Source organism: Camelus dromedarius, chromosome 28, assembly GCF_036321535.1.
Source record: "Camelus dromedarius isolate mCamDro1 chromosome 28, mCamDro1.pat, whole genome shotgun sequence".
NCBI lineage: Eukaryota > Metazoa > Chordata > Mammalia > Artiodactyla > Camelidae > Camelus > Camelus dromedarius.
In genome coordinates, this window is record NC_087463.1 from 10,470,048 (window position 1) to 10,542,136 (window position 72,089).

Below are 72,089 nucleotides of genomic sequence, written 5' to 3' on the forward strand. Positions count from 1 at the left end.
CAGTGGGGCTGGGGTGAGCCATTTTTGAGCCTGTCTTACACACACACACACACACACACACACACACACACACACACACACACACACACACACACACACGAGTTTGTTTCTGGACTCTTGCAAAGGCCATATATCTGGTCTTCCTGCTTCTAGCTTTCCTTTACCCAGGTCCTCTGCCCCTAAAATTACCTTTTGAGAACCTAGACTTCTCTACTTAAATTCCTCCACGCATTCCTTACATACTATAGAAAGCACATACTTTTTCATGGGGCAACCAGTTGTTCAATCCGGGCAGACTCACCTGTAGCTCTGCCCAGCCCCTGCATTACCTTCTATTTCCGAATCACAGAGTGTCCCCAGGCACCCACTGCCTTGCCACATCTTAGGGCTTTCTGCATCTGCTGAAACTCCCTTTCTTTCCTGGCTCTGTTTAGCCAAATTACACCCAACTTTTTGAGAACGAGCTTAAATGCTGCCATTTCTAGGAAGCCTTCCTGACTAAATCTCAACCCCCATCAGCTCCTGCAAATATGCAAACACACACACTCAAATGCTATAAAAATAATAGTTTTCTGTGCTTGCACATGACTTTGTTAGTACTTAGGAATGGTGGTCTTACTTTTATTTTGGTGATTTCCCTCTGTTCTGCCATGATTTGGAGAGTTTCCAAATGGCTCTAAGAACTCAAAAAATCCCTTTGGGTGCTTCTGGAGAGGTGAGTTAGCAGGTCTCTGGGTGTCTAAACTGCTCATAATGCGAATTATTACCTGAAAGTTGACTTGGAGAAGCACAGATCCAGAGACAGAAAATGTGAGTGGAAAGTTCTTGAGCGTCCATTCATCTACTCACACGCTCAGTTACTTAGTTGAACAAGCCTTTCTGGAGCCCAGTTTCTGCCAAGATTGTGCTAGGCACTGGAGCTAGCATGGTGAGCACACAGGTTGGCACCTGCCCTCCTGGAACTTTGTGCACAGGAAGCAGTTGTGCTGCAGTGATGCGGGGGCCACCTGCAGCCGTGCGGGGGATGGGACTAGTTCCTTAGCTAGAAGAAGAAAGACTTTGAGTTTTATTTATTTATTTTTACCTCCTACACTGACTTCAGTTAACTGTCATTAGTTAGAATGGAAAAGACTTTTCTGCAGAGGGAGGTTTTCAGTAAATAGCTGATGATGGAAGGAGGGAGCAAGGGAGAGAAGGAGAAAGGGAGAGTGAAAGAGAGGGACAGATGAAGGTCTCTTGGTTATGAAACCAAGCTCAAGCTTCTGGTTCAAACTGTAGAAATAAATCATGATCTTCTTCACATGTTCTCCTCAAGATGTTACTGCAAACCCTTGCAACGTTTGCACCAAAACCAGTAGTAAGGGAAAAAGGAAGTCAGAACAATACAAAATTAAATCCCTGGCCGAGAGCCTAAGCACGATTAGACCATGAGAGGGGCGTGGTCCTTGATGGTGTAACCCCTCAGCCTGTCTCCTCCACGCCGGCCTTTTTCTTCAGTCACTTCCAAAAACATGTCCTCTTGGGGTTTGCATGCCTAGGAGGCCTTGGAGATGAGATGAAGGGAAGCTGAATACATTTAACAGGACCGTAATTATCTCTTTTTCCTTTTTTTTTTTTTTTTAAAAATTCCTATGGGGCTCTAGAAATGTCATGGCCTGCATTTAATGCAATGCAGTGAATGTGGGGTGAAGACCTACCTGTGCCATGAAAATCTCTCCGCAATTTGCAGCATTAAGGGATGGAGGATGGAAAGGAAGATTGGAAGAGGCTTGCAGTGTTGATTAAGACAACAACAGCACAACAGAACCCTCGAGCCCCTCCCAGGAAGCACAGAGGGAGCCGTGAGGTGGGACTGATGCCGAAGGATTAGAGCAATGCAGGGACCTGTGCTTTTCTCTGCTCTTTACAAACTGAATCACCAGGCTTTCCATGGAGGCAGCTCACCCCTCAGGCACCTGCAGCCGCTGCAGAGGAGAAACCAGATTTCTCCTTACTCTCGGCTAAGAATCTGGGAAGGAGGAAGATGATTAAAGATTGGGGGAATTTTTTTCACATTCTTTATTATCCTGTTCTGCCTCAGTCATCTCAATATTCACAAAGTAGATATGGAGGAAGGCTGCATAAAGGAAAGGACAGCTCTGCTGGGAGGGCTGTTGCATTTTCAGTCCTCTAAGACTTTTCTCCCCCTTCTCCATTTATTATCTCTTTTCAAAGCCCTGGAGTAAAGGGATTGTCTAAACCCCATTCGTTGGCAGCCGTTCAGGAAGCTTCATCTTGTAGCACAACTAGGGGGAGAACCAGGAGTGAGTTCTTAGAAAACTTTTCTAGGCGTGAGGAATGATAACAGCAACTCAATGTTTAGCACTGACGTGAGAATTATAAGCATTAGAAATGACGGCTCAGTGCTTTCAGCACACGCAGCGCTCTGTCCGCACGTCTCGGGGCTCTCTGACCCTGTCATCCCACCCTAGCCCCCATGGCAGGACATCCCTAAGGATCTAGACCCAGGATGTAGACCTGCACTCTTCCAGGGCGACAGTTTTTATTTGTTTGGTTGTCCTGACTCAGGGGGGTCTTAAGCTGTGCCCTCAGGTGACGGGATTTGCTGCCTTTCCTGTAAAGACATTTCTTCCTTGGGGAGAAGGGTCCGGGAGGGGCTCTGCTTTGGTGCACAGCAACTTTCCAGCTCCTATGACTGCTCTCTTCTCATCCAGGCGCCAGTCTTCCTCCAGGACACCCTAGGGTATGTGGAGGAGAAGCCTGTGAGTGAGTGCAAACTGTCCTTGGGCCAGCTGCTACCAGTGTTTCATGTTCTCCCACTGGCCCCTATTTGGCCGTTAGCAGTTTGTTTAGACTTCTGGCCGACTTGTCCTGACCAGTGGGCATGATGTCCAGCAGCATCTGTTTCAGGTCATTCTTCTCCTTAGAGGGTCTTGTCTTCCCTTGTAGTTTGGGTTAGTTGGTTGCTCTGTAACCTCAGCTCTCTGATGGAATCAAGACAGTTGTCAACGTGCAGACTGTAGTCTGTGTGTGTGTGTGTGTGTGTGTGTGTGTGTATATGTTGTTGCTGTTGGATGAGTGTTGATGTTTTCACCTTTCTACAGGCTAAGTGGAAGACACAGTCAACCGATGTGATGTGTCTGTTGAACTCAGTTTCAAGGTTTATAATTTAAAAGGATGCTTTCAAATTTCGTTTCATCCAGAGGAGAGTGATTCAGGTGTGCCTAGAAGCCAAGGTTAAGGAAATACAAACATCTAAACTAAAGACAAAAGGTCTCAAGGAAGAACGCTTCAGCTGTTCCCAGGGCAGCCATTTGGAGGCAAGACTACATTTAGCTGGTGTTACTCCAGAGCAGAAGTAATGGGTGGAGATTACAGGGAAGCCGCTTTCTGCTCAATAACAAGGGGGAAGTGTTCTGCTAAATAAAGAGCTATTAAAGCTGGAGAGAGTGTTTTCTGAGGTCATAATCTCCCCCTGTGACCACAAAAATGGCATAGTTGAGCTTGCGTGAAAGTTTGTTGGAATATTTTTAAAGGTGGTTTTAGAATTCAGTTAGGAGTTTGGAGTAGATGAACTCTGACATACTTGAAACCCTTCTAATTACAAGGAATCAACTCCTCCTTTTCAACCTCTGTTTTTTTTAGGTTCATCCTCAACACCAGAGTAAGAATCCACAGACTTCAAATGCCTTGCTATTGTGGTTTAATAAAGTTGTTGCTTCTGAAGACAAAGCATGTACACCACAGTTTTGAGCACTTAGCTATTAAACGGGGTTCCTTTTTGACTTGGTCCAAAAGGAGTATCACAGATGATGGGCAGTTACTGTTAGAGGTGTTTCCTACTTGGACTGGAATCTTTATCAGACAGCTTAGAAGTAAACATTAAAACTGAAGGTAAAGTAATGATTTAGCCTAACAAATGTGACATAGAAATTTTGTACAAGAGGAACTTGAGTGATTTTGTGGGGGCTCCAATTAAGAGATCCCAAAAGGTCAAAATCATTTAGCTTTGAGGAGATAAAAAGGAAGCGGCTGTATTAGCTGAAGTGGATCGCATGTGAATGTATTCATCATGGGCAATACAGGTGGAACATACATGGTTATTTAGAGAAGGGAAACATGCTGTATTCCATGATGTCATAGTAAATCAATGGCTCCCATTAAACCAATCAGAATCTGGAAAACCCAGTTGGAAAAGAGGATGCCGTTAAGAGGCAGACTTCCTGGGAGCAGAGCTCCATGTGGGGACAGAGCAGGCGTGAGGGCTGTGTCTTGGATTTTCTAAGTGGTGGTGGTGTGTGCCGACTCAGGATGTTCTTGCAATGCTTGGAGCTGAGTTACTGATATCTGTAGGTCTTCTATATAGAAACAATAGTGCTATAAGTAGCTTCTGTGATAGTACATCTAGTTTTTGCCTCATAGGTATTTTATGTTGAAGGTTGAGATAATAAAATACCCTTTCTTTAGGGTGTCATCAAGAGGACCCTTTGATCTGGGTCAGTGTATACACAGAAGCATTTGTGCCACTATTGAGACGTAAGCAACACTCAGCTCCAGCCTCTCGTTTCCCGTTTCTACACTCCTACACTCTTCTGCACAATCTCCCTTTTAACTCCTCCATAATCCTCTCTCCTTCAGAAAGAGCCAACCCACATCTTTATGTGGCTCCTGGCTGTTCCTGGTTTACCATTTGGGAGTAATGTTGGGTTTACAAAGACCAATTTGGCAGATATATTAGAGCTGATAGGAGGGTAAGTGGCAGATCTTTAGAGGAAATGATTTTACCTCTTCTAAGTATAAGACTGCTTCTGCTTTAAACAGTGGGCTTTGTCTTATGTTATACTTTGTTTTAAGACATCAAAGCCAGCAGTGTGGTTAGCAGTGTGTGTACAGTGTGCAGGCAGCTTGTTTCTCCTCCTGCTCCTCTTGTTTCCTGCATTTTAAGTATCTTTCTGCTCTCTACACTTCCTCAAGAACAGCTCCCACAGAATCTCCAAAACAAAATAGGAAAAGAAAATGGAAACTGATCTAGTTTGTTAATTTAATTTTAATTTTATTTCATCTATTTTTTTAAATTGAAGTATATTTAATTTATAGTATTGTTTTAGTTTCAGGTCTACAGCCTAGTGATTCAGCATTTTTTCAGATTATATTCCATGATAAGTTATTACAAGATAATGGGTATAATTCCCTGTGCTAGACTGTATATCCTTTTTGCTTATTTATTTTACACATAGTAGTTTGTCTCTTAATCCCATATATCTATCTCACCCCATCCTCCTCCCCATCCCTACTGATATTGAACATCTTTTCACGTGCAAGTTAGGCATCTGAATGTCTTCTTTGGGAAAATGTCTATTCCAGTCTTCTGACCATTTTTGGATTGAATTGTTTGTTTGCTTGATATTGAATTGTATGAACTATTTGTATATTTTGGATATTAACCCCTTTTCAGTCATGCCATTTACAAATATTTTCTTCCATTCTGTAGGTAGTCTTTTAGTTTTGTTGATGGTTTCCTTTGCTGGGCCAAAGCTTTTAAGTTTAATTAATTCCTATTTGTTTATTTTTGCTAGTATTTCTTTTGCCTTAAGAGACTGACCTGAGAAAACATTGCTATGATTTTTGTCAAAGAGCATTATGCCTATGTTTTCTTCCAGGAATTTTATGGTTTCATGTGTCTTACATTTGGGTCTTTAAACCACACTGAATTGTTTTTGTATATGGCATGAGGGAATGTTTTAATTTCATTGTTTTACATGTAGCTGCCCAGTTTTTCCAGGACCACTTCTTGAAGAGATGGTCTTTTCTCCATTGTATATTCTTGCTTTCCTTGTTGTAGATTAATTGACCATAGGTACATGGGTTTATTTCTGGGCTCTCTATTAAGTTGCATTGATGTATGTGTCTGTTTTTGTGCCAGTATCATCCTGTTTTAATTACCAAAGCTTTATAGTATAGTCTGAGGTTTGGGAGAATTATACCTCCAGTTTGTTCTTTCAGGATTGCTATGGCAGTTCTGGGCCTTCTGTGGTTCTGTTATAAATGTTAAGATTATTTGTTCTAGTTCTGTGAACATGTCCTTGGTATTTTGATACAGATTGCATTAAATTTATAGATTACTCTGGGTAGTATGGCCATTTTAATAATACTGATTCTTCCAGTCCAGGAGCATGGGATAGCTTTCCATTTCTTTGAATCATCTTCAGTTTCCTTCCTCAGTGTTTTATAGTTTTTAGAGTATAGGTCTTTCAACTCCTTGGTTAAGTTTATTCCTATATGTTTTGGGGTGTGATTTTAAACAGTATTTTTTTTAACTTTTTCTTATATTTCATTATTAGTGTATAGAAATGAAACAGATTTCTGCATATTAATCTTGTATCCTGCAACCTAGCCAAATTCTTTTCTTAGTTCTGGTAGTTTGGGGGTGAAGATTTTAGGGTTCTCCATATAAAATGTCACACCATCTGCAAATAGAGACAGATTTACTTCTTCCCCTCCAATTTGGATACCTTTTATTTTTCCTGTCTAATTGCTGCGGCTAGGATTTCCAATACTGTGTTGAAGAGAAGTGGCAAGAATGGGCGTCCTTGTCTTGCTCCTTGAATTTAGTAGGAAGGCTTTCAGCTTTTCACTGTTGACTGCCATGTTGGCTGTGTGTTTATTGTAAATGGCCTTTATTATGTAGAGTCCTGTTCCCTCTAGACCCACTTTGATGAGAGTTTTTACCATGAATAGATGTTGAATTTTGTCAAATGCTTTTTCTGCATCTGTTGAGATGATCATGTGGTTTTTGTCTTTCCTTTTGTTAACGTGGTATATCACATTGATTGATTTGCGCTACGTGGAAACATCCTTGTGACTCCGGGATAAATCTATCTTGATCGTGGTATGTGATCCTTTTGATTTTTGTTGGATTCCATTTGCTACTATTTTGTTGAGGAATTTTGCATCTGTATTCATCAATAATAATGGCATGTGATTTTCTGTTTTTGCAGTGTCTTTGTCTGGTTTTGGTATCAGGATAATGATGGCATTGTAGAAAGATTGTAGAAGATTTATCATGGGGAAAAAAAACAGATACCAAGAAATATAAGTGCATTTAGCCCCAGAGACTGAGCATTAGAGCAAAAAGGTCAACAAGCACAGAAAAAGAGAGGAGTCCTACCGCTTAGCATTTGCTGACACTCACACTGTCAGATCCTTCATCTGAATTTCCATCTCTGTAGTGACCACGACCACCCTGTTGCCTTATAAGTGTCTACTTCAGTCACATGACAGGCAATTTAGAATTTTTGTAATTATCTAAGGATTAGCAGTGGAGTGGGCTTTGTTAGTTCCCAATTGAATGCTCAATTTTAGAGCCATAATTGGAAAGATTTCCAGTAATTTGTGGCAGTTGTATTTAGTAGAAGGGATAGAGGTGATTTTTGTTACTTTGTTCCTTTGTTAGGTCTTTATAATCCACATTTGGCAGAGGTATGAGATAATCTCTGGCAATATGCCTCTTGGACAAGATTTTTCATGACACAGCTGCAGAGGAGATTCAGAGTATCCTATCCTGCTACTTACCCATCTTCTCTGAGAACTATTGATCACCTGTACTCCTAATACTATAAGGCAGAGCCATTTTTCTGTCATTGATGAATCAGTGAAAGTAAATTTGCTCCACATTAACTAGTCTGTATTTTTTAGTTTGTGATTGAGTTACTAAGTGGTTGATGATTGGGCCAGTACTAAATGATCAAAAATAATGTATGTTAAATAATAAAATTGTGTCAGCACTGTGGTGTGCCTTGTACAGACACTTGCAAAGGCACAGATTTAGCTTTCCTTGTTTGAGATCAGAACCAAATACGCTGACTCCCATATATAAAACCAAATGGGGTAGAATCCTCCAGTTCTATTGCATGGTACTAAGAAAGCGTTGATACTGAAACAAACATATGTGGATATGTATCCATTTGCATAGATGTATGTATAATACAAGTGGTCATCAAGAATCTATGTTCAGTCAATGAAAAATTAATCTCATGTCATGCATTTATAGATCAAGTTTGTTGTTACCAATGCTGTAGTCTCTTTGGGTGACACAAGGGTGAAAGAGGTAATAACATATTTCTCCTGTTTTCACTAAATTTGCTTGCAGACCAATTGGAGATAGAATCACAATAAATAAAACATTTTTTGTTTATGTTTCATAGCAGTTCTAGAAGTAAACCATTGAATTTTGAGCAGAAAAAAAAGCAAAGGCACCATTTACTAATTTTCAATAGAACTGGTTTTGTAAATCAGTGGCACTAGAGTCATGAGGTCTAAATTTCAGTCTTGGTTCTGATATTATGGTGATTAATCTGCCTTCTGTTTTTGTATCTATAAAACATAGGAGTTGAACTAGAGTAGTAAATCTCCCAGCATGTCAAGTTACTGAAATTCTTCAGAGCTTTGCTGCTAAATTTTAATGAGTATGTGCATTTCACTGTGAAACAAATGATGGAAAGATGAGCTTTGTCACAGCAAAAAAATGGGGAATAATCTACTGTGAGCAAAAAAGACAGTCTAATGTGAACATAGTTCAAAACAGAATTTGGGTTTACTGTAATATGTAAGTGCCTTGCCTCTTCAATATTTAAAGTTAAATACTTTGGATGGTAAACAATTTGATATAAATAGCTAACCTGTAGATAGCATAGTAACCACCAAACATTTATTTTATTTCATTATTTTTTCCTAAGCTTTATCATTAAAATTCCTGTTTCCTTGACCATTTCAAGCATATTTTCACAAATTCTAGAATTTCACCAACATAAAATGCCCAAAAATCACTGTCATAGAGGATTTTAAGGTCTTGTTAAAGCTCTTGAATTTGATGATGCTATATGTATCTAAGACAGATCAAAAATCCCTCTTCTATTCAGGACACCCTTCATCAGTGAAGGCCAAATAAAGACTTCGTCAGACAGCTAAAGTCTAAGAGATGTAATAGCTAGCATATATGCATGAAAAGAAGTATTTTAAAAGAAGTTCTTCAGGGAGAAAGAGTATGATTGTAGATAGAAATTTGAATCCATAAAAGAATTAAAGAGTACAGAAGACTGTAGATATGAGGATAAAGATACATTTTTAATTTATTGTTTTTTAAAAGTTAATTATTTAAAGCAACAAAAAGTTAACAGTGAGCTGCATGATTTATAACATGTCCAAGTAAAATGTATTCAATATCACAAAATATAAAAGTATACGGTTACAATATTTTAATATACCTAAAGTGGTGTAGTATTAACTGAAGATAAACTTTGATAAGTTACAGGTGAATTCTGTAAACTCTAAAACAAGCATTAAGAAAATTGTGATTCCAATGGTGCAATCATAAAAAAAAAACACTAAATGAAAGCAAAATAAGTCAGAAAAGGGGAAGAGAAAGGGACAGATCGGACAAAGAGAAAAAAACTAGCAAATTAAAAACTTTAAATCCAAACATCAATGATTGCCTATATAAAAGGCAAAGAGTGCCAGATTAGATAGAAATGCAAGGCAGCTTTATACTATTGACCAACCACCCCTCACACACTTTAAATATAAAGACGTAATTGTGTTAAAAGTAAAAGGATAGAAAAAAGGTATACTTTGCAAATGCTAAAGTAAGTGTAAATGTCTGTTTGAAGACATTAACTGTCCTAAGTAGGTATGCACCCACAAAAACTCTTCAGAGTACTTCAAAATACATATGAAAAAATACTCAAAGAATAAATTTTTAAAATCCATAAGTATAGTTGTAGACTTCAACACTTTCTCAATAGCTGATGGAACAAATAGACAGAAAATCATTAAGTATAAAAGACTTGAGCAGTACTGTCAAACAACTTTGATAAATTACCTTTACATGATGTGCCTCATAGTAGAATAATATATCTTCTTTTCAAATGCAAACAGAACATTCATCAAGATAGACTATATTCTGGGCCATGACAAAAATCTCACCAATTAAAAACAAAATCATAAAAATGGGTTTTATGCTTGCAATGAGTTAAAATAGAAATTAATAATAGAAGGATATTTGGAAACTCTCTAAATATTTGGAAATTAAACATTATACTTCTCCTTAGCTCGTGGGTGTAAACAGACATAACAGTATTTTGAATTTAATGCAAGTGAAATGTAGCATATCAAAAGTTGTAGAATATGGCTGAAGTAATGCTTAGAGAAAGATTTGTATGCTTATTAAAAATCTAAGAAAGTGGGAACTGTTTTGGTGATGGAACATTCTACATCTTGATTTTGGTAGATAGAGGTTTACTGACTATACATTTGTGAAAACTGATTCTACTGTACATATAAAATGGGTGAATTTTATAGCATGTGTATTATTCTTCAATAAATCTGGCTTTATAAATATTTAAAGCAGTCAATTGTTATGGAAATGATCAGCAAAGGTAAATTATCGCTACAGTTGAAGTAGACATAAATCATTTCATATCTAATCTGGGTAAGATTTTTGAAAAATACCTAGTGAATTAGATTTGTCAGCTGGGGGTGGTTTGGGAGTCAGCATTCTGGAGGTCCTACTGAAGTGTGTTCTCCATAATGAAGAGACCCTTGGTAATTTATTTGATGCCTAAATGATTGAAAAGTGTTAAAAGTTATTCTGAGGGCTGTGGTTATAAGTTATAAGCTGAATAAATATGCTTAACTCTCAAAACCCTACTCAAGTTATAGTGGGTTTTTTTAAAATTCTTAAATTAATTTTATGTGTTGATTTAAAAATTACAAGAAACCCATCAAGAGCAAGAAAATTATAGTGGACAATAGAAATATACCATAAAAGTCGGAAAGTACATAATAAATCTTAGCAGAGAACAGACATAAGAGCAGAAAGCTAAGCTGTAGGGCAGAATCCCTAGAGGATGAACCCAGAAAGGCTCAGGTGCACAGGTGCCTCTGACATGGCAATCAAGGTAGGAATGAGAACAGGGTGATTAAGTCTATTCAGGAAGTGGTGTGGCTCTAAAACCCCCTCTTTGATCCCCTGCAGATGGGCAGATTGTTTTCTCCAGTGCAGCTGAAAACTGGACATACAGGCATATGGCAGAAATGTCGTGGGTTCGGTTTTAGACCACCGCGATAAAGCAAATACTGCAATACGGCGAGTCACACATTTTTTGTTTTCCCCACTACAATTAAAGGTTATGTTAACAATATCCTGTAGTCTGTTAAGTGTGCAATAGCATTTTGTCTAAAAAAAGGACATACCTTAATTAAAAGATAAAAAACAGAAAAATGATTACAATAGTAACATCAAAAAGATTACAAATCACCACAACAAATACAATAATAATGGAAAAGTTTGAAATATTGCAAGAATTAACCAAATGTGACAGACATGAAATGAGCGATTCTTTTGGGACAATGGCACTGACAGACTTGCTTAGTGCAGGGTTGCCACAACCTCCAGTTTGTAAAAGATGCAAGAACTATGAAGCACAGTGAAGTGAAGCGCATTAAACAAGGAATGCCTGTATATTAGAGTGAAGCAGGAAACTGTGGAGTATTAGACAGGAATAGCATATTGAGAAGAGTGCATTCACACTCAGCTCCCAGAAACCGAGCAGTTAGGGTTAGAGTTATACCCCTCAGGGAAGGGCAGCACCCCCTTTGTTGAGCAGCAGCTGCAGTTTGGGGTTTAGCTTGACACTCACCCTCACAGGATGCAGTGGACAGCGTACAGCTTTACGAATGTATACAGAAAAAGTCAGCAGCATGGCACAGTGACATAGCAGGGATGGCCTGTGACACTTAGCGTGGCTTTAAAATTTACCAGCCACGGCAAATTTGGGAAATGCATGGTTGTGAAAAGGCAAAGTTGGGTGAGATCAGACCATCTCAGCCCAGGAAAACCATAGTTCTTGGGTCTTTTTAATCTGTTGTATTAATCGTATTAAGAGGTAGCTCCTTTGGGGCTACATGACCAGTACTCAACCTCTAAAACAGCTGTGTCTCATGACTACCGGTTGCTGATTACAGTTCCAACAATGGGGTATTTGTACTTGGTATGATACTCGGTTGCCTCAGCGAAATTCTCACTTAGCTTGGATGAAGTGTATTGGTAAATTCCTCAAATTAGTTGCAAGATGGATTAAATCTAAGGTAAATCCTTAGGCGTCCCTCAGTGTAGAGAAAAGGTCACAAGCCAACATTGGCAGGATATTCTCCAAGGGTCTCTCGTGCTTCTGCACATCTTGTCAACAGAGACACTGACTTCCCTTTGGTCCAGACTATTGTTTCAATGATGTCAAACAAATCAGCCTTTGCGGATAAGCTAATGTCTTCCTCTTCAGCAAAGGCAGGGATGCTTATTAACTAGTGTAACAAAGAGAATGTTTGCTTCCATGCTTATAACCCATTATTAAATATTCTAGAATCCTAAACTCAGGGTCACTCTTATTACTTCACCCGCAGTATATGCAAGTATCCATCTGATACGACCTCAGCAATACTCAGAACCTCACCCTGTGTCGTCCTAGAGCCTCAGAAACCACGTGCTATAATCCCTTTGTCCTGTTCACTGGTGTTAGTACAAGATCATTAAGCCAAATATTCATTCAGCTACTATTTTGTGCTTTTACCCCCCTAGTTCTTCACAGTGGGCTTCCTTCCTTTGGGAACCACATTTAGTATTAAGTAGATTTTCTCTCACTCTTGAAAATCCTTGTCTTAACATAAACCTGGCTGTTCCCCAAAGACCCCACTTCCTTTTCAATATTCTCCAAAGGATATGCTTCTCATACGATATGTATGTTGAGACCTGGGGATGATCTTGGGATTGTTTAAGCTACTTCCAGACCATGATTTTTTCTATAGCCAATGCAGTCATTCTTCCTTCTCTGTAGTGTATGCTGCTCAGCTCTGTCATTGATTATCTGACATAATCCTGGTCTTCTGAAAGGCCCCTACTTTATGCTTTTGAGAATTTTGGTTGAGACCAGTCTTCTTTTTCATTACCATCCCTGCCAGCATCTGTGGGAACTTTAATAGTCATATGACTCATGTAAACCCATCCAGTAGCCTGACCTTACCCATTTGAGGACATCCATCCATGTTTCAGATGCATGGCCTCATCCTGGACTTTATTACACCTGGAGAAATGCTACACTCTTGGGATCATCCAAATATGTAACATACCAATGTCTCATGACCAAATTCTCTAGGACTTCTCCTATTTTATTTCTACTTAAACTTGACACTTCTCTTCCTATCTTCTATTTCCTTGACAGGTCTCTTCCTATCTTCTATTTCCTTAAGTTTGTGGTTGTGTTTTACAGTTTTCCTCTCCTGTTATAGCCTCACAGTGCCTCTGGAATTATTCTTTCGATGTTATCTTCTTCAGTGTCCCCTGGGTTACTGGAAGGAAGAGACTCTTCTTTTGCCTTACGACATGCTACTATTTTAGTCACAGCAGCAAGTGACAGATTTTATGTGTTTTACTTGTCTCTTCTATAGGGATGAAAGCACCACCAAGCCTAGGGTGTTGTCAACTTTTTTCATGTATTCCTGGAGCCTAGAACAGTTCAGGGACCATATTCATGGTTGAGGGAATACTTAGTGAATGAGTTGATGAAGCGGGTTATAGAATGGAAGATCTTGGTTTATCCCAGCAGTTACTAGTCTGTAAACAGGTGCCAGAATGAGGTCAATATGACCCAAAGGTCTTTTCCTTAGGGAAGTGAGTGAGCCTACGGGAGAGTTACAAAGCAAAGTGATCAGCTCTGAATTCAATATATCAATCTCAAGCATGTGATTGTGTCTCCTTGGCTTGCTCCCTGAGAAAATTGAAGCAGTTAATTGAAGGTAAGTGACATGATGAATTTCATCTATTCTGCCAGCTACAGAGGACAGATTAGAAGTTGCAAATTTATTGCCTTGAGCCTTTAGCCATACCACTGAACCTGAAAATGTTTTCTTCTTCTCGATACTGTCATGTTCCTAATTTGGAAAAACTAGACAAACAAACAAAACCACTTGTTTTCAAACAGCACATAAACCCTCCTCAAATTTTTGACCCCAAACAAGTATCCTTTACCAGTGGGTCCATAATTAGGAATGTGGAAGAAAAAGAACCAGATATGAAATCAGAAGTCCCATCTCTTTCACTTTTAAGTGTATAACTTTGGACAAGTCTCATTTCTTTCAACCTCAGTTGCTTAATTTGTAAATAAAAACACAACTATATGGATTATAAAGATCAAAAAGTGGACAGCATGCAGAGAGAGATTAGTAAATTGAAAATTATAGAAATATGGATTCTTTTTATACATTTACCATTTAGCATTTCATAAGGGTGAAAAACATTCTATCACTGCAATGTAGTCGCTGAATTACTTCAATTTTACAGAAGACTACGAAATGTCCTCTGATGTCACAATTGCTCTTTGCGTGCATATGTATATACATATATATATATATATGAATGAATGCAGATGTGAATTCCAAAATTTAAGGAAATAAAAGTTTGTTTTTCTCCTGGGACTTGTAAATTTCTTTATTTCTCACACTGGACAAATTTGATGTTATGTCTTGCTTGTGTTGAACATGTATTTTTACTCCCTTTCCTTTTTTGTTCCAATTAATGTATAAGTATTTACAAAATATAAACATTGTGACAAAAATTAAAAATATGTTGTTAACACATTTTTTCTTCTGTTTTTATCCAACTATAGTTGACATACAATATTATATTGGTTTCTGGTGTTCAACATAGTGATTTGACATTTATATACATTAAAAGTTAATCACCGTGATAAATCTGGTAACCATCTGTCACCAAAGTTATTACAGCATTATTAACTATATTCCCTATGCTGTACCTTACCTCCCTGTGACTTACTTATTTTATAACGGGAAATTTATATCTCTTAATCCCCTTCACCTGTTTTGCCCAGCCTCCCAACTGCTCCCCCAAGGACCACCAGTATGTTTTCTCTATCTATGGGTCTGTTTTTGATTTCTTTTTGGGGGGATTCACTTGTTTCGTTTTTTAGGTTCCACATATAAATGAAGTCATAGGGTATTTGTCATTCTCTAACTTACTTCACTTAGCATGATACTCTCTAGGTCCATTCATGTTGTTGCAAATAGCAAGATTTCAGTCTTTCTTATGATAGTAATATTTTATTGTGTGTACATGTGTGCATCTTCTTTATTCATCTATTGATGGAAACCTAGGTTACATCCATATTTTGGCTATTGTAACTAATGCTGTGATGAACAGGGGGTGCATATATCTTTTTGAATTGGTGTTTTCATTTTCTTCAGATAAGTAACCAGAAGTAGAATTACTAGATTGTACATGAGTTTTCAGAATTTTTTCAGAAAACCTCCATACTTTTTTGATAGTGGCTGCACCAGTTCCCATCATGAGGATTCCCTTTTCTCCACATCCTCTCCAACACTAGTTATTTCTTGTATTTTTCATAGTAGTCATTCCAACAGGTAATATCTCTTTGTGGTTTTGATTTGCTAATGATGATTAGTGCTGTTGAACATTGTTTCATGTGTCTGTTGGCCATCTGTATGTCTTCTATAAAAAAAAAATGTCTATTCTGGTACTCTGTCCATTTCTTAATTGGATTACTTATTTTTTGATATTGAATTGTCTGATTTCTTTATATAATTTTGATGTCAATCCCTAAACAGATATGTGGTTTACAAATATCTTTTCCCATTCTGTAGGTCGTCTTTTTGTTTTGTCGATGATTTCCTTTGCTGTGCAGAAGCTTTTAAGTTTGATATAGTCCCATTTGTTTATTTTTGCTTTTGTTTCCCTTGCCTGAGAGAGAGATTCCAGAAAGGTATTGCTAAGACTGATGTCATAGAGCATTCTGCCTATGTTTTCTTCTAGGAGTTCTGTGGTTTCAGGCCTCACATTTGAGTCTTCATTTTGAGTTAATAATGTCTATGGTGTTAAGTAGTAGTCTAGTTTGATTCTTCTGCATGTGGCTGCCCATTTTTTCCAGCACAGTTTATTGAAGATACTATCCTTTCTCCATTGTATATTCTTTACTCTTTTGTCATAAATGTATTACTCGTATATGTGTGAGTTTATTTATGGGCTCTCAGTTCTGTTCCATTGATCTGTGTCTGTTTTTCTGCCGATACCATACTGTTTTGATTACAGCTTAGAGTAAAATTTGAAATCAGCAAACGTGATGTCTCCAGCTCTTTCCATTTTCTTGTACCTTCTTCAGCTTCTTTCAACAGTAGTTCATAGATTTTAGTGTACACATTTTTCACCTCCTTGGTTAAATTTTTTCCTAGGTATTTTATTCTTTTTTTTCCCCACAATTGTAAATGGGATTGTTTTCTTAATGTTTTGTTCTGCTAGTTTGTTGTTAGTGTATAGAAATATAACAGACTTTCGTGTATTGATTTTGTACTTTGCAACTTTACTGTAATTATTTCTAATAGTTTTTTGATGGAGTTACTAGCATTTTCTATATATATATGTGTGTGTGTGTGTGTGTGTGTGTGTGTGTGTGTGTATATAAAATCATGCCATTCACAAATAGTAACAGTTTTACTTTCTCCTTTCCAGCTTGGATACCCTTTATTTCTTTTTCCTGATTCCCTGTTCTGGCGAGGACTTTTAATGTTGGATCCGTTGAATAAAAGTGGCAAGAGTGGACGTCTTTCTTCCTCATCTTGGAGGGATAACTTTTAGTTTCTTACCACTTCATGTGATGTAAGCTATGGGTTTATCATATATAGCTATTATCATGCTGAGGTACATTCCTTCTATACTCATTTTATTGAGAGTCTATTATGAATCACTGTTGACTCTTGTCATATGTTTATTCTGCATTTATTGCGATGATCATATAATTTTTAATCTTTATTTTATTACTGTTGTGTATCACATTGATTTATTTGTGGATGTTGAACCATCCTTGCATTTCCTGGAGTTAAATCCACGGGATCATGGTATGTGATTCTTTTAATGTATTGTTTAATTAAGTTTGCTAATATTTTGTTGAGGATTTTTGAACCTGTGTTCATCAGAGATACTGCCCCATAATTTTACTTTTTTATGTTGTTCTTGTCTGGTCTTGGTATCAGAGTAATGTTACCCTTGTAAAATGTGTCAGAAAATGTTTCCTCCTTTTCAATTTGTTTTGGCAAAAATTTGAGAAATGTATGTATTAATTATTCTTTAATGTTTTGGTAGGCTTTGCCTATGAAGTCCTCTGGTCCTGGACTTTTTTGGTTTTTGATTAGTGTTTCAATTTCCTTACTAGTGATTAGTTATTCATTTTCTCTGTTTCTTCATAATTCAGTCTTGTAAGGTTGTATGATTCTAAGAATTTATCTACTTTTCTAGGTTTTTCATTTGTTGGCATATAGCTATTCATAGTATTCTCTTATAACCCTTTGCATTTCCATGGTATTCATTGTAATTTCTCTTATTTCATTTCTGATACTATTTATCTGAGTCTTCTCTGTTTTTTTCTTAGTGAGTCTAGCTAAAGGTTTGTGAATTTTGTTCATCTTTTCAGAAAACCAGATCTTAGTTTTATTGATCTTTTATATTGTCTTTTTAGTCTCTAATTCATTTATTTTCACTCTGATTTTTATTATTTCCTTCCTTCTATTGACTTTGGACTTTATTTTTTTCTTCTTTTTCTACTTTCTTTGGGTGTAGGGTTAGATTGAGGGTTGTTTTTTTTTTTAATGTTTGCTTGTTTCTTGAGGTAGGCCTGTATTGCCATGTACAGTACCCTTGAACAACACAGGTTTGAACTTCATGGGTCCACTTATGCACAGATTTTTTCACTAAGTACTACAGTACTACACAATCCATGGTGATTGAGTCTGTGGATGTGGAACCACAGATACGGAGAGCTGCCTTTAAAGATATACATGGATTTTAGGCTATACTGGGGGTCAGTGCCCCTAGCCTGCTTGTTGTCCAAGGGTCAGCTGTGCTTTCCTGTACTTTTGTTGTATCCTATAGATGTTGATATGTCATATTTTCATTTTCACTTATCTTAAAGTTTTAAAAAATTTCTTCTTTGATCCTTTAATGTTCCAGTAATTATTCAGTAGCATGTTGTTCAGTCTTCACATATTCGTGATTTTTCCAGCTTTCTTTTTGCAGTTCATTTTTTTTTTTTCATATCATTGTGGTTAGAAAAGATTCTTGGTATGATTTAAGTCTTTTTAAATTTAGTGAGACTTGTTTTATATCCCAATATATGGTCTATCCTTGAATGTTACATGTGTACTTGAGAAGAAATTGTATTTTGCTCCATTTTAATGGATTGTTTTGTATACATATGTAGAGTCCACTAGGTCTAATGTTTCATTTAAGGCCAGTATTTTCTTACTGACTTTCTGTCTGGATGATCTATCTATTGATGTACATGGGGTGTTAAACTCCCCTGCTCTTATTGTGTTGCTGTCAATTTTCTACCTTTATGATTGTTAATAATTGCTTTATATATTTTGACACTCCTGTGTTAGGTGCATATATATTAATAACTATTACATCTTCTTGATGAATTGTCTCCTTTATCAGTATTCAGTATCTATTTTTGTTTCTTACTAGCCTTTGTGGCTTGAAGTCTGTTTTGTCTAATATGAGTATGGCTACATGGTTTTCTTTCAGCTCAAATTTTCTTGGAGGATCATTTTTCATCCCTTCACTTTCAGCCTTTTTATATTTAGAGCTAAGATGAGTCTCCTGGAATCAGCATGTAGTTGGAGCTTGTGTTTGAATCCATCCAGCCACTCTCTGTCTTTTAATGATTATTGATAGATGAGAACTTAGTATTACCATTTTACCTTTTGTTTTCTGGTTGCTTTATATCCCGCGCCCCCCCCAACCTTGTGTTGGTGGTTTTCTATGATGTTTTTCTCATTTTCCTCTTTTTTTTTTTAATTGAAATATAGTCAGTTATCATGTGTCAATTTCTGGTGTACAGCATAATGTCCCAGTCATACATATGCATACATATATTCATTTTCATATTATTTTTCATTAAAGGTTATTACACGATACTGAATATAGTTCCCTGTGCTATACAGAAGAAGTTTGTTTTTTACCTATTTTTATATATAGTAATTAATATTTGCAAATCTCGAACTCCCCTATTTATCCTTTCCTACTCCCTTTCCCTTTGGTAACCATAAGATTGCTAACTATGTCTGTGAGTCTGTTTCTGCTTTGTAGATGAGTTCATTAGTGTCTTCTTTTTTCTTTTTTAGATTTCACATATGAGTGATATCATATGGTATTTTTCCTTTTCTTCTTTTTCACATTTTGTGTCTCTGCTCTAGATTTATGTTTTGTGGTTACTGTGAAGTTTGTGTAAAATATCTCATAAATGAAATGGCCCTTTTCCTGCTGATGTCATCTTACCTTTATCTTCCTATAATAGTTCTGTTTTTTTCCCTCTTCCTGTTTTACATTTTTGTTGTCTCAGATTACCCCTGTTTACATTATGAGTTTATTACCAAATTGAAGTGGTGATTATCATTTTAACTATGTTTTTCCCTTTAACCTTTATGCTGTAATTGTTTAACGGCCTATTCTGACACAGAATTGTAGTTTTCTGATTCTGTATGTCTACTTATTATGTCATTCAAAGTTTTGTGTGCTTTCGCCTTTTCATTTCAAGTAGAAGAGCTCCTTTCAAGATTTCTTGTAAGGCAGGCCTAGTGGTGATAAACTCCCTCAATTTTTGTTTGTCTGGGGAAGCTTTTATTTCTCCTTTATGTCTGAAGGATAAATTTGCTGGATAGGGGATTCTTGTCTGATAGTTTGTTTTTCAGTAGTTTGAGTATTTCATTGCACTCTCTCCTAGCTTGTAGGGTTTGTGCTAAGGAATCTGTTGATAGCCTAGTGGGGTTTCCTTTGTGGGTTACTCTGTCCTCCCACCACCTGCCTTTAAAATTCTTTGTCATTGATTTTTGACAATTTTAATATAATGTGTCTTGGGGAAGATCTTTTTGTTTTGAGATAATTAGGTATTTCTTAGCCTCATGGACTTATACATCCAGTTCCTTCCCCAGGTGAGAGAAATTCTCAGCTGTTATATCTAACTAAACTCTCTGCTCCCTTCTGCCTGTCTTCTCCTTCTGGGGTACCCATTATCCTTATGTTGCCCTTTCTAATGGAGTTAGATAGTTCTCATTGTATTTCTTCATTTTCTCTCTTCTTCACATATCATTTCTGGATTTCTGTATTCAAGCTTGCTAATTCTCTCTTCCATATGGTCTGCTCTATTTCCAGTGCTTTTTAATATCTTCTTCATTTCATTTATTGAGTACTGGTTAGCTCCAGAATTTCTGTTTGGTTCTTTTTTTTAGAATTTCAATTTCATTGTTAAAGTTATCCTTCTGTTCATTAATTTTATTTCTGAACTCATTGAACTGATTTTCTGAGTTTCCTTGTAGCTTGCTGAGTCAATTCATGGTAGCTATTTTGAATTCTCTATCAATTAGATCACAATATTTTGTGACTTAATGTTTGGATTCTGGAGAATTGTCATTTATTTTTGTGATGCTGTGTTGCCATGGCTTTTTTTTTTAACTTGATGAGTTGTTCCTCTGCTGACACATTTGTAGTAGTGAATGCCTTTCTTCTTTAGGTAAAGATTTCATTACACAATTGGTAATTAGAAGCCTTTCTTTTGTTTTTCAGTAGGTGGCGCTATAGCACAAGTTTTTGTCTCCCTTACCTGAGCTACCTATAGCTGTAGGTGAGATCAGCATTTTCCACTCTCTATGGCCTTGCCTCCACTAGGTGTAGGGGTGTTGTCTGGTGCCCTCATTGTCACTGGTGTGCTTCTGGGGTCACTGGTGCCTTGCTGGTGCCAGTGTTGCTGGTGCCACTGATGTTGCTACTTGGAGCACGAGCACCACATGGTGGTAATAGATGCTGGACTTTGAAATTTCAAGTAGAATTTGCTGACATTCATAGTGCAGTAAAGAGGTAAAGAGATTAATATGCATGGCTAGAAAGCACAAATGAGAAGGCTCTCCACTTTTCCCAAGGATGCTTTAGAGATTCAGGACAATAGTGAAACTGGAGAATACCATTATCTCATCTGATCTCTTTCCTTTCCTGAAAAGACTGGCTACAAAAGGCATCCCAGTTCTTAGGACTGAGAGAAAGAGAAGTCACCTGGCTCAGAAAACGAATCTGAAAAGGTATGCACCCTCCTCTTCCCATCCAGAAGTAAATGTGGGCTAGAAGGACAGGCTGAACTCCTGTAGACAAACAAAAGCACACTGAGCACCTCAGCGAAAATGGTAAGATTGGGATTTGTAACTTAGCTAGTGAATCCCACCCCCCCCCAAATGATCTAATTTGGACTAAAATTACACATATCAATTCCCAGTCCTAAACTTATCACTTTAGCAAGTGACTCTATGCCATAGACTGAGGGTAAACAAGATATCCTCACTTCTCCCTCCACACACATGAAAATGAAAACAGAAACTTAAGAAATAAATTAATGTAAGTTGCATGGGTCCTTAGTGATCTGCTTCACAGAACCAAAGGTACAGATGCCAGGCTGAGAATCACAGATAGGATGGATAAGTGAATTCTGACACCATCATGGAAGTAGGAAAAGGAAGAGAAGGGATGCAAAATTCCCTCTGCTTTTTCATATGTGCTCCTTCAATGCAGTCTCCATAGCACATCCAAGTTGGACTTTTTCGTCAATAGTAAGTCCTTAGTAACTATGGAGGAAAGTAATTGTGATGGATGCGTGGGTGAGTCTCCTAGGAGTGAAGATGGATGTTTGTGAGTAATAAAGGTAGACAGGTATTTAATTAGAGTGTTTATATATGCCTGTAATCCTGGTGTAATTATGGCTACTCCTTTTACTCTCAAAATGTCACACTTCAAACAATAAGTAACATGATCACCATTTGTGTAAGTAAACATACACACAAAAATAAGACACCATTTTGGGTCTTTTTCCCCAAAGACACGTGTGGCAGATGCAGAGTTGTGCATCTCAGATTCCCCTTTGGGATAGGGCATGCTGTCCAGCTGTGGGGAATGTCCTTCACTGACAAATTCTAGTTGTCAGAATCCTCCAGAGTTTGTATCATGTTTTGAGAAACCCTCAGCCAGTGACTGAGCAAGGCGATTGTAAGTGAAGTCACACCTTCTCAGGTTTCCGTCAGTAACTCAGCAAGATGGTGGTACAAAGCCTCTTGCCCCTAGCACGACTCCTCTGACAGAGAAATCCTGGCCCCAGAGTTCCCCATGGGTCTGACTTTGTCAGATGTGCATCACCATCTCCTTTTTCTAGCCCTTTTCCCATCCCAGGAAATCTTTTGTATGCCTGTCTCAGAGAACGTTCTTGACACAACGCAACCCCATAATCTGTAACACTTCTTTCAAGTCATATTCATTTATGGGCTGGAAATTTAGCAACATCAAACTATTTAAATAATTCTAGTTCAAATCAAATGTTAAGTTATCCAGTGTGGCAGGTTTAACGTTTCAGTGTAACACGTTCCATGGGCATCCAGGGATAGACAAGCGTGAAGGGTGGTGGAGGGAACAACTTCTCAAAGAGAAAAGGCCAGTTAGAATTTGAAATCTCTTTGCCAAGGGAAAACTACCCTTGAAATCTGTGTTGCTCATGGTCAGACATGGGCATGATCTTTTTCTCTTTTTCCTTTCTCTTTTGCTGCAAGACAGAAAGGAAGCAAAGGCTTGAGCGGGGAATTTATAAGGGCAAATATAACCTTTGGCTTGATGCACAGTAAGCTGACAGTTAAAGGTGTATCATGCTAGATAAATGTCAAAAGCCAAATAAAAGCCTTGATAATAAGCTATCCAGAGGCTAAAATCCAGAACCCTAAAGCATGAGAGAGGGGTTAATCTTTAAAAACAAATTTCAACCCAAACTGAAACTGTCCAAGGTAGTTTAGAGTGTTCTGATAAACTCAGGGTTGGGGTGGTTGGTGAGTATGAAGAAAAGAAAGGGAAGAGGGGACAAATCCAGGGTGGAAAATGTACCTCATTGCACCAAGATTTTTGTATTTATCTTACTCTAAGAAATAGTAGAGCTAAACCCAATACATATCATTGTGGACTGAATTGTGTCCACCCCAAATTCATATGTTGAAGTCCTAACCCCTGGTACCTCAGAATGTGACTGTTTTTGGAGAAAGGGTCTTTAAAAAGGTAATTAAGTTGGAACTGAGGTCATAGGGTGGGTCCTGTTGCAGTATGACTGGTGTCCCTGTAAGAGGAGGGGATTAGGACACAGACAGACATAGAAGGATGGCCGTGTGATGCTACAAGCAAAAGACAGCCATCTCCAGGCTACATGGTGACGTAGGAACAGGGCAGTCTTTGCAGGGGAAAGCCTGGAGATAGAAAGTCCAATAGAGAGGATTTATTTCCAGCAGGAATAAATTCTCTCTAGTATTGGTGCAACTGAAACACAGGAATTGTGGCCGTGCCACACGCTGAAAATGGTACTCTGTGCTGCCCTCCATCCTCAGTTGGTTTCCCTGGTTACCTTTTCCAGCACCTAATTTAGAAGATTCTTGGATGGTCTTAATGCTCTTGATTAAAGTTTGTAAAGAAAAGTTCAGCTGCGATGTAAATATTTCCCACTTACTAGCAAAGGATCATTCTCTCCAAATGCTTGTTTTAACTAGAATCAGACGCAGTCTTCGACTTACTCTTTTCTTTGTTAGAATTAACTCCCTGTAAGGTAAAAGCGTTTCCTCATTTGGAAATGCAAGTGAGGGATTTGCCAGGTCAACCTAAAAAAATAATCTACTTTTATTTCTGGGGTCACAATATCTGTGACAAAGGCTTTGTGGGTTTTTGTTCATCCTAAAGAAAAAATAATGTGTGCTGAATTGACTCAGGGGGTTTTTGGGTTCCTAACCCACCATGTAGAATATTTGGGTAGACAAACTTCAGAGGGCCAGGGCTTGTTGAGAGGTGACTAGCGTTTAAGAGCTCAGCTCTTGCAGAATTAAATCTTCCCATAGTGGCAGCAGCACTTGTCTTTATCGTGTTGGGGTTGCTAGAGATGAGGCTCATTGCAGCCCGTCACTCAGACTGGAGGACAGCAGGATTTTTGTCTTACCTCCTGCTGTCACCTACTGACGTGACTTTATGTGCACCTCCAAAGCTAGAATGATTAAATCACCAAAGACAGTGGCTTCCTGGCTCTCAAGTTGGCCCAGAAAAGCTATGCTCACGGACTCATCCTGACACAAGAAAGGCTTGGCTTAGAGTCATCTGACAGGCCCTGATACTTCTCAAGGGCTTAGTGTAAGTTAAAAAAAGAACATGGTTTCAGATGCATTGGCCCACTCCCCTGTGCTCTCCTGGGCTTATCACATGATCTTCCTTTGGCTTGTAGCAAAAGAAGGGGCTCTCAGAATTCAAAGGCTCTTCTGCATCTAAGACAGGGACCTAGATTCAAGAATAATCAGTTTCATGTGTCATAGAGCTGAATGAATTACACAATGGTTTGTATGCTTTACAGTGCTGCAGACCAGAAGTAAAGGAGGGTTTCATTTACAGCTGAGGCATTCTTTCATTGTTTTAGTTACTACCTCCATTGTACATTTAGACAGCACCCTTTCCCCCCACCCATTTCTGGTGATCCTTCTTCTCCACCATTATTTTCCCCATTTCTTAGGTGTGGGGCCTTGAAAATAACTTAGGATCTATATACCATTATACCGACACTAAGTCAGCAAGTCTATATTTAAAGCATGTTGCGTGTTCGTCTTGATGTGTGTGCTGTGCGGTGAGACATGGGACAAAAGTCGTCGTGGAGAGGTTAGAAACAGAGGGTAGCTTCTTGGTTCAAGAATTTTATGCCCTAAATCAGTGGTTCTGAACACTGGGTACACATCATTATCATCTGGGGAACTTTTCAAACACTCTCCCAGAAAGCCTGATTAAAGGATCTACAGTGAGGTTCAAACAGTGGTATTTTCTTTTGTTTTTTTTCCTCTGGATTATTCTTATGTGCAGCCAGGATTAGGAATGGCTGGTCGTTGGAACCATCAGGTATAAACGTGAGCATGAGTATGTGTGTTTTTGAAAGTGCCACACTAAGTAATAATGGGACCTGCACGAACAGCACATATCTGGTGAGCTGGCCAGAGTAGGAGAGTCAGTGTCTAGAAGCAGATGGAGCTGTTTCGTTCACTCTTCCGGAAAGCTGACGCTTGGATAAATCTTGGCTGAATTGTGAGTTCCTTGTTTTTTGTTATTTTTCAATTAGGGTTGTTCTCGGGAGCCTGATCTAGATTATTTAAAAGCATGGATCCTGCCTTGAAATTCCTCAGAGTTAGACTTCCCCCTTAATGTCTAAATATTTCAGAACATTTCCCTTGAGGGAGGTTTCAAGCTGAGTTTTTAAGGAAGTGAGAAACATCGATGGAATTGGCAGGTTGAGAAAATTGCGTGTGAACGGAATGTTGAGAATGGGAGAAGCAGGCGAGGACGGGATGGGGCGGAAGGACTTGATAATTGTGCCTCACAGCCCTGTGGAGGGGCTGTGGTCCATGACAGGATGTGCCTGAGACCTAATGGTCTCTTAATCTTTAGGTTTTAGGTTATCTTTTTCAAAAGTAGTCCAATTGTCCATCTTTTGGGATGCTCCTATGAATCTACTTTACATGATGTAGATATAATTTGTTTAAATCTAGGCTTTATTATAATTAAGCCATATTCCCACAAAAACTATTTCATGAAAGAATTAGGGGATTCTTAGTATTTCCTTAAATGAAGTTATTAAAAAGCTAATTTGTGTCCTTGTGATAAATTAGGAGAGCATGGAAAAAGTGTAAAGAAAGAATTTAGTCATCTGCCATTCCATCACCTAGAAATAATCATCATTAATATTTGGTGTACTTTTGGGCCATATTGGAAAATCAGAACTTAGATTTCCTTTTTTATGTACCATTCTCCTGATGGTAGCACACGGTGAGGAACATACTTGATGCTTTCTGTTTATGTATTGGAAAAATGCAGGAATATTGACCTCAGTGGTATCAGATCATCGACACCCATCTGGTGACTTGGATCTCTATTTAGCTTTCGACTTTACAGCCTAGGTTTTGTATGTCTTCGTTAGAAGCTTGGTTCATGAGGCTTTGCTTACTTTCCCAGATCAAAGAGCAATAAGAAAAGAGTTGCTCAGTTTTGCTCAAGTTGAAAAAATGGCAGTGAACTTTAAATTAGGTAAAAGGAGAGATGCTAGATCCATTGTACCAATTATGATCTGGATCTCTGGAGCAGCCAGCTTTGTGTGTGTGTGTGTGTGTGTGTTTTGATGAAAAGACAGCTCTCCTTCTTCCAAACAAAAGAGCTAATAAAGTCCATCATTATGGTAATCTAAATTTTCAAAGCAACTGCCATTAGCTTGACATAATTTTCTTCTGTTTCACAATTTCTATTTGGGGATCAAAATTTATAATGCAAATATTGTAAATGTATTGCTTGATCATTTGCATCTGTTACATTGATAGCTTGGTTGAGAACCAGGACCACCATTATGTAAATCCAGGTGCTTTCTGTTAACCCCAGTGGTCATAGGCAGAGTTTTCAGCTCTTTTGCCCTTTCGGTCCTTCTCCAATCTGTCTTAAGAAATCTGCAGTACATCATGCTGCCTGTTAGCTTGCAAGGACACCCAACACATTATTGGACCCCTCTTTTCCAGGGAAGCAATTCATTCTCAGTTTCTGTCTTCGGTCCCTAACCTATCATTCCTGGCTTAGGCATTGTCTCTCACCCTCGGCACTGTTGACATTCTGGGTGGGCAGTTCTTTCCTGTGCAGGGTTATCCAGTGCAGTTTAGGAGTTTAGCAGCATTACCAGCCTCTGTCCACTAGATGCCAATTGAACCCCCAAGTTACGACAACCAAAAATGTCTGCAGACATTGCCAAACGTGTGCTCAGGGAGCAGAATTGCTCCCAGTTGAAAATGACTAAAGCAATCTTAGCACACATTAGCTTTCTGTGCTAACCATCTCAGGCGACACATTTGCATTTGAGCTGGCGATTTGATTTCAAGTCCTTAACACTCAGCTAGTGGTTCTCATTTGTTGTGCACACTGGAACCAGAAATCTTCTAAAAATTGCTAATGTCCAGGCTCAACTTCAGCCCAGTTGGGTCTGGAATTGGGCCCAAAGCACCTTTTTAACTCCCCTGGTGAGTTTCATGATTGAAAATTTAAAGAGAAGGTTGAGTATATATGACCAAGGGTGGAGAGATGCCTTGATGGTATTCATATCATATCATTAAGGTAGTAGACTATTTAGAAGGCATCCTTAAGCAACTTCACAGGTCTGGCTAGTCCTTCCCTGGCGCTTTCATAACGGGAAGTATAATGACATTCCGGGGTCAACCTTGAGGTGTGTATTTATTTTCTTTTTTTCTGGTCACTAGCACATGTCATCTGGAATATGATTGGGTCAGGTTTTATTAAAGTAGGTAATGTGTTCTTGTAGGTAATTCTCTTCTTGACAAGAATAAAGAACACGTTTAAGACAAAGCTAAATACTAATAAAATTTTAACTCAATTATTACTTTAAACAGAAGAGAGAAACATAGCTTAAATAAAAGAAAATTCAATTTACACCTAAGTGTTTTTTTGCTTTTGTGTGTGAGCCTGTTGAGTGTTTCATAGATCCTAGCCATCAGTGATCAGCAAGTTTGTACATAAGGCTAGAGATGATATTTATCACTATGAAGTACTCTTAGGGGGATTAGAATTTGGAAAAGAAGACTAAACAAGGCAATGTATCTCTTTATTGACTCATTAAACATCATTTTGGTATCCTGGGGTATCTACTCAATACAAGATGTGTCCTGGGATTTTTGTCTGCCCAGTATACTTTACCTCCTTCCTCCTGGAAATGGTATGTGCTTTTCTTTGGAACATATACCATATTCCTCATGCTGCTGTAGATGATCAAACCCAGTGTTCTATCCTCACCTTCAGTCACAGGCATGGGTGTGTGACATAAGCTGGGCTAATAATAACAACATGGGATCACCCGTAAAGAGATGTGACATACAGGTTGAACCAATTAAATACTCCCCTGGAATTTTCTTCATTGGAGGTTGAAAGATAGTTCTCAATTCCTCTTGAAACTTGAGCCAAAATATGTATCACCCTAAGGATACCAGCAACCATCCTTGCTGGTACATGGAGAATGCCTGCCTGTGTGCATTAGAGAAAGTGAGCAGACATGGGCTGCGAGAGTCAGTAATGGCATCTTTTTAGACATGTGCCAGATGACATGGTGCCCCAAAGAATGTGATCCAATGAAGGGAAACTGCCTCACTGTAACTTCACACATTCCATGTATGCAGCTAATATATCTGAATTTCAGTCGTAAGAATTGCCCGTGAAGAATTGGTTTTGCTTTCCTTTTGGTTGTTACCGTCTTCATGAAAGAAAAGGAGTTCAGACCAAAACCTCCTGAAATTGTGAAATTGCTGTGATTTTTGAATATACGTTTATGGTGTGTCTATTTAAGCCGAAGGGAATTGTATATTTTAGGTGTCCACAGTAACACAAAGTGAGTAGGACCATGTTTTGTGTCTTACCAGATTTTAAAGAATGAAAATCGTAACGCCATAGGATGTGAGCATTTGAACAAACCTTGAAGGTCCTCTTGTACTTTGACTTTCAACCATATGGGTGGTTGAGAAGGAGGCACACACGTGTGCAGAGAAAAACTGAGGTCAGTGGCTTATCACTTAATTCTAATAGTAGTTAAAGTACTGAAGTTTGCGATGATTTGATTCATTTCTTACAGGCTAGAACAGATTGAGGATTGAAAGTTCAGCATTCCATGACTGGTTGTCCATTGGTCTCATATTCCTCACAAAGGGAACACTTACCTGTTTATAAATCAAATGGAAGTGTCTGTCCCATCACAGAGACCTGGAAGGAAAAAATAAGATTCTCTTTGTAAACAGGAGCTCATAGAGCTACGTGGAGGACCAGAGTCTTCATAACAATGCACTTTGAGATCTGAGATAGCCAGGTGCCCTGCTCCTAGCTTGGAACACAACTTCACCCCACCTTGAGTTCCTGTTTGAGGTCTCCAGCTTCAGATGGTACTTCTTCTCCAGAGTGCCCACTGTCCTTGGCCAATGAAATGTATCTTAAGGGACATTTACTGCATTATCTGTAACTGACCAGCTTCCTTCCTGTCCCCATATTTAAGTTTTATGTAGTCTCCTCAATGACAGAAATATCTTCTTTTGTGTATGTCGTGTTGCTGAATCTGTTTCTAAACAGTAAGCACTGATTATTTTGCTTATTAATTTGAGGAACTTTATGTTGTAACTGGGCTAACAATTAGGAAAAAAAAGAATCATAGCAAAGAAGAATTTTTAAATGTATCGAAGCTCAGATAATTAGTCTTAAGCAATAAGGCAGGGTGAAGAGTCTCAGTATTGTTGCTTCAAATCTTGAGTCTCAACAATCCTTGTGCTCAATTCTTGTGCTCAAATTAAACGAATGCTTTATATTAAGAAGGGAAAAGTTTACAGTGGGTCATCAAGCTTGTCAAAACTCTTGGAAATGTGGTAAAACTGCTAAAGTGGGTCTTATAGTTGTAAACTTTTTGCATTAATAGCTGTTTCAAATGTCACTGAAACAGATGATTTGTGGAAACATGATAAAACTCTCTCGTAAGTGGGCACCTCATTAGGGCCAGCCCAGCACCTCCTCAGCTGAGCTGAAAACTTTTTTACCACCTATTTTATAGGTTCATTTAAATGATTTTCAACCTTTCAGGGAAATTGTTTTGCGTCAGAAAAAGCCTGAAAACATTTCAGTGAATCACTAGCAATGGCATTCTCAGTTCAAAGTACCAGATACATTTTCTACAAATAAAACGTGTCTGCAGACAATTTGTATATATAACTGTGTATAACTTTAATTAGCTTTAAGGAAAAATAATTATATCTGATTAATGTTTCCTTATGTTGGATTAGTGTTGTTTTCAACATAATTAAATAAATTCTTCGAAGTTCAGAGTCTCCCATGTTATCCAAATAGGATGATTGTTTCTCTCCCAATCAAAATGGTTTGTATAACAGAAATTTCATTCCTGTTCGGCCCCTGTTTGTCTCCTTTTCCTGACTTAGTGGGATAGGTCATCCAAAAGTCAACCAAACACCTGTAGATTTCCATGTAGAGAGAAAGTGAAATATAGTTGCCGCCAACTGCGTCCAAACACATAGATGCTCTCATGATATAGAGACGTGAGACAAAGGCCAAAAGGAGAGAGCAATCACAACATTGCACAGGCAGGAGTGGGGAGAAATTGGTCTGAAACCACTCTTTCTCTTGCGCAAGTGTTCAGAAATTGGGACCAGGATATATTTCACTCCACTCTGAGCCCGGCTGAGTGCATTATAGGGCCACACCAGTGTCTGAAAAAGAGGACTAACCGATGCTATCACGCCCACACCTGACTTTCAGATCTCATCACCTACATGTCTACCAGTCATCTATAGTGGACACTTTGATCTCTAATGATTTGCTGCTTTTATTTGGAAGACATCTGGATGCCCTACAGGGCTAGGAAGGTTTAAAGATGCAGTCTCAAATTATTTACTCTAATATATGGTGTTTTTGGTTTGCATTGTTCTGTTTAATAAAAGCTAGAGCCTTACAGAGGAGACACCGTCAGGTTCACATTGTAGATATTGACCCTCCTGGCAGAATCTGTGGCGCTGCCTTTTCGATTCTGGGACGTAAGCATCAGAGTCCCTCTGCCTGTCTCTGCCGCTTGGCCCTGGCGCACCCTGGCATAGGACTGCCCCTCTGAGCTTCAGTTTTCCCCTCTGTGAGATAAGGAGAGTGTTGGTAACTATTACAGGACTGGAGCCGACGTTAAAGATGCTGTGTGTGAAGTGCTAAGTGCTGTTCCTGGGATATATCGAGCCCTCAAAAATTCTTGTGAACGTTACATAGACACCATCGCTGCCCACTCCCTGACAGGTCTCTGTATCCACTCATGTCCACTTTGAGATCTAGTAAGATTGGCATTCTGTTCATTATGTGTAAGAGAAACTGAAAGACAATGGGATTTATTTGAAGACAGTATCGAAATGCCTGAAAACATGTGAGGGTTAGCTCACTAACCAAGGGATCCTGGAAGATTTCCCACTTTACCCCAGAACATTCTGTAACTACGGTATCTGTATTTATGATTTAGTAATAGCTCCTGTGTTAAATGACTCGTTATATAATATTTTGGCTTGTGATTTAAACTGAAAGCTTGAGACAGCAACGTACCTGACATGATATGGCTAGAAATTAATATGACTGGAGATGAACTTGGACATCCCAGTGCTGGTTATCTTTCCTAAGGCTATTGAGTTAAAACTGCCACCAAGAAGCCCTGCTTCCTCCCCCCATACTGCGGGGCTGTTTCTTTGGAAATTTTCCAGACTCCTTCCCTTCTAAGTGAGGTAGTAAGTACTTACACATGGAGTGTGAGTACAGGGAGTGTGTGTAAATTCCAGGATGAGCTGAGAAGCAAGTGTACAGTTTCTCCCTTCTCTCCCCCTGTCAACTGGGTACAGAGGACTCAGGCTGAAAGGATACTAGTGCTGAAAGATAAAAGGGGTTGTGTCCCTGAATCACTGCATGAAAAGCTATACGCTGATCAAGAATGCCTGCAGTGGGTGGGCTGTGTAGCAATGGATAAACTCCTACTGTGTTGAGGCCTTGAGATTTTGTGACTTTATTATATTAGTTCATGCATCTGTAACTAATATAAAAATAATACAATTATCCTAATGACTCACTGTTGTTTCAAATGTTTGCAGACTCTTTTGAGATTTCCTATTCAGGCTCTTCGCCATTGACAAAATTTCATTGTTTTAACTTAGTCTTAATTTTTTTAGACACCACCAAAAGCCATCCAAAGTCTTGATTTACAAAGTTTAGATGTAGAAATTCTCAGTGTACTATTAGAAATCATTTGCGAGCCATGCAATGTAGGTTCTTCATATCACGAAGTCTTATCATGTTGAACCACACTCTAGTTCAGTGGACCTAGTTTCTTCTTTTAGCTTTGCTTCCTAATTTTTATCCGAAGTATAATTTTTTAATTCCAAAAAGCAAGAGGATGACAAATAGTGGGCATGGTACAGACACATTTTTATAAAAGGCTTGGAATTTATAGAAGTAAATGCCGGGCTGTGCTTTGAATAGTAAGTAAAATGTCCATATGGCAATGTTATCAAACATCACTACTTGTTGCAATGCATGATGGTATTATTTCCTAGATATATTCAAATTTTTCTTTGTAAAAATAGCTTTATTTAAAATTCTAAAAACCCCTTTCAGTGAGCGACCTCCTGTAATCAGATGAATAATATTGCAATATGGGGTTGTGTGATATTTATATCAGCCCCTATGTTATTAGCATGCCCACAACAGCTGGAAAGCAAAGTTTAAAGGACTCCTGATATAGCTGAATTAGTTTCTGGAACAGGATTGGTTTTCAGCCAAATTGTGAAAAAAAAATTATATCTGGATCCTCCTTTCAGATTTCTGCTTTGCTGCCATCTTCCCCACGACTCTCCTTAGAGCTGCAGCCCCTGGACCACAGCTTGGCCTTGAATGTATGGAGACCCATGCAGATATTTTTCGAAGACCCCTATCTAAATAAACAATTTGCTTTTTAAGTGTAATATATATTTGAGATAAACTTGGTGCATATTGCAGTGCTAGCAAGTTAGAAAATACTCAAAAAAAAAAAAAAGTGATGGGGGATATGTTAAAGGGACACACGTGCCAGTTGAGTTCCCAATGGCCAAAGATGGAACAACTTGAGATGTTTCTCAAAAAATCTTCAAAAAGTAGTCTTGAAATATAATGTAAAGCATAAAATAAATATTCATGAGTCAACATAAAATATAAACAATTCGAGAATAAATAAATAAATTCTATCTGGAAGAATTATAAATAAGTTATACAGATGGTCTACTGTCAAGAAAGTGGAGCATAGTCCCCCACTTCTTCATTGTGGACTGGGAATAGCGACTTCCTTCCAAAGAGTACAGTATGGTAATGAGGGGGAAAAAGGAACTACAGTGGAGAATCCTGACAAGCCCTACTTCAGTCAGGTGACAAGGTCAACATCAGCAGTGCTAAGTGACATTGATAGTATGTGTCCTTGATATGATGTGATGAGACCTGCATGTTACGTTTATGGTCTTACCCCAAATCTATAACCCCAGTCTAATCATGAGAAAGATACCAGACAATTCCCAATTATGGGGCATTCTATGAAATACCTGGCTGGTACTCAAAACTGTCATGGTCACCAAAAACAAGGGGAGTTTCAGAAACTGTTTCAGCCAAGAGGAGCCTAAGGAGACATGGTGACTGTAAAATACAGGATGGATCCTGAAACATAAAAATGGACTTTAGGTAACAACTTAAGAAATCTGAATAAAATACGGCTTTCGTTAATAACTGTGTATCGATACTGGTTTATTAATTACAACAAGTTCATCATACAAATATAAGGTGTTAATAACAGGGAAACTAGGTGTGAGGTATGTGGGAACTCTGTATTATCTGCAGAATTTTTCTATAAATCTAAATGTTTTAAAAGAAAAAGTTAATTTTAAAAATTGTTAAAATTACTAATAGCCTGTATAAGATAGTATAATTTATTAATGATTTAAAATAGACTGGCAAATTTTTTTGGTGAAGGATCAGATAGTAAATAATTTAAGCTTTGTGAGCTATGTATGGTCTGTGTTACATATTCTTTTTTTGTTTATAACCCTTTAGAAATATATGTCATTCTTATCTCTAGGGTTATATAAAAACAAGCAGAGTAAGATGTCAAAGACCCTGATTTAAAGCAACATATAGAGAAGAGGTATTTGCACATTTGTTTCCCACACATCAGCACACGTTTCCTAGCGTCCAGGCACCATTTCTTATTCAGGTCCAAAAACCATTCTTTCTTCCTTATCATTATCAAATGCATGATTCCTGGTTAATTTCATCTTTCCCCACAAGACAGAGTTAGTAATGATGTTATTACCTACGATGTCATGGCTCCTTAGACCCTGTTTTATTGAAACAATATGGATCTCCTTGCCTTTGCAGTTTCCTTCTACTATTAACGCACAACTGTATCATCCTTCGAGCCACCTTTGAATACTGGTTTCTAATGATTGTCTTAAAGGTTGTTGATGACGACCTCAAATAAAAAGAATATGCAGGAAAATGTGAACCATAATTAATTTTCCAGACATGCTGATCTGACTGTTCAAAAGTTTATAGTATGAAGGTTGAACAGCACACCTTCCAATCATGTCTTGCCTTGGACTTTTTAGGCTGTCCTCACCACGTCCCTCGAATATGATATCTTTCCATAATGACTGCACCCCTGCCTCCCATACATGGATGCCAGTAGGGAGGAGAGACAGTGGCCCCTTGGACAGAGTGGAAAAGGCATTCCCACTTGCACAACGAATGTCCTTTCTTTATCCAGCATGTTTAAGACCAGTTTAGGAAAGCACAATGTCACCCTATTGATCAAAGGAGAAAGAGAACATAGATTGAATGAGCCATTGATGTCAGGAAGCCATAGTTTCAGAATCCCTCAGAGGAGATGTGTGACCATTGCAAAGAGGCTTCCTCAGTCATGGTGCAAAGTCTGGAGGAAGTGTCAAGACTTCCCTGGGTGATTTAAAACTATTGTAGCAGGGGAAGACTGCCACCAAAAGGAACTTCTGCCATCATTCCCATGTGCTACTCTCCTCACTGTCTGCTGGTGCTGAAGATCAGAGGCAGCCCTGTGGTTGGAATATGAAGGATGGAGAACAGGCCCAAGGATCTGTGGTAGATGGCCAGGGTCCTGACCTTGTCCAGAGTCCTGAATGAGAGTCACTCCAAATTAGTGTGTCAGCACCATTCTGGCAGCTCAGTCTCACACAGTTCCCCAGAGGAATCTCATATCAGCCAGCTAGAATGATCTGCTCACTCTCCTGGACTGGGACTCAACCACGGGACCCTGGGGTGACCACAGGAGCACAAATCAATTTCCAGAAATCTAGACGACCGCATGCACAGCAGAGTTGGAGGTAGAGTAGCAGAGAGACTTCTGAATGAAGAAAATAGGGAGTGGGGAGCCTGCCACTTCCACTCCTGCTGATACCAGGCCACCAGAAGGAGAGAAACTGTAGACAGTTTCCACAAATGCAGAGCTGTCTGGGATGGGGACCTAGGACAGAGACTTCTGCTTGTCTGTGCCAAGAGACTGACTGCCTCTTCTCAGTTCAAGAGACAGGCAGTGCCCCTGTGCTGACCCCAGACCTCCAACCACCCTCTAAAACTTCCGCCAGAATCCTGCAGGAGCAGATTGCAAATCAGCACTCAAACTCACTTTTTGCCACTGTTGTGGCATTGGGGGTAGAGATGAAAAATGTTTCCGGGGCTTTAATAAAAGGGTATGTATCCTACAGCCTATTCCTTCAGGTCCCTGCTGTCTAATAACTAACTGGCAGAACTAACGTAGGCTAAGTTGGTAATCCTGATCATATCTTAATTCCAGACAATGCACTTACATTTCACAAGACCTTTTTTTTCCCTAATGCCTCACACTAAGTTGTAACTCTGGCTTGGCTTGTTGAAACATGTAGGTTCACAATTAACCGGCTGCAGAGCGTTGATGAGCTCTAGCTACTTGTCAGGGATTGTCATTTTACGTTTACCCTGCTGAATACGTTTTACACTCAGCTAAGAGAAGCGATATTTATTGAGGACTTTGGGGGAGGAACAGGGAGAAGAGAATGGTCTATATCTATTCTCAGTGATTCAGTATCTAACCCCGAATTACACCAGATGATGAAGAAGCCGTGTGCTTGGCTTGAATATTGCTCTTCCCTCTCTCCAAAATTTTGTTCTTAGAGTTGCTTTTATTGACTTGTGCTTTGATGTGGCGCCGTTCATCTAACCTGAGGGGAAAGGAACCTAATTAAACTTGACGCCCTGTTTTCTGAAAGCCTGTTGTTGAGCATGTTGTTCATCAAAACGCAAAATCCATGTGTGAGAACTTAGAGCAGGAAAAAAAAAATCAGTCTAGTTTTTTCTGGGTAACTGGTTGGCTTCTAGGGACAGAATTTGGAGACTTCTGTATGTCTTCTTGTTTACTGCTGGGGAACTCCCCGGCGCGTTCGAGGCTCATCTCCAAAGGGCTTTAATGGCATCATGGTGTGCCCTAAATTGACTTCAGATGGTCCTGTTTACCTGTCCTTGCTTTTCTGTCTCATTTTACTTTCTTATATTAACTTCAGTTCTCCTGTGATGTTTACATATTTGTAAGTTAACCTTAGATTTTTTTTGGAACAAGGCTGGTTATAAATAATTAAGAAGTTGGAGCTAAAGTGCTTTAGGGAGACGTTAACGTTGTTGCAGAAAGAGTGTGGGCTTTGGAATGAAACAGATTTGGATCAACTATTAGATCTGCTGCTTATAAGTTCTATGACCTTTGGCAAGTTTCTTAACTTGATGTGACACATTTCAGAGATGTCATAACTACTGATTAGTTCCCTTCTCCTTGTCCCTAATGCCACCCTCCCTTTAGCTTTTTTACCCATGTGATGCTTTCCAACACATTTCTCTTTATGCTGGCAAATGAGGTAAGGCAATCTTAGGTAATTTTCACATAGAAATGAATACCAACAAGAGAAAAGATCTGGGGATCCAGACAAGAGCTGAACTCTCTAAGAAAACTAGCAATGAGTATCAAAATTCCATATTTATATTATGGCAAAGTATACATCTCTAAATCTTTAATTCTTTACTCCGGACCAGAATTTCTAATCTGTTCTGCTGCTTAATTTACACGACTGATTTTAGTGGTTTCAATCAGAAACACAAGACAAAGCGCTAAACTTTTTGACAGTCACCAATATTTCCCCCATTAATACAGACAGAACTACTTCTCAGCAATATCCTATACATCAGATAGTGTCTATTCTTGAAATAAACAACAAAGAATAATATAGCAGAGCTCAATAAGTCTCTTCAATCTAATGAATGAATTTACAGTTTCAAAGAAGAGGAAACCTGTCAAAGGGAGTTAACTGATACGTCGCACCAGGAATAACTTCTGTGTCTGGCATCTGTGTTAGGTTATTAGTGAGAAGAAAATAGGACATGTGGACCTTGATAATAAACCTGTCTTCGATATTATTGTTAAGCTTGACTCTTCTGGAGATTAAAGTGGCAGGTAGTAAAGTGTATCATGCAAACGTAAGTGGGATGTTTTTGTTCTATTTCAGGTTTCTCATGGAGAATGGTTTTGTGATTGGTCTTTGAACAGCACTTTATTTATAATCCTATTTGCAACTTGGAGAGATTTTACCTCAGAAGGCAAGTGAGCATACTGCTTCGGCTTTTGTGATTCTGAAAATGTCACTGCTGTCATTTGTCAAATCTGCCTGAAATCTGCCTTTTCAATAAGTGACATCTCCCACTCCTTTAGGGTGAAATTTTTACTTTTTTTTCTTTCCTCTCTCAGAAAAGTCTAAATAAAAAAGATTTTTTTTTTTACAACAGGAATGAGAAATTAATTTCTATATGTTATGGCTACTAAATACCAGTAATTTCAGTGCAACACAGTTAGACAGCGTTGGACTTCTTGTATGTTTTTACCTGGGGATGGGGTACCACTTTTTTGCATTCACGAGATGGATTATGTCTTTTTTCCTTTGGGAAAAAAAAGTCTCATGGAGCGGAAGTTGCCTTCCCACCACAAGCAGATATTTACAGACTCCTCCATAGCTGATCCTTCCTTTTCTTTCCGTAAGCCTCGGGATATGCTTTTCTTTTCCTTTTGCTTAACCTTCCAAAGTCCACATGATTGCAGTTCTCTCCCAGGGGCTGGGAATTTGCAGCCCCCGCAGTCAGGTCTTCTGGCTGACCTGAGTGTCCTTTGACCCCTGGCTTAACTTCTCTGCTTTGGGTTGCATAATCTTTGAGATGTGACTTGGACCTCCTCCTCACCTTCTCTGGGATGTTGTGAGGATTAATTAATGTTTGCATTACACATTGAAGCTCTGGGCTGCAAGATGCTTTATAAATTCAAAATACCACTATGTTAATAGCAGGCTCAGTTATGAGAAAGCTGCTAAACACAGCCCTTCCCCTCTCTGGAGCTCAGTGACCTTTCTATCTATCCCACTGATTCCTTGGTGTCTCCCCTAGGAGCATTCTGTGCCTCTCCAACCTGGATTCACTTCTAACTTAATAAATGCGGCAGACCTGGAATGCATTTACAGAAAATAAGAAAGGATTTATTTATTTAAGTGATGCTTGTTCACCTGGAACGTAATAGTAGCTGGATTCCTGCTGAATCAAGAATCTATTTGTTCCAGCAGATCACCCAATGTTGTTTATCAGTTTTTATTCCCACTAACAGAATTAGACTCTCAAACCATTTCTAATCAGTTTTCTCGCCTTCTTTTGGAGGCTTTCGATTGAAGGGATACATTTAGCATGGTCATAGCCCATTACTTACCAGAGTAATGGTGGCTTCTCCTTTGTATACAGAGCCACGCTTTCTAAGAAAGCATTTCCTACCCAAGATGTCAACCAACATGCAAACATCACCTATTCCGTATGGATCTTTGGGAACGGCGTATTTTAAACCAAGTGCTTTGCAGTTTCCTGGATGTGTGTGAAAGTTTCACAGTTGTGTGAAAGTTTTTGGTTTTCCAGATGCCTTCGTTATGAACTATTTTAGCCTAGTGGTCAAACTTAGGTCTACACTTGATCTTAGCCAGAAGGCCTAGAAGCGATTAGGTCTAAGAAATAAACTCTTAATTATTAATTTAAAAGTTATCTTGATCTCAAATGAAGCCATTTCTTTTTATATTATTTTTTCTAATAATGAAATGTAGGTTCGACTGGAGTCCATCCGTATCTTTCACTTGTACCTCATAGGGCCATGCAGTCCATGAGTTAAAATGTTGTAGCTGGGCTTGGTGAGCAGTGGGACTCTCCAAATCCAAGATGGACAGTCAGTAGTTTATTTACACCTAAAGGAAAAGAGAAAATGTAGCCAGGTCCCGGTGCTGATTGCCATTCTGTTTAGAAGGATGCAAGGGTCAAAGCCATGAAAATCCCCCTAGGGAAGAGAGACAGTAGCTTAATGAATATTGGTGAAAATTTTAATGGAGTCCAAATCTAGAGATGAGGCCAACATTCAGCAGAGAAGCCAGTCTGCAGGTGGTACTCAGCATACCCCGAAGCGCTGTCTGGTCCCATCATGACCACAGCTACCACCTTTTACTCTACTGTAGATACGAAAAGTACTGTAGTGGGTGCTATTGCCTTGTTGCCGTAATGACAAATTCAAGCACGGAGAAGCTGTGTGGCAATCTCAAGGTTACAAAGCCCACAAGTGGAGAGACTAAGAGTCAAACCCAAGTAGTCCAGCTCTAGACATAAACTCTGGAGAAGCGTAGGGCATAGTGATTGAGACCATGTGTTGTGGAATCACAGTTCTGGTGTCTCTGTGACCTTGGACAGCTTACTTAGCCTCTCTGTGCCTCAGCTTCCTCACATGGGAGAAGGAGATGATGATAGCACCTTGCTCCTAAGGGTACTGAGAGAATTAAGGGAGATAACACATAGAAAGCCTAAGAAGTGTTCTTGGTGCATAGGGAGTAAGCAACGAATATTAGTTACTGTTAAGTTACAAATGAACCAACAATACAGAATAATCAAATGGTAGTGGACCAAGGAAATTAAATAGGAATATAATCCTTGAGGCGTATAGAATAGGATAAGTGTGAGGAAATGCCAAGATCTCTCCTTTGTTGTTATTGTTGTTTATTTTACACCCACAAAACCTCTGTGTTAAAGTTCCTTTTGTGGGAGTTGATGTTGGGATTTTGATGGTTTTGTGGGTTTCTCAGTGGCAGAGCTCACACATTTATTCACTTTTCCTCCTGATGCTATTCTAAAATGGAATGAAATTTTTATAATTAGGTTAAATCCACAACAGTGGTGAAAATAGTGGGTTAGAAATTTCATACGTTTTCTAGACAATTAAAAGTAGATGGAGCAGTGAAGATAGAAGAAGTAGAAGGACTGGATTCACAGTAAAAGTTGTGCCGTCTGGAACAGTAGCCGCATGTAGCTGTTGAGGCCCTGAGATGTGTCTGGTCTGGATTGACACGTGCCGTTGGTGCAAAATACACACTAGATTTTGAAGATTTAGTATGAAACAAAAAATGAGTGTAAAATATCTCAATATTTTTATACTGATTACCTTTTGAAATAATATTTTTGATCTTTAAGTTAATGTAAAGGTTACTAAAATTAAATTCTTTTTATACTTTCTAATGTAGCTCTTAGAAAATGTTAACTTGCACAAGATGCTCTTGTTTATAATTCATATTGTGCTTTCATTGGATAATTCTGCTCTTGTCTAGATGGATCCTAGGGTTGGTGGTGAGGCAGACACTTATATTCTAAAAATCAGCGTCAGGGGGCACTAGAGGGACTGGTATAGGAAACAAGGCTACAGGATGAAGCCCTCCCTACCCTGGAATTTAGAATTCTCCCAATAACTACTGCTTGGCAGCCCACTCACCCCAAATTAAAGTCAGCCAGTTGACTGACTCTGCCAATGTACACAGAGCTCTCCATCTGCTCTCCTAAGGAATAGTTGTTTAAAATATAATCAACAATCAAGGGTGACCAAGTATTTGAGAAGAATTGTCAGAAATGAAAGAGAAAGGCTGAGATGGGGCAAAGTAACACTTTAGGAAGCAGACACATTGGAGAGCAAAAGAAAATGAGTTAAACGACTAAAGCAATCCTAATTAGTCTCCTCTGACAGATTTAAGAAGATGTTGCAGCTGTAAAACAGAAAGTAGCTATTTTTAAAATGAACAAATTGATCTACTACAGTTAACTTAAATTATAACCATTGGGAGAAGCCAGGCAAAGGCTGCACAGGATTTCGCTGTCATCACCTTTGCCACTTCTGTAATGTGAATCTGTAATGATTTCAGAATAAACAGGTGAAAAAAAAATCAACTTAAAGAGCTCCCCCAAATTGTACAGAAGTATATTTCAATATAAAAATAATCATAGTCAGGTTTGTAGAGAAAGTTGAAAAAAAGATCAGAAAATTGAAAGAAAAAAGAGTCAGGAGAATAGTATTTTGTCAGACATTAAATTCAGTCTTAATAAGGTATGCATTGCTTATTGGCTTTCACGTAATCTTTTTTTTTGCACGGAAGTGGGTAATTAGGTTTACTTATTTGTCTAATTTATTCATGGAGGTGCTGGGGATTGAACCCAGGACCTCCATGCATGCTAGGCATGTGCTCTACCACTGAGCACTCCCCCTATTGGCTTTCAAATTTTGGAGTTAACCTATCACCAGATCACAAATAAGGAAGTGAACTTTTCAACCACAAAGAGAGAAAGTCACAATGGCCATGACTCTGACTCTGCCTTCTCTTTTCCTGCAGCTGTGGTGTATGGAGTTTTACTGGCAGCCCCAGCCCTTGTCTGGTCCTCTCATAGTCTCTGTCTTTGTCTCTGTCTCTGTCTCTCTCTGACTGTCTTGTTCTTGACCCCTCCCTCCCTCTCTCTGTTCATTCTCAGATCCTCCTTTCACCTAAGTGTCAGTGAGACGTGAAGTTTCTGTCCCCTCTGAGAACGTCTGGACTGTTAGCCTTGACTAGCTCTGTCCTGAGTCTGGGGAGTCTGTGGGCAGCAGCATGGTAGAGGCCTGGAGGGACTTACTTCCGCTGGCTTTCTGGTTTAATTTTTTTTTTCCCTTTGACTGCATTGTATGTATTTGCATCAAACCATGCAAGCCAAACTTGAGTAAAGACATTGTCCAGGGTTTACAGGCCAACTCGTGACAGTTCTGCACTGATATTTGGGGTCCAAGCTAATAATCAAGACTTGCTTTGCCTTTCCATATCCTTGTTTCCTGCAGATTTGGCTTCCTTGTCCAAAGGAAGCTGTCCTTCTTCTTGCTGTGGCTGTGCCCTTCAGTACCCAACTCTAACCTGATGGTTTGAAAAACCCCAAGTCTAAGGCCCCATGATGCAACACCTCCCACTTGCAGTGTCTTTGGGAAATGCACGTATCGCTCCACTTCACGGAATACGGTTGATCATGTGGTCTAATTACCTCATTTTATAGATGAGGAAGCAGAAAGAAGCATAAAGAGGGTATGTGCTTTGTATTGGAGAATAAGAACAGGCTAGTGCTAGAATCCCAGCCAGCTAGCTCTACACTTGATACATGTCAAAATAGCAACACTTGTTAAAAACAAATAAACAAACCAAAAAACTTAAAAATTCAGCAGTTCTTCAAAAATCAGAAGAGAGAGTACTTGTAATAGTAAAAATTAAATAAGGAAAATCCCTAATCTTGTCCCCCATCATTTCCCTAGATTCACCTCCAACTTTCTTTACAATAAAGAAGGCTCCTTCATTGGCTCCCTTTCTCTCTCTGGGGCAAAGGATCTCTCGAGAGCCCATGTCGTTTCCTCCAGCAGGATCTTACTTGTTTTAAATGTGAAAGTTTCCCATGAACAGTCTAAGACATGCTGATTCTGAAGGCTGAACTGAACCCAAGATTTTTGAAATAATGTGTTGCCAAATGATTCTGTTACGAGAGTCTGTTGAGCGTACTTTGAGCAACGTTGCACTGGACCATGAGCTCTTTGGAGATCTCAGTCTACCAAGTCTGATTCACATAAGGACGCAGTGATAACCACAATGATTTTTACACATGTCACGTGGTCAGATGGGTGATTTGATAATGAGGCAGAATATTTTTTTTATCTAGGAAGTGTACCGGCACACACATAGTAGACTCTCAATAAAATTTTACTGATAAACAATTAGCACTGGGCTTTAGCAACCAAATGGAGAGCAGCTTCTTTGTTCAGTCTGTTGTTCTGGGTGAATGAAGCCTGGTTTACTGTAAGCTTTGAAATATTTCCTCACAATGATTCTGGAACTCTTTTCATTGGTTTCTTCCCATCTATCAGTCAGGTAATCACTTTTGAAGGTTTGTCACTATATTGACAGGTTGATTTTTCTAACCCGTGGTAGATAGAATATTTCATGTGTTTTTCTCTTCACGTATTTAAGACAGAAGCCCCATGGAGTATGGAAAGGGGGGACACAATGGAGACAAAAAGACTAGAGTATAAATTTCACTCCTGCCACTTACTGTGATCTTGGGCACCTCGGTTTCTTCTGTTAAATTAAAAAAAAAATTAACTATTTTTCTTTAGGAGTTAGGAGGTACGAAATTTTCTGGTGATGCTCAGTAATATTTGCTCAACAAATTTTACTTATATTTTCTTCTTTCTCTCCCATCTTCTCTACTCTGTTGCTAAGTGCCCTGCAGAGTCATACTGACCTTGTGTGATGGATCAGGCAAACCCACGTCTAGAGCATTTCTTCAGTCTCTGGTTCATCGTTCGTCCCTGTGTAGTATTTGGTCTCATGGCAAATGGAGTAGTGTGGCAGAAACTTCCAGTGGAACTATGGATAGGGGCAGAAGTGAATATATTTTGGAAGTGGAACGAATAGGAGTAAATGGTGGGGTTTGACAAGTTGATTTATAGAAAGAGGAGAACCAAGTATTAAACATGTATTTTGGACTGAGCTACTCAAGTGGGTATTAGAACCACTTAGGAAGATAGGAAGACAGAGGGAACAAGAGTATTGGGAGGGAACGAAACAGAACCAAGAGTTGTATCTTAGACATGCCAATTTTGAGATGCCCATTATGCTCAGGGGTAAAGAGATCATATGGTGGTTGGATACATGTCTCTTACATTCAAAAGGAGAGATCAGAGCTAGACATAAGTTTGGCAACTTTAGATGTATAAACTATATACAAAGCCATGGGACTGAATAAAGTCACCCTGGGGAGACCATAGATACAGGGAAAAAATGCTTATACCAGATGCTTGCTTATATCAGACGCTATTTATTTCAGTATTTGGCACTGGAGCAACGGAAAAGGAACCAACATGGAAGACAGGCCCAGGGAGGTAGGAGGAAAACAAATGGGATATCAGGAGGTCACAAGAGTAAAGTGTTTTAAAAAGCAAAGAATGGTCAGATTTGTTGAGAGGATGTTGCACGTAACAGCACAGAGAACAAGGATAACTGTGACAAAAGCAGTTTGAGTTGAATGGTGGAAACAAAAGACCGTTTGGGTACAAGTTGAGGAGGGAATGGCAATGTCTTGTCTTTGGTTAGAGGGTCTTTGGTGTGTAATGAGACATCTCGGCATAAACACCAATAAGAAGTGAAAGGTCAACCTTGTAAGTTTAGTGATCAGCTTCTCAAATTCTACCTCCTGTGAGGTTAAAAGGCTGAGTCATAGGTTACAAATGTTTATGCCCTGTACTTTTAAAGTCTAACAATTAAGTAAAACCAGCCATTGTTTTGCTTTCTGCCCGATATCTAAGCAGCACAATTTCAACCTGACTAGCATGACACAAAGACCTGGCTAGCATGACATTCCAGTCAAAAGTCTTGATCTGTGATGGTCCCTGTGTTGTTGCTGGGAAACAGCTGACCTTGCTGTTGCCATCACATGAAGAAACAGAGAAAATGTGGAGGGAAGGCCAATGCCAAACATCAAGTTAGGTAGAAGAAGGGAACCCAATTATGTTTGACCTTTCAGATCAGTCACATTTACCTTGGGAGAAAAAAGGAGATTGAATTCACACAAATCAAGAAGACTTGAATGGTCAAGAAATTGTCTCCCAATCTCAATATCTATTTTTACATGTCTGTGAATCTGATATATGATTAGATTTTGTTTTGTTATTATGAAGCAAGAGATACACAAAAAATACATTTATCAGGCTGTAATGGCTGTCTACTTATGGGTTGAACTTTCCTTCTGATGAAATTAATAGCTTATGGTTAAGATGGAACATAAAACCACCTGCCTCTAATTCAAATGTTTAATCTATTTCATATGGCCAGGAGATAAAAGGAATTAGAGCCTAGTAAGATCCAGATAATAACTCAAACCTTTTGTGTTTTCAGACTTTGCTTCCTTTCTGGATTGGAATTTAGGAAAATCTCCTCCTAATTTTAGCGTCGATCATTTAGGAATTTTTGTCATTGCCTGAAACATACACTACGTTTCCTACCTCCATGCTTCTGGTGATGTCATTAGCGTAATATAGACTTCCCATGTCTCTCTTTTGAAATTTACTGAAACTTTCCTGTGGTTTTGTATATAATCAGTTTTTGTAAATATCCCATGTGTGCATGAAAATGTTGTATAATTTCTCATTTTTTAGTACATATATATGTGTGTGTGTGTGTATGGATATCTATTTGTGTTGTTCAGATCTTCGGCATCCTTACTGATTGATTACTTCAGCAATTCTAGAGAGGGTTATTAAATTCTCCCATTAAAATGCAGGCTTTGACAATTTCTTCTAGTAGTTATATCAATTTTTACTATATATATTTTATAGAATTTTATTACTTGTGTGGAATTTAAATTTTTATATCTTTCTTAACGTGAAATCTCTTGTCAATATGTTGTGTCCTTTTGTACCGTTAATAATTTGTATTGCCTTTAGGACAGTTGTGATTGATGTTGATATAGTTACACTAGACTTTTTGAATAATGTTTGGTACACAAAAATTTTTTATCTTTTCAAATGTCCACTGCCCATATGTTATCATTATGGTTATTTTTGTAATTTAACCTAATTGAAGAGATTAGATTTTTACAATGTGGTTATTGATATATTTGCCTCTTCTAGCTAAAGCATATCTCCTTTCAGTGTGTATTGTTTTTGAATATATCATATTTCTTATTTTTCTACTTTCTTGTATTAATTAAGGCAATACTGATTTATATGATATATAAATCTGCAAATCTGAGTAGGTTGACATAATAGAAGTTTATCCCTTGTATAAAGCCTGAAAATAGGTGTTTCTTGTTTGTAGGCTTTCTTTCAAGTAATGATTTTAGGATTCTGCTTCTTGGTATCTATGATTGAGGGTTACCAGAGGAGGGAAAAAGACATGGAGACATGGGCATGAGAGGTTTTTATGAATGAGGCCAAGAAGTGTTTTGTCACTTCCACCAAACTGACTATAAGTCAGTCACATGGCCACACCTAACTATAGGAGAGGCAGGAAAATATAACAGACTTGTGTGTCCAGATGATCTAGTAAATAAGTCAGTACATAGCCAGTCTCTATCACACATGCCACCTTTTGAATTTCACTCTTCTTCTCATTCCAAATCTTCTTTTCTATTTACTTGGAAATTTTGAACACTATTTCAACTCATTTGTTACCCTATTTTTTAACGTGTGTGATACAGTATTATTAAGTATAATCACCGTGTTGTGTATTAGATCCCCAGCATTTATTCATCTTATAATTGGAAGTTTGTACCCTTTGATCAACATCAACCCATTCCCCTCCCCGACCCCAGCCTGGTAACCACAACTCTGTTTCTGTGTGTTCGGCTTTTTTACTTGCCTTTGTCTCTCTTATTAATTTTACTTACCATAATGCTCTCAAGTTTCAACCATGTAGTTGTAAATAGAAGGATTTCCTTCATTCCCGTGTGAATAATATTCCATCGTATGTGTGTAAGTATAATATGATGTCTTCCTTATCCATTTGTTAATTGATGGGCGCTTAGATTGTTTCTGTATCTTGGATGTTTTGAATAATGCTGCTGTGAACATGGGAATGCAGATGTCTCTTCAAGATCCTGTTTTAATTTCCTATGGAGATGTACCTGAAGTGGGATGGCTGGATCATATGATAGTTCTAATTTTTATTTTTGAAGAACCTCCATACTGTCTTCCCTTGTGGCTGTACTAATTTTCACTTCCACCAGCAGTGTGCGAGAATTCTACACAGTCTCACCAACACTCGTTATCTCTTGTCTTTTAGATGGTAGCTATTTTAACAGGTGTGAGGTAATATCTCATTGTGGTTTTGATTTGCATTTCTATGATGATTAGTGATACTGAACACTTTTTCATTTACCTGTTGGCCATTTGTATGGAAAGATGTTTATTCAGATCCTCTGTCCCATTTTTTTTAATGTTTTTTCTTTCTGTTGAGTTCTGTGAGTTCTTTATATATTTTGAATATTTATCCCTTATGAGATTTATGATTTTGAAAATATTTGCTTCTATTCTGTAGGTTGCATTTTCATTTTGTTGATTATTTTTCTGTGCAGAAGATTTTTAGTTTGATGTCATCCCGCTTACTAACTTTTGCTTTTGTTGCTTGTGATTTTGGTATCATATCCAAAAAAGCATTGCCCAGACCAAAGTCAAAAAAGGGTTTTGTGAATAGTATAAGACAGGGGTCCAATCTTACTCTTTCGCATGTGGTTATACTGTTTTTCCAGCAGCATTTCTTGATGAGACAGTCCTTTTCCATTGGATATTCTTGGCTCACTTGGCAAATATTAATTGACCATGCGTTTTGTGAGGGTTTATTTTGGGGCTCTTAATTCTGTTCCATTGATCTACATATCTCATCTTCTGCCAGTGCCATATTGCTTTGATTATTATCCTTTTGTAGTATGGTTGAAAATCAGGAAATCTGATGACTCCAACTTCCAATATGATGATTAAAGGAGTGGTGGGAATGGCCACCCTTATCTTACTTAGTCCTCATCTTATGGGAAAAGATTTCAGCCTTTCACCATTGAGAATAATGTTCCTTGTGGGTTTGTCATAGATGATTTTTTTATGTTGGAAGGACAACTTTGCTGGGTAAAGGATTCTTGGTTGGCACTTTCAGCACTTTGAATACATTATCCCATCCTCTTCTGTTCTGCAAAGTCTGTGCTGAAAAAATCTGCTAATAGCCTGGTAGAGGTTCCCTTGTATGAGAAAAAAAATTTTTTTCTCTTACTCCTGTGGAAATTCTCTTGGTCTTTGATTTTAGACATTTATAATGTGTTTTAGAGAAGATCATTTTGGATTGAAATTTTGTGGTGGGCTATTAGCTTCATGAACTTGAATGTCCAAATCTTTCCCCAGATTTGGAAAGTCCTCAGCCATTATTTCTTCAAATAAGCTTTCTAGTTTTTTTCTCCCTCTCATCTCCTTTTGGGACTCCAACAGTACCTACATTCTTTCTTTTAATGGTATCCCATAAGTCCTGTTGATTTGACTTCATTCATTTTCATCCTTTTTTTCTTTTTGCTCCTCTGATGGGATGATTTCAATTGAGCTGCCTCTGAACTCACTGACTCTTTCTTATGGTTGGTCAAATCTGCTCTGGAAGCCCTCCATTAATTTTTTCACTTCAGTCACTGTATTATTCAGCTTCAGAAATTTATATTCATTTCTTTTTTTTAATGTTTTCTATCTCTCTTTGGACTTCTTATTTTGTTCTTGTATTTTTTAAGTAGTTAAATTTTTTATCTGTGTTCTCTTGTAGCTCTCAGAGCATCATTAGAACAATTTTTTGCATTCTTTGTTGAATAGTTTCTGGATCTCTGTCTCTCTGGATCTAGTTACTGAAGGTTCACTGTGTTTTCTGGTGGATTCAGGTTTCCCTTTTTCTTCATGACCCCTATAGCCTTGTGTTGGTGTCTGCATATTTGAAGAAGTGGTCACCTCTTCCAGATTTTATGGACCGAGGTTTAAGGAAAGCTTGGGTAGTGAAGAAAGGCTGTTGGTTTGCTCTCTCATAGCTGCACAGTTTCCCTCTCGGCGTGCACACTTCAGTGGAGATGGGTGTGAGACCTAGTCATGCAAGTACACAGCTGGAGGGGCAAGCCCTGGGTGTTTGCGTATTGCTTGGGGTCAACCATGGGGTTCCTGGCTGGTGTCTTGCACTTACCCAGCTGCAGAAGGCTGTGGTGGCTGCTGGTGCAGTTCAGAGTTCTGGCAGGGGTTGTGGTGGGGCGTGAACAGGGTGGAGGAACTCAGGTGACTGGCATTAGCAAGTGTAAATACCTGTGGGGCAAAAGCTGATTAAATGTGCAAAGGTGCACCATGGCTGTGCTGGCTGTTCTTCAGTGCACAATCTGTTGGATTTGTCTGCAGGGAGGGTCACTATGAACTGTGATTGGTCCTGCTGTATGGCTGCTGTTGGTCACCCCTGCTTTTCTAACGCTTTTCTCATACCTGCCCACTCCTACCCTTCACTAGTTCATTAAAATTTTTCGGTTGAATTCTTACCAGAATGTATGGCATCCTGAGGCATTGAACGCAAGCAGTTGTGTTCCATTTCTACTTCCTTAGGTTTTCGGCTAGCTGGTTGCCTGAGCCAAATGTCACTGACCAAGTTGTGAATTTGCCATTGTCCAGTTAGTTTTATTGTTGTTGTGAATATGGGAGTGACATTCTTTTCCAGGTTTCTACATAGTAAGCTGAAGTCAAAAGGCTCACCTTCACTCTTGAAAGCTTGTTTTGTTGTGCGTAGAATTCTAGGATGACAGTTAATTTGTCTTAGGTCTTAGAAGTTATAATTCTATTTCTTACAGTGTCTAAGATTACTGCTGAGAAATTAGCTGTCAGTGTAGCCGTTACTATTTGAGGCGCTCTTTCTTTTCCCTTTGGTTATTCTGTAAGATTACTTTGTTGCTTTTCACATTCTGCAATTTCATTATTATATGTCTACTTATAAATTTAATTTTAACTCTCCTGCTTATGATATGTCGGAATTTTGGAGTGGTACATTTTGCATCACCTCTGAAAAATTCTCATCCAGCACCTTCTCTCTGCATGTGCATATGTTGCAGTATTCAGTATTGCAACACTGGCTATTGTCTTTGTCTTAACAACTTTTATAATTCCTCTTCACATATTTTGAGGGATTTTGTCATGCACTGTGTGACTTCATTAGATTTAACTTTTAGCTCACAATTTCTCTCTTTTGTTGCATCTTTTATTTTGTTGTTTAATCTACTCTACTAGCTGGATAGATGGAGTCAGGGATATATAGATACAGATCCATAGCCCAGGAAGAAGTTTCTTTCCTCCAGAATGGATTTGCATGTGGGTCAGTCAGTCCAGTCCCCTGGAGGTCTACTAACTCAGCATTGCTTTAAACTGAATTTCCAGCTTGTACGTTTGGAGGCCATACAAGAAGTGTGAACTCCAGCCTTGAGCCTGCTTGAAGGTATGTTTTTCATTGGGAATCCTCATTAGAATCTTTCCCCCATTTCTTCTACTGCACTTAAAATGAAATCTAAAAGACAAATGTCCCAGTATCCCCTGAGGTACCTTTTTTTTTTTCTTGTTTCATGCTGAGTTTGTTGTCCTTTAGGAAACCTTCTTTATGGAGGATTTTAAATTTATTTTCCTGCAGTCTTGTTTCCTAGTAGGCTCCCAATCGTGTGCCCTCCACTCTTCATACCCAAGCCTGCCTTAAACCTCGTGGCTCCAGAACATCATTTATTAGTAGGTAATATTTACTTCATACTCATTATCTTTTGTGCATTCATTCTTTCCTCTTTTTTTCTTTTTTGCTTGTCATGATATTACCTTGTTTTATTCTTAGTCCAGCCGTGTGTCAAAAAAATATACTCCTAGTGAGCAGAGTCGAGGCTTCTCCAGCTTTTCTGTCTGTCTCGGTGGATTTTTCAGCAGGCAGAGGGGCTGTCTCCTTCATGCAGAACCCTGGGCCTGGGGTACCCAAATTGTGGTTCAACCTGCTCCCTCCCGTGGGTGAGGGCCATCCCCAGGGTGAGGGCCCTTCTTCTCCTTTCAAATGTCTCCTAGGGGCTCAGGTCCTGACCTGATCCCTTTTTTTTTTTTTTTTTTTTTCTGTTCCATCATTTACATAGAGATCTTTCTTGCAGCTTTGGTTGTATAGGACTTCTGCCAGTTTCCAGCTAGTTTCCTGTGAGAATTGTTCCACGTGCAGGTGTATTTTTGATGTGTTTGTTGGGGGAGGTGTGTTCTACATTTCCCTACTTTACCATCCTGATCCCCCTCCTGTGGTTTATATGTTGAAATCACCTTCTAGACAGATTGACTCATGGAGGCAGGAAGGTGTGTTTTAAGTTGTCTTTCTCTTGGCCAAGGAAATGGCCCAATAAAGTGCTTAATATATGTTGAATAAGTAAATGGATTGGTGAGTGAATGAAAGAATGAAGGAATGAATGAATAAAAACACTTTTATAGGTTTGGCACTAGCAGATGAAACTCAGTTCAGGAGGTTTAGTGAGCACCTAATATACGTCTTGCACGTTGCTAAGGGCTAAGTAAGTTGAAATAAATGAAATGAATTCCTTAAGGAGGGGAATTGCCCTTCAACTCTCCAGAATGGTGTGTGTGGGTGAGGGGAATGTGCGTGATTTCCTTGGATGAGAATAGAGGATATAAAAATGTGACTGTGATCAATGAAGCATTCATAATGAATTAGAGAAGAAACAAAGATTCTGAGGGTCGTCTCCTCACTGTTGGCATTTCTATCATGCTTGCCAGCCGTACTCCCTCACAGCACATTATCGGTAGAAGACTGGACTTTTTAGGACAAGGGTCGTTCTTGTCTGTGCACACACCTGTGGGTGTGCGTGATTTTACAAAGCAAGAAGAATTGTTATATTACCCTTATCTCAGCTTTCAGGAAAACATATTTGTGATTATGGAATGAATTCTTCTCTAGTTTATAAGAGCTATACAGGAAATAGCTTACTTTTGTACATAATGCGTTCTTAATAATATGTATCAAAGTTTATCGTACAAAGGCCAAATAATAAACTTACATACTAGAAGAGTGGGGGTTGTGGATCCAGGCACAGAAAGAGAAAATGTCCTCAATTATATTTTGTCTCTTACACAAACCTCTGTGATTTATTTCTAGAATTTCAAAACTGTTCTTGTTTGTTATCTTCTATTCACAACTGAACAAACAGTTGACTGGCCCAAACCCAATGAGCGTCTTGTTGATTTACCACTTTCCACTCTTGGCACTCGGACTGATTTCCATCTTTGTCTCAGCTACATTAGGTTTACGAGATCTATGCTTCTTGCATCAGCATTTTCATCTTCCGTTTGTTTTTACAAAACAACGAAGACAGAGGCGATGAAATATTCAAGACACACAAACACCACTGTACAAATATGCTGCCAAAATTGTACACACCGTTTGGCTGTCAGAAACGCTACGTGCTACCTGAATGTTTCGGCTTGTCAGCTATGCAGAGAAGGCCAAATTGAGCATATACAACCTAGTTAGGGTTGTGGATGTATAATGAGCAAACGAATGGACTGTCTGATAGTAGAATGAGCAGAAGTCAAGGAAAGCTGATAGCTAGACTTATGCCCTTAGGTCTCTTCTTTGACTTACTTGCATGAAGCACAGAGAAAGTCTCATGATTCTGGAGCCATGAATGCCTCCAGATGATAACTCTCTGAACATTTAGAAAGGAGAGTGCTCAAAACTGCATGTCAAGATTGACAAAATAATGTTACTAATAATAGTAATATATCAATAATGTTGACATATATGTTCATTGAATAAGACATATATTCATTTAATTCTCTCTTTTGAAAAAATGGTTTAAAGAAATTGCAAGGGTAAGATTATCCCCCTCACTGAGAAGAGAAGTTTTTTCCCCGTTTTGTTTCAAGGACTCATACCTGGGTTACGGTTGCAGTCCATGTGTGTCTCTTCCCAAGCGGTGTCTTCCTTTTGTGAAAGCCTGGGTAACATTAAGTTTCCAATGGGAAGTTTGTCTTTCCAGTTCTCAGATTCTCCTCTTTTTATTCCCTTGTGACTGTCACCTTTCTCACCTCCTCTTTTACCTCCTTTCTCAGTCTGTTCTTGGGAAAGATTGTGCGATTCACCGTTGACACTTTGATTGAACACAAGTCAGTGTGATTTCTCAGATATTTAGAATGACCATGTAAAAATATTGGAGGAATTTTTGCTGTCAGTAAGCAAGAGAGCAAACATTTGGAAAATTGAGAATAAGTTTATTTGTCCATGAAAGGAGACTCCTGGTCCCTTGACTTGGTTTGGTTGTAGACTTACAGAGTTTATTCAGCCACCACTCGATATAAATCATGCTGAGGAAATGCGTGGTCTCGTGAAGAGCACTGGACTACGAGTCAAAGTACTTGGGAGATAGTACCTGTTCTGTCATTAAACTGGTGGGAGTTTTGGGGCCAGTTAGAGTCTGTCTTTGTGCCTTAGTTTTCTCATGAGTAAATAAATACATAAATCATGTCTAAATCAGTGGTTTTCAAACTTGGAGGCATATTTGAATTCAGGGAGCATTTTAAAAATATTAATCCTTGGGTTTTATTCCTGGATATTCTAATTTCCTTTGTGTGAGCTGGAGTTTGACCATCAATGCTTAGGAAAAGCTCTTGAGGTGATTCTAATGTGCAGCCAGTGCTGAGAACTGTTGGACGAGGTGATCTCTAATGTCTTGTCCAGGGAGATGGCGTATCATAGATGTATAAGAAAACGAGAACTGCAGGTGGACGGGGTTGAATGTGGATAGCAGCTCTCCCACTTCCAGCCTAAGTAAATGCCGGCAGGCTTTAACTCCCAGTCCCGGTTTCCTCATCTTTGCAATAAAGATATACTTGCCTCACTGGGTTGTTGAAAAGATGGAATATAGTACTGGATATAAAGTAAATGGCTCAGGACTCTGCACGTAGCAGGCATTTAACAAATGCTGATAATGAAGAGAATGATTACATGATGAAGCTGATTATCCCCCGACTCCTCCACCCCCACAAAAGTCCTTTCCTGAGTACAGTATTGGTCCATGAACAGAAAAGTAGAATAAAAGAACAAAATAAAGACCAGAAACAGCCCTGCTGAGTGCCTCCAAACTTGGTAACCCATCCCACAAGTGCATTTTGAATTAGCAGAGTCTGCGTATAAGTGGTGCTAAACCTGCCGGTTACAAACAAGGAACAATAACAACACAAACAAACACACAAAAATACCTGTCTTCTGTCGTTCACAAAAGTAGGTTCCAGACAGATGGAAGCCTTAAACATGATAGAACCAAGCCTGACATCTTTAGAAAAAGTAGTAGAATATTGCTCTGTTGGGATAGGAAGACTCTTTAAACAGAAAAGAATAAATTATAAGTGAAAGGACAGAAATACTGACCACTTGGAAATTTCACACTTATTGTTCCAAAAATACTAGAAAGTTAAAAGATTTTTGCAATACATATAAGAAGGAAAAAATCTGTAATACAAGCATACCTCAGAGATATTGTAGATTTGGTTCCAGCCCACTGCAACACAATGAGTCACAGATTTTTGGGTTTCTCAGTGCATGTAAAAGTTATATTTACACTAAACTAGAGTCTGTTAGGTGTGCCACAGCATTATGCCTAAAAAAACAATGTATACACCTTAATTAAAAAATAATGCTATGGGGAAAGTGGTGCCAATAGACTTGCTTGATGCAGGGTTGCCACCAATCTTCAATTTATAAACACACACTGTGCCTGTGAAGCACAATAAAGCTAATAAATGCAATAAAATGAACTCTGCCCATAATCAGAATAGGTTAAAAATCTCTGCAAATCAAGAAGACAGAATAAATCAAGGCAATAGAAAAATGGGCAAAGTTTAGGAGTTGGCAGCTCATAGATGCAGAGATAAGCAAATGAAAAGACGTACAGCTTTACTCTGTATCAGAAAATTGTGAATTAAAACAACACAAATGCAAAATTCACATTCATCAGGTTGACAAGTTTTAAAAATCTGACAGTTCTGTAAACTGCTGATAGATATGTATCTTCCTGTGACAACTTTATGAGAAACCCAAGGTTATGTGTATCAGGGGGCATGATCATGAATGCTTCCAGCAGTGTTTGAATAGATGATAATTTTTAACCAACTTCAGTATCATCAACAGGAGAAGTGATAAATGAATGGTGGGAATCATATAACAGAGTACTGTTCAATAATGAAAATTAATGGCTTAAAGCTACATTTGTAAGTATAAAGGAAATTCACAGTAACCTAAAAAAAAAAAAAAGAAAAGAACATTGCAGAAAAACATACAGAGTATGCTACCAAAATACTTTTACTAGTCTGTTGATAAGGTATAAATTGTGGTTAAAATGATATACATCACCTTCAGGTTAGTAAATAGTTGGGGACACGGGGAGAGAGGAAGGTGAAGGAAGGTGCACAGAAGGAATGTCAACTTCTTTCTAATTCTCTATTTCTTTGTTAAAAGGCTTGAAGGAAATGTGATAAAATGTTAAGATTTGTTAGTTTGGGATTGTAATCACAGGGGTTTTAAAAAATGCTCCATGTAAATATTTCTCTGTCAGCAAACATATAAAATTCTTGTCTGTCCTTTCACCTTGGCATCCTTATATTACTATTCTTCAAAATATTTGTACTACTAATAATTATTTTAATTTGATTATGTGGTCATACTACTGCAGTCCCTGTGCTATGACCTTGGCATGTATTTTCTTATTTAGTCATCATGGGAATTAACAGTAGTTATCTTTTTTTATTGAAGTATAATTGACTTATAGTATATTAGTTTCAGGTGTATAACATACTGATTCACTATTTTTATGGATTATACTTTATTTAAAGTTATTATAAAATATTGGCTGTATTCCCTGTGCTGTACAGTATATCCTTGTAGCTTATTTATTTTATACCTAGTAGTTTGTACCTCTAAATCTCATGCCCCTATCTTGTCCCTCCTCCTCCCCTCTCCCCAATGGTGACTACTGGTTTGTTTTCTGTATCTGTGAGTCTGTTTCTATTTTGTTATATTCATTTGTTGGCTTTATCTTTCAGATTGTACATATAAGTGATAACACACACTATTTGTCTTTCTCTTTTTGGCTTATTTCACTAAGCATAATACCCTCCAGGTCCATCCATGTTGTTGCAAATGGCAAAATTTCATTCCTTTTTATGGCTGAGTAGTATTCCATCATATATGTATGTGTGTGTATACACATATATATGTATATGTATATATACACCACATCTTCATACACTCATCTGTTGATGAACATTAGGTTGCTTTCATATTTTGGTTATTGTAGACTATACATAGACTATACTGCTGTGAACATTAGAATACATGTATCTTTTTGAATTAATGTTTTCATTTTCTTTGTGTATATACCCATGCGTGGAATTGCTGGGTCACATGGTAGTTCTATTTTTAGGTTTATAAGGGACCTCCATACTGTTTTCCATAGTGGCTGCACTAGTTTACATTGCCACCAACAGCACAAATAGTTATCTTTTTTGACAGTGAGGAAACTAAGGCTCAGGGAGGTGCTGCACCCTCCCATGATCACAGGGCTTTATGGAAGGTTGGCAGTGGCACGCCAGAGACCGTGTTATTAACCACTACACTTTGGAAAAGATTGTAACTACTTGAGTGTGCAACAAAAGTATTTATCCTATAAGGCCATCTTGGTTTGTCATTGGTGAAAAAAGAAAGAAATGAATACTGTGAATGGTTGTATGGTGGGGCTCTAGTAGGAATCCTTAGATGTGTTCAAATGTAGAGAGAAAATGTAATCAAAACCTTGAGGCCTCCCAGGCAAGCTCATGTCTTATTTTTCTGAGCCCCTTATATCCCCCAAATCGAATGACTTTCTTACAATTTCAATTCCAACACCTAGCCTTCTTTGTCTCCATAAAAACGATTTCCTTCATACATGCTGAGGGCCAAAGTTTAAGACAGGCCAGGAAATTATTATTGACCAAGTCACAAAATTCTGTGTCTCATCTAGAGGAAGTCATGTCTTTAAATCTTAAGTCCATTAATCTGAGAAATATCACCTCTCTAGAAATTTAGAAAAAAATATTAGCAACTAAGTATTAAGAAAACTCATTTTCTGTCTCTGGTATGAGAAATGCAGGTCAAGTGTATGAGCAATATAATACATTTTACTTTTTAATTTTTGTGACCACATCGTTTACTTCAGTCCCAACAAAGATTTGCTTTTTGTTTTTTAGAATTACAATAGTAATTGACATTTTGACTTGGTAACATTGGAATTGTACAACTACTGTGAATAGCGGATACCCAGACCACAAAATCTAATGTGTTCTGAGGAATAATCTCAATATCACACCTAGATTAGAATTGTACTAGATACGAGAAAGAGAGGGGAAAGAGAAAATGTTGGAGCTTTAGTTACTTCTTCACTAACTGTAAGGTCAGAAAACATCTTACGAATATTTTCTTGGAAACTGAAGTTTCCAGTACCTACCACATAATTCCTCTAACCTCATGGTTCCCCTGAAGGGTCTTCCACTAGGGGAACTCTCCTGGCCACTCTCCACACTATGACTCTCCACTCTTCAACTTGACATAGACTGAAACTTACTTTAGTGATGGATTTATAGATAAGAACTTGGCTGATAATGTACTGGACCTCAAAATACTTGGCTCTGCCTCTCCAGTTTCCGTCTTTCAGAGCCAGCCTGTTTCTGAGACTCACAGACACTTAGCTTTTTGAGGAATCTCCTCATTTTTGAGAGGGCTGCAGTATTACAGGGCTATCTATGACTATATGGCTGTGTCTTTGTAATTCAAGGAGGAACTATTACCAGCCAGAAGCTCTCTACAACCAGCTTTATCAGTAGTAAAGGCTGACATTCTGATTTCCATTTGCTTGTTGCCTGTTTTTTTTTTAAATTTTCCAGTTGATTCTAAACTCAAGAGGAGGAGAAAGGGGGTAATTTATTTGCCCCCTTAAAATCGTGACACAGTATCATGAGGGAGATAAATGAGAAGACAAAAAAGAAAAAGGAGAAAAGTGCCAAAGCTATAACACAGTCCTACCCTCGGCTCTGGGGAGGGCTGTGGATCGGAATGAAGCCAAAAAAATTAGAGGAGAAAATTCATGTTGTTTTTAAACGGCTTATTGGAGGAAATAACAGTTGCAGGAAAATCAATAAAGGACATGATGCAGAGTGAAAAGCAATGAAGTCTGGGGCAAAGACAAGCGCTATTGTATTCAACAGAAGGAATCATGGGACTAATAACAATTATGTACTTTTTATTATAAAAACAAATAAAATGTTTCCAATTGAAGCCACTGATCCCAGCAACTTGGAGTGCTTGAGAATCATAACAAGCATTCAGAATCTTTTTTAAGTCAGTTCAATGCGTATGGTATATTATCAACATAAGTAAAGTGATACCTGCTGGGAAGAGAAGTCATCCCAGAATTATAATGCCAATTATGTCTTTGAAAACATGTAAGCAGTTTTCTCTCCAGAGCTTTACTGAAAGGAGGATTTTTTGTTTTTTTTTTTAATTGCTGGCGAGTCAAATCAGGACATTGGACAGAGCTCTTTTTTTTTCCCTGTGAGGACTAAAAAGGAATAAACATAGAACTTCATCAACAGTATCCACATGGCAGGAAAATACAAAGCAATTCTATGTGCACAGGACTAATCTTAGCTCGTTCTTCCTGTATCAAACCTGTAGTTCCCCAAGACAAGTCTCTGGGAAGGCCACTAAGAAGCTGTCATTATGTTGACTGTTACCAGCCACCTCTCCTGGCTAAGGTTACTCTTTTTTTTTTTTTTTTAATGTCCTGGGAAAGATATACATTTCCTGGGGCAGAACACTGACCCCACTGTACTTTTTTCTCAACTCTGTTCATCCATATCTCTTAATTGGTCTGAATTCCCTGGTTGCACGGAACACAATAAGGCTCCCTTCCTCTTTGGTTGTGTGACAACAGTTTATGCTTTGAGTATCTTTCTTCAGACAAAATAAACCTTCAACACAAGCAAGACGTTGTTGTACCTTTATCTTCCAGGTCGAAAGGCTGTACCTCATTCATTCTGGCCCCACTGCTAAACACACTATAATCGGAGAGTTCTAAACCTTTTGTTGTTTGTCAGTGAGCAAGCATCAAGGTCTTGAGGGGGGATTTCATCTCTACAGCGGGTACCATTTGATGGAGACTGTGCTTAAAGATGATGGTGTTGAAGGCAGTGAAGCCCGGCAGCATCAGGAGGGAGTGATGAGACACTAAGAAGTGGGGAAGGGGTTGTTCTCTCTGGCATTTTCTCTGTCTGTTGTGTCCTCTGCCTAAAATGGTGCTTTTATTTTTTCTTCCTGGTAGATTCTTACTCTCCAAGGCTCAACTTAAACATTATCTCTTTTGTAGAGCCACCTGTATTGTCTCTTTGTCCTCTGCTTTTGTCCCCTCCTCCCTGTGTCCTCTTTCCCCTCCCCAGTAAAGGGGGCATCTTCATCTTCTGGGCTGAGGCAGTCACATGCACACATCCCCCTGCTGACACCTGCCTCTCACTGGATTAAGGGATCCCAGGCACCTGTCTGTTATCCCCCCTAGAGTGTGAGAGCCTCAGAAGCAGAGATGATGTCTTCCTTCTTGTATCCTCAGAGATTGTTAGGAATCCAGTAGATACGCAATGCAAATAAGAATGAGTGACCTGATGGATGAATGAACAAATGAATAATATATCGCCTTGGGTCATCTGTGAAAACACTGCTGTCTAATTGAACGGTTGGATAGGTAATTTCACCCAATAATTTCCAGGAAAGTAGCTCTAGCAATTTTCCCACTTGTCCAAACCAAAACCTTGGGAATCATTTTATTCCTCTCTCCCACCCATCTCTTCTTTTTGGTCCAGTTCCCTTCCCTTTTGGCAGTGTCTTTCATCCCACCTACTCTGTCCGCACCCTAGTGTTCTACTTGGCAGCATGACTGTGTGTGTCCACGGCTCATTCCAGCCCCTCCCACCACCACCGTTGAAACAGCTGTTTCATACCAAGAGTGAAATGGATGGGTTTACAGAGGTAGCTGTAGAATGCACTTGCTAACTGTTAGAGGCACGTGATGTACGACAACAAGTTAAATTATCTGAGCTCTTAGGGATGTAAATACAATAAATTGGAAAGAAGTGTGCATGCTGCCCACTTATCGTTCATGACCACAGCAGAAACTCAGAAACAGACTCCCCCGTGGAACTGAGAACGTTTTACAAGATCAAAATGTTCCCAGCACTGCTGGCTCTGACAATGGCATTAAATAATTTCCCACAAGGAGTGGAAATAAAATGAGATGTAACAACAAGGGCCATACGTGGTTGCACAGTGGGAAGATGGAAAACACCACTGTTGCAGAAAGGATGGTCCTGACATGCAGAGGTGCCTCACGATTCACAAAATCCTGCATGGGTGTAAGTTTCTGCCTGACAATTGAATACACAGATATCTCATTTTAACTGGTTTTATCTTATATTTCCCCCTGGACTTTCTGTTTCTATTTCCTTCTGGAAGCAAATAACCTATTATCAACTGTTGATAGTATATGATGGTTTTAACTTGAACTCCTGAAACTGAGTTGTGGGAACTGGTGAATAAGACAACATTTCTCTTCACATTCTGCTGTAAAAACATTCTGGGTATTTCTCTTATTTCCCATCCTCAGACAGCTCAGTAGGGTGCTGAATTTCAGTAGAGATACAAATGCACTTGCAAACTGGGCATTGATTAATCTTGATATTTCCTACAAGGTGAAACGGAGGTTTTAAGACTTCTTTAGAAGAGTTTGACTTCCAGCATCTCTGATGGGTAATCTAGCTGGGTTTAAAAGATTAGATGAAGCTCATTTGGGAAGAATGAAAGGAGCTGAGAGACCTAAGGCCAGCTGCTATTTATTTACCTGCAACACATTTTATTTCAAAAGACACTTAAGCCAATGCCAACTCTTGAGGCTACATCAGTGTTTTTGAAATATAAATGGAAACAATATACATCACTAACTTGATACATTCTCAAGTAAGTGTTCCTAACAACAAATTCCATAGTCTCACGCTTTCTTCCAAAATAAACAATTCCCATTTAGCCTCTTTTCATGTTTGGCGGTCCTCCTTGCCAATGTATCTGGTCTTTTTAATATCAATTAATATTTTTCAAGAAACAGAGGACTTTGATAATCATCAGGAACCACATGGTAGATTGGATGGAAACCATGATGTCTACAGCTCTGATAATTACACCCTGGGCCCCTCACAAGGAAATCCCCAAATGTTTCAAAGCATAGAAGAAGTAATGAGATCATCCTTCAGTCTTATCTTCTATAATAAGTGATCTTGTGGAATTCACTGGGAGAATATTTGAATGCACCGTTGGAAAGTTGAAGAATTTGAACAGTGCAGAGTAGATGACAGAAGAGCATCTTCTAAAATTTGTTCTGTTAACTACATTTAGTGCAGTAGTGATAGCCCTCTCCTGAGAAGCAATTAAAATAGCAAACCATTGTATTCTGAAGAATTATTCTAAAAGGTATACATCCGGAAAGCCTGAGTTTGAATATGCATGCACAGTGCTTGGAGAGAATGCCAAAATTTGAGTTTTTGTGTTGAGGTCACTCTATTAACAGTAGCCGTCAAAATGTTCCCTTTGCACAAAGTAATTACAATGGTGATTTCAGAAGGGAACATCACACCTGGTACATTCTCTGTGCAATCAGGAGAGAAACCAATACACTACTCCTTCCTCGGTGACGGGGCATCTCCATTTTACCCCTCCAGCTGGAGGGTGCAGCTGGAGTCCAGAGGAAAGATTGCTCTTGCTAAACTTTGGTAGTAACTACCTGATTTTGAGCCACCTGTAGCCGGTGCCAGGAAGCCCAGCACCCACCTGTGGGCATGCTTGACTTGACCCTGCTTTTTATGGGTGAATATAATCAATACCTTTCTCCTTCTCCCCAAAGGCACCACCTCACTAAAATGGTTCAGGGCAGAGACAGGACTCTCGATGTACACAAATCACCTGGAAAAGCCTGAGTTTTCAAAAACTGAAGGCAATGGTTATTTTCAGTCTTACCAGAAGACACTAGAGTCTTCATTTGTTAACTAGTTTACATAATTAGGCGAGACATTAGAGAGGGACACAGGAGACTCGTGTTTTAAAAAGTTTCAAATCCCTGAGCCATAGAGGGTGATTCCATGAACCAAGCCAAAGACTAAGATCTGCCTTATAACAGCGTCACCCCCAAACCAGGAGATGTGAATCTAGGAGTCACAGCCCCAGGGATAGTCTACCTCTGCCACTGCTGATAAATCCAGGTGTCACACCAAGAAAGATCACTGACCTTAGTGACAGCCCAGACCTCGGTGGCACCTACTTGCAGAGGTTGGTAAGGGCCAGGTGTTCACAGCCTAACCACTCCTCCATAAACACGCGAGATGTTTTATGCCAGCAGCAGAGTAATGATGCTAAGAGACTGAATGATTAAATGCCAGTCTACCAGCCAGAGTACATTTGTTTTCTGCTTGAAAAAGCCACTTTCATTTTGTATGACAGCTTTCTTAACTGCCACATAGCTCAGAAAATGACAGAGAGTGAATGAGAATAAGTGATTGTAAACTGGCAAACAACTATTTGCTACTATTTGAACTCCCATTAAACTGTTCATTCAGTTTCTAGTCAGAAGCCATCACTCAGCTGTGGAACTGGAGTGTAAGCATTATTTATTTGGTGGCATTACACTGCCCTCTAATCTTGGGGAAAACCTTTGAGACAAAAACCAGAATATCCAAAAATTGCCTCGACATCGAGTGGCAAAATACAGTGCTTAAACATGGCTTCTTACTCCTCTGTATTCTTTTTCTCATTGTTAATGCTGAAACACTTGAATTCCATTCTCATTCCAGCGTTACATCCTTAATAATGCGATTTTCCCCACTCGCTGTGTATCCTGGACAGGTATTGTTAACAGCACTGGGCAAAGCTGATATTTCATCGTGTACATGGGCTAGACCTGACTTCAACTTAGCACCGCTAACTTCTGTTGGGAACTCACCCTTTCTCAGCTGCACAAGCCCTGAGACAGAGCTGCTCTGCATTGAAGAACTCAGAATTACCAAAAAAAAAAAAAAAAAAAAAAAAAAGAGGTCAATTACTAGGTACTCTGAATATTTTATGTTATTTAAACGCCTTAGCAATCTTAATGTGGTAGGTAGTTTGCCTCTGGTAGAAGGAAGTTGAGACTTATCTGAGCTTAGCGATTTACCAGAGTTAGAATCTGACCCCACGTCAGGCTGATTGTAAGCCCACTCTAACACTAAAGCTTTTCAGAGGAGGCTCCTGGTGGTAAGGCCTGTTCCACTGGAAGGAAAGAAATTTAAATATTCAAAGGGAGCCAGGTAGCATTAACTGTGTATACTGGGGTGAATGTGAGGTAATGGGGCAAATAATTTTCAGGCAGCTGTTCCACAGTGAGAATTTCACATGAGAATTTTTTGCTTCTAAATGTGGGAAGATCGTGTTTTTAGTCTAAGGATATTGATCATGTTGAAGGCATCTTTTAGGACATTTTCTAAGACCTCCTTCAGATCCAGAGTCATAGGTTTTTGTTTGTTTGCCTGCTTGCTTATTTGTTTTTTCGTTTTCAGTGTTAGCTACTTTTCCCCAGCTTTTTATCCTCTGAAAGTGTACTTGGTGTTTGATAACCGGCCACATTAATTTGGAGTCAAATTTAGTGTTATTAAATAAATCAAGTTATTTAATGTCATTTGTGTCTAAAAAGAATTGATCATACAGTAAATGGATGTGAGTTAGTGCACCTCATGAAGTGAAATGTTGAGTGTTTATAACACTGTCATGATGGCTTCCAAAGGGTGTTAGAAGAAAAAAAGCTTTCTGGGGGATATTTTGGTAATATGTATTAGGAGCTCTAAAAGTTTATGTTTTGACACAATTTCACTTTTAAAAACTTATACTAAAAAGTAATCAAAGATGTATGCTAAGATTTTTTTTCCCTGAGACATTCATCAGTGCATTATTTAAAAGATGTAAGAATCAATATATCTAATATAGGGAAATAATCAAATTACTATATAGCTTTAAGATAGAATGGTAATGACTTAATTTAAAACAATGTTTTAGAATATGTACTGCTTCAATACTACTCACAACATATTGATAAATTATTTTTAAAAGTATAGTAAGACATACATTCATGATATAAATATTACTATGTATGTACACGGTGTGCATGTATATTGTATGTACAAGGTATCAGTGCTTTTCGGTGACTTTATTTTTTATGTTTTCTCCCCAAATTTCTTGTAGTAATGAGACTATTTTAAAACTTACTAAAAGTGCTTGGTTTAGTCTATACTTATTGTTTATAAATTATAGTAGGATAATCACTTGTTTAACTAATGGAAATATAACATAACCTTTTTCAAAAATAAAGCCTTCACAGACCAGGAGAAAGTATTTGCAAAAACACATCTGATAAAGGACTGTTATCCAAAATGTGCAGAGATCTCTTATAACTCAGCAATAAGAAACTGAACAGCCCAATTAAACATGGGCAAAGGACCTGAATAGCCACCTCACTAAAGAATATATACAAATGGCAAGTACGCACGTGGAAAGATTTCAACATCATATGTCATCAGGGAACTGCGAATTAAAACAGTGTGATACCACAATACACCTATTAGAATGGCCAAAATCAAAAACTGACAACACCAAGTGCTGGTGAGGAAGTGGAGCAACAGAGACTCTGAGCCGTTACTGGTGGGGATGCAGAATGGTGCAGCCACTTTGGAAGACAGTTTGTCAGCTTCTTACAAAACTAAACATTCTCCTAACATACAATCCAGCAATTGCTCTCCTTGGTATTTACCCAAGTGAATTGCAACTTATTTCCACACAGAAGCTTTCATGTGGATATTTATAGCAGCTTTCTTCAAAAATTGCCCAAACATGGAAGCAACCAACATGTACCTCAGTAGGTAAGCAGTACATCCAGACTGTGGAATATTATTCAGCAATACAAAGAAATGAGCTATCAAGTCATCAAAAGACATGGAGGAACCTTAAGTGCATATTACTAAGTAGAAGAAGCCAGTCTGAAAAGTCTCCCTAAAGTGTGTGATTCCACCATGACATTCTGGAAAAGGCAAAACTGTGGTGACAGTGAAAAGATTCATGGTAACCAGGGTCTTGAAGGGAAAACAGATGAATAGACAAAAAGCACATGGGACTTTTGAGAGAGTGGAACTATTTTGTATGATACGATCATGGTGGATACATATCATTATATGTTTATTGAAACCCATAGACTATGCAACACCAAGTGTGAACCCTAATGAAACTATGACTTTGGGTGATGACACTGTCAGTGTCGGCTCCACTGTAACAAATGTAGCATTCTTGTGTTGGTAATAGGGGAGGTTGTGCATGAGTGGGGTTCGGCCATGTAGGAACTCTCTGTTGTCAATTTCACTGTGACTCTAAAAAATGCTCTAAAAATAAACTTTGTTAATAAAAAAAAAGTTAACCTTTCTATCTGTAGGCACTTACAACCAAAAACGAAAGGAAAGAATGCTGAGACTCCAGAGAGTTAAGCTGAATGAGTCTCTGAAAAATCTCCCGATGGGCTTCGGGGGAAATCTCTGAGTAAAGAAACAGATGTGGCTGTATTCTCATAAAACGTTATTTTCTGAAACAGGTAGTTTACTAACCCTTGATGTAAAGCAAGGGATGGGTTATAGGATGACAAGCATGAGGAAGATGTGTACAAAGGCTTTGAGGGGAGGCAAGAGAAGCACTGCTAACTGTGAGGTTGATGGGGGCTGGAAGAGCAGATGGAGAAGGCAGTTCTGTCTGGCCGGGAAATAGAACGGTTCTTCTCTGTGGCTCCTCGGTTCTCCGAACAGTCCTGTTAGGTTCTAGGAAATTGCAAAGAAGTATTGGTTCTAATAGTACCTTCAGAAGTACTGTTTGTTTTCCAGGAACTAGTTAATTCCTCAGAGGAAAAACAGTGGTCGAAGATGGTAAGAGGTAACAAAACTATTCTTTCACTGTCACAGGGTCTTCTTAGAAGGTGACTTGGAAGGAGAACAGCAAAGAAAATACCTACTGAATCATCAACTTCCCAGAATTCAGCTACCTTGTGACTCACAGGAATCAAGTTTGTAAGTAGCCTTTTCTATCTGTCTTGAGAAGTCATTACCTACATCAAAGCATTTCCTTTTACCAGGGAGTTAGAGGAGATGGGCCAGCCATGCGTAAGTAAAAGAATAACATACTTAAAATCAAAACCGCAGTTATTATGTGGCAGTGTTATATAAGCTTTGCAGTTACTGGATTGAAATTGACCCAACGTGTACCTTTCCAGTCTGTATTTCCCCAACTGCTTATAATTCTTTGAAGATGACCTGGCAAAAATGTCTTTCACAGTATTGTTGTGTTAGAAGAGACATTAGTCATCTTGTGAAACCTTAGAAGTGTGCAGCTAAACAACTTTGGGAAGAATTCAGCATATATAAGCATGGTAACCTTGACTGTGTTCTTTCAAAGTAGCCATGAAAATGAAGTGCATTCTACATTACGTGTTTTAATTTAATTTTTTCCCGTTTTCTTACAAAACCAAAATATAAACCTAAAAAGATAAATGTTAGAACAAGTCACGTGTGCTACATTATGCATACATATCCAGATGAAAAGTCAGAATCCAATGATTAAATATAATTCTAAATATCCAAAAGCATCTGAAGCAAAATACTGAAGCAAAAAACAGCAATGACAATGAGAGAGAGATTTATCTAAACGTTCTGTCTTCAAGTATTTCTATGTTGTTGTGTATGAGGGCTCTCCCACATTGATACAAAATCAGTAGAACGTAACTCAACTGTTACAGCTGGGCCTGGTAGGGAGGTCCCAATCAAGGACAACTTCACGGCAGGCGATGCATGGATGAGCTCTGCTGTGTGCCGGTCTTGTCGTAGGCTTTATTTAGGGATCAGTGGATTATACTTATACAGTTCTGTTCTCAGAGCTCCACCCGCCTAGCTAGCCAACTCTGACTTTAGGGTCAAGAGAGAAAAATCTCTGTATATGGGAATAAACTTGTCTTTCTGGATTTCAAGAGCTTGACAAATGTGGGAGATTGAGTTAGTACTTTAAAAGGATTGTCAATGTTCTACCTTATAATTAATGTAGACCTTTGGTCTCTCTGTGGGGCTTTACTCCACTCTATTATCTCCTTAATTTACTGAGGACCCACTGTGTGTCAGGCATGCTATTGGATATACTTGGTTGCATAAGACATGGTTTCTGCTTCAAGTGAGATCCTTAATACTCCTTGTGAGAACAGTTCTGCCAATCAGGTTTATAATGTTGCTCTGCACAGAGACAGGCAAGCAGGGAATAATCCCTTATTATATTCACTGCTTCTGAGAATGTGAGCTGTGACATGAGGTGGTCCCATCTCCTTGAGTAGGTGGGATGTCATTGGTCAGGGAAGAAATTTAATTTCATGAAGAACTTTTGTGAAGGAGTTTCCTACTACTCTGCTTGGTATTTTAAAAAAAATGAGAATAGGGTAGAATCAAAAGAGTGCCCATGTTTTAAAAGTAAAAAGGATACAACTTCATTAATTTTTGTGTATGTATTTGTGTATATACACACACACATATACACACACATTTTATATACACACACACACACACACAGTGTGAATACACACACATACACACACATATAATGTATATTTGTTACTGAATCCAAACTTGTTCTGCTTACTGCACAGCAGGCCAGTAAATTGGGAGATGAGGTTTTGGGGCAGGGATTAACAACTTTATTCAAAAAGCCAACAGACTGAGAAGATGGCAGACTAATTTCCTGGAGAACCATCTTCCCCAAGTCAAAATTATACTAAAAAGGGAACAGTGTGGTTGGTTGTTGCAAACTTCTTGGTATCAGAATCCTTTGTTTTTACAGTTGTCCAGGTAGGTGAGGTCATGATGTTCTTGTAAACCTCCAACAAGACAAATGTTATCCTCTGTTCTGCAACTTTTTATCTCTATATGAATGGAAAAGTGCTATACCCTTAAAAACCAGAGCCTTGAGAGTGGGATGTATATTTCAGGCTATAGGCAACATTCTTTTACAAAAGGTGCAGAACCAGGATGACTGAGCCCAGGCAACACAGCACAGGGTTAGAGCTAAAGGAACAGATCTGATATGGAGTCAGGCTTGTTCTTTCCCATTGCATATTTGCATATATAAATATATATGGGGAGATTAATCCTTTATAAAATGAAAATATTTCTGTATATCTATATAAATATAAATGTGTAGACTTTTATATAGAGAGAGGTTAGTGAAAGGATGAGTATTGAAATATTAATGATTATGTCAGGATTGTGGGACTTCAAGTGATAATTTCTTTCATATTAGCTCTTCTGTGTTCTTGGAAGGTTTTACAATAGCTTTTCTGTGTTCTTGGAAGGTTTTACAATAAGCATGTGTTATTTATATAATCAAATAAAAGCAAAGCTGTTTTCATTGTGAAAAAAAGGTCTACTAAAAAATACCTGCATTCCAGATTCTTACCAAAGAATATACACTCAGCATGGATCCCCACTAGACTGACTTTCTAAAGTGCTCAGTCCAGAGAAACAGCCTTTAGGATAGTCATTTGAAAAACGTACAGTTCATTCATTTCTGAGATGGAGGCCGTTTGCTATTTTCAACAGAGTAGTCAGTAGTAATGGTGGTAGTAGGGGTCAGCAGACCTCACTGATAAGGGAAAATTTGAGTTAAGACCAAAAGGAGATACATAAAGAAACTACGCAGATATTTGGGAAGGTTGGATTTCAGGCGGAAGAAGGACCGGTACAAGATCTCCTAAGGCGCAGACTCCACTGATGTGTTCAGAGGACAGCCAGGAAGCCAGTGAAGGGAAGTAAGAGAAAAGAAGTTGAGAGGTTACCTGGGGCTAGATCATGGCAGGTCCCATGAGCCCATGAAAGGATGCCAGGCTTTCAGTATGACTGAGAAGTAGAACTTCGGGGAGCTTTAAGCAAGGAGTATTGCAATTTGATCTGGCTTCCCTGTGTTAAGAATAAATCATGAGGGGGGCTTAAATGTGAAGGAAATAAATTATTTCACTGTATTTTTTCCCTAGGGCTACGCTAATAAATTACCACCCTTTAGGTGGCTTTAGACAACAGAATTTGTTCTCCCAACAGTTTTAGAAGTCAGATGCCTGAAGTTGCAGTGTCACAGGGTTGCTCCCTGCTAGAGGCTTTAAGGGGGCAGAATGAGCTCCATGCCTTCCCCAGATTCTTGGGGCTGTAGGCCATCTTTGGGGTTCCTTGGCTTGTGGACACAACACTCCAGTCTCTGCCTTCATTTTCATATGCCGCCTTCTCTGTATCTTCTCATGGTCTTCCTCTCTCTCTATTTCACATCTCCCTTTCCTTTCTCTTATGACACCAGTAATTGGATTTGGGACCCACTTTAAATCCAGAATGATCTCATCTCAAGATCCTTAACTTAATTGCAGCTGCAAAGACCCTGTTTCCAAGGAGGGTCACACTCATAAGTACTAGGGTTTAGGATTTAGATACATCTTTTGGCAGGACACAACTTAACCCACTACATGGATATTTTGTCCAGAAGGAGGGTGACTCCAGGTCTGTCTGGATGCTCATGATGTCACCTGGGACTCGGGTTCTTTCTTTGATTTTTCTCACCGCCACCCTGGGTATGCTGATTGCATCCTCCTCTGTCTCTCTCCGTAGCGTCAAGGTGACTGCTGCTGTTATGGGTGTCAGATCAGCAAATCAGCATCTGTAAGAAAGAAAGACAGCCCCTCCTTTGCTCCATGAGGGCGGGGTTTGTCTCTTTTATCCACCGCGGTACCCAAAACCCAAAGAAGATGGAGCATTGTAGTGTTAGCAAATATGGGTTGAATGAATTATCTGGTGAGGATTCTATCACATGTTCGTGCCTCAGCAAAGCAGCACTTGTGGGAACAGGTGTGGGGGCTTTGAACAATCAGCGTTCCTAGGGCCAAGGATGGCTTAGCACAAAAGGGGCAAAAACCTTGCTACTGGGCCAAAAAATTAGTCCATTTAGAAAGGAGAAAAGGGCAGTGGAAAGGGTTAGTGGATAAGCGATTGCAATGTTTTAGAGTAGGATGTGTCAAGTAAGTTCCAGTATATGCTGAATTGAATCCTCTCAGGTCTCTGTCATATAAGGATCAATGGTACTTAAGAAGTTTAAGACCTGTAGACACATCCATTTGTTAGAGACTTTCAGTGGCTCCTTATTGTCTAGACTTCAGCCTGGACATGAATGTCATCTTGCTTCTCATGACATTCTTCAGTCGTGCCATTAGCTTACCCTGTATCTTTGTACACAAACCATTTTCGTAGTGGGATAATGTATTCATTTAATAAACTAATAGCAAATGATTAAATGATTTAGAATAGGCAGGCTGATTCTGTCAAAACTATTGGATCAGCTTTCATGAGAAGCCAAAAACTGAGACCACAGTGATTTTTTTTTCTGAAATATTTTAGGGAAAAGAAAATAAATCCCCTCAAGTTCTGGGTTTTCTCTTATCAAATATTACATGATCTACTGATATTGTGAAATGAGAGCATCTGTTTTCTAAATTAGTATCTTCAGAGTCCATCCTGTTTTCTCCAGTATTCGTGTCCAGATAAATTAATTACAAAATAGCTGCTATAGAAAAGCTCTCAAGATGTAAATGCAGGCCATATATGAATATCATTGCTTTCATTTTTACATTTTACATTACATATTATTCACTAAACCAATTTATTCAGACACTTGAAGACTTAACAACAACAAAAGTAAGAGCTCACCAGTGCCTTCATTGTATCCGAGGGCTGCAGAGGCACATGGGATATAAAATAATAGCTCTATGTGGTTAGCAGGTCACCCTTTCAGGACTATTGATTGTTCCACTAAGTAGACAATTAAAAATGAAAACAGAGGAGCTAAATATCCAACAAGACACAAGCAGACCCTTATTTGAAACTTTACAAAACAAAGACATTAAAACACCTTCTATTCCTCAGCATTTCCTTGAAGGCTAAATGGGATTCTGAAACTTGCTACATTCAGCTCATTAGAATTTACAAATACTCACCACCTCCAGAGAGGAAAGTAACAGGGTGGGAGGAAATAAGACAAATGTGTTCAAACCCAAATTGTAGGGCCTGATGGCTTGCATCCCAGACTTTTTAAGAGACTGGCTTATTATTTTGTTGCAACTCTCACAAAGAATTTATGTTGAAATTGTTCATTCCCTAACAGATGAAAAAATTAAGAGTTTCTAAATTAAATAATAAATTGGGGGGAGGTGCTGGGGATTAATAAATTTAGAACCAGGACATGGTAATCCTAGGAGAGATATGTTGAACATACCTGGGGAAGCAGTTGAGAGGGCCAAACAGAATCATCTAAATTTCCAAAAAGATGGTACGTACCTGGAATTAACTCACACTGTTTTGTAAAGAACAGATGCTTCAAAAGAATCTGTGACAAGCTGACGAAAACTGCAGATTTAAAAAAGAGCTTCCATCCTGTTCTATATGACAGACCATTGGAACCAGCCCTGGTAGAATGGGTGATGTCACTATTTGGTTGGTGTATAGCTCAGTGTCAGAACACATCTAGGGAGCAGTTCTTCCTGACAGTGACCATGGTTCTGGAAGGATCTGGCTGAAAAATGCCATTAGCTGTATTGAACTAAGCCCTTTAGTATGACATTTTTTTTCTTTTTGGAAGCACTGGTTAAGTTGTTTGCACGACAGTGAGTCAGCTGGTTGGAACAAGTATTTACTGAAAAGCTGCCATATGGAAAGCTCCCTGATAAATGTTAGGGGAGGAATGAAGAAATAGACCAGTGTTCCTCAAACATGTCCTGAGCTCTTACGGTGAGCAAGGCACTGTGTGAGATTCTGGAGGCGGGTGGGTTGGAATTATGAAAAAGACATGGTCTTTGGCCTCAAGGAACATACAGTTTAGAAGCTAAGAGATCTAGCAAAGTTTTTGTCCTTAGGAAATGTTTTTGAGCAAACACCGTGCGTACCAGGTAGTTTATGATCCGGCAGTATGGCTTCTAATTATGGACAAAGAGATCACTAGATGATGTCGGGGAATGTATTAAAGGATAGGGTAGCAATTCGCTGGGTCATGAAAGAAGGGGTGGGAATGAGTGACAAGAGTATTTCAGACAGCAG